Source organism: Oncorhynchus gorbuscha, linkage group LG05, assembly GCF_021184085.1.
Source record: "Oncorhynchus gorbuscha isolate QuinsamMale2020 ecotype Even-year linkage group LG05, OgorEven_v1.0, whole genome shotgun sequence".
Taxonomy (NCBI): Eukaryota; Metazoa; Chordata; class Actinopteri; order Salmoniformes; family Salmonidae; genus Oncorhynchus; species Oncorhynchus gorbuscha.
The window spans coordinates 45,675,970-45,748,058 of NC_060177.1; the positions used below are offsets into that span (position 1 = coordinate 45,675,970).

Consider the following 72,089-nt stretch of genomic DNA (forward strand, 5'->3'; position numbering starts at 1 on the left):
ACTATAAAAGGGGCTGCACTGATAGAGTTGATCCTCTCAATCATGTGAGACATTTGACAGAAGTAGCCTAACGAATGTATAAAAATAATTATATCAAAGTGTTATTCGTTTTGTCATCTAAAAATTTCAGTATACCATGCAACACTAGCACAAATGCCCATAGTCAAGAGCACTAAGCAGTGCTCCACAGTCCTGCACGCACAAACATGCACACAAGCATTTAATTGTACCGTGTACACTTTGCTGTATCCTGTGCAGATGACAAATAAATGTTGACGCAACTGCACAGTCTCCAATTGCAGATGTAGCCAGTTTCATTGCTTTCTGAAGAGCAGCTCATTATTCAGTAGCACCTCCTCCACTTCCCCCTGGAAGCACTCCTCTAATGGTCATTAGCCCACAAATTAACCTCCACACCGCACATTAATGATAATTGCGTTAGCATTAACCCACAATCACTGTGTGAATGGACCTGCTCAACACTTGTAACCGCCTGCTCTGCTGTGCTCAGCTAATGAACCTCCCAGAGGAACCATTCAGACATCTATGTTCTCAAGGTTAACCTCAAAGGTCATCAATGGCAGACGTGTTAAGATGAAAATCAAGATTATGACTATAGCAATGAGTGCCATTTGACATTCTCACCCATATCTGATTAGTCTCTACATACGAGTTAACCCATGTAGTCTTTGAATATAGGCCTTCTTGGATTAAAGACCATGCCCAAGAACAAGAATGTCACAGTTCACTTTGGAAGCCAGAGAAAAGACATTTGTTAGAATAAAAAGAAAGTTTATTATCTAGACATTTCAATTGATTTATATTAACTAGCAGTAAGACCAATGTGTTTTTTCCTGGTTAGATATTTTCCATGTAAAAGACATACCAAACATTTGTTATTTCTAAAGCAATTACTGTAAGAAAACAAATATACACTTTTTACAAGTACTCGACCAATAAAATACAAAGAAAAGAAAACTAAATACATGATAGCAATAGCAGACATGTAGGAAGGGACACAGTACTAGGGTGTGAAAGGTCTGAGTGGAAAGTCATGTCTGAAAGAAGAGCAAGCTGAGGTCAGAGGTCACAAATGGTAGAGGTCACCAGGACATTCACATTCTTTGTCTGTAAAAATAAACTACAATGCCATTAATTCGGCACCTCTGAGGTTTCGGTCCATCTGTCTATAATGAGGTTTCGGTCCATCTCTCTATATCCATGCATCCATCCGACTGTCTGTCCATCATCAATTGTTCTGGAAGCTCTGCTCAGGAATGGTCATGTATAGAGAATGTTCTGTAGGATCCCATGACCCAGGGTCAGTTGTACAGTTCAAAGGTCACATATATACAGTAGTGCCTTCAGAAAGTTTTCATACCCCTTGACTTATTCCACATTTTGTTGCGTTACAGCCTGAATTCAAAATTGGATTAAATATACAGTTGAAGTCGGAAGTTTACATACACCTTAGCCAAATACATTTAACCTCAGTTTCATAATTCCTGACATTTAATCCTAGTAAAAATCCTGTTTTAGGTCAGTTAGGATCACCACTTTATTTTAAGAATGTGAAATGTCAGAATAATAGTAGAGAATTATATATTTCAGCTTTTATTTCTTTCCACACATTGCCAGTGGGTCAGAAGTTTACATAGACTCAATTAGTATTGGGTAGCATTGCCATTAAATTGTGTAACTTGGGTCAAACGTTTCAGATAGCCTTCCACAAGCTTCCCACAATAAGTTGGGTGAATTTTGGCCCATTCCTCCTGACAGAGCTGGTGCAACAGAGTCAGGTTTGTAGGCCTCCTTGTCAGCACATACTTTTTCTGTTCTGCCCATAAATGTTCTGCCCCATAAATGTTCCATATTATTGAGGTCAGGGCTTTGTGACGGCCACACCAATAACTTAAGCCATTTTGCCACAACTTTGGGGTCATTGTCCATTTGTGACCAAGCTTTAACTTCCTGATGTCTTGAGATGTTGCTTCAATATATCTATATAATTTTCTTACCTCATGATGCCATCTATTTTGTGAAGTGCACCAGTCCCATCCTGTAGCAAAGCACCAACACAAAATGATGCTGCCACCCCTGTGCTTCATGGTTGGGATGGGGTTCTTCGGCTTGCAAGCGTCCCCCTTTTTCCTCCAAACATAACGATGGTCAATCTGGCTAAACAATTATATTTTTGTTTCATCAGAACAGAGGACATTTCTCCAAAAAGTTTGATCTTTGTCCCTATGTGCAGTTGCAAACCGTAATCTGTCTTTTTTATGGAGGTTTTGGAGCAGTGGCTTCTTCCTTGCAGAGCGGCCTTTCAGGTTATGTAGATATACGACTCTTTTTACTGTGGATATAGATGCTAGACGTCGACCGATTAATCGGAATGGCCGATTACAAGTTTTCATAATCGGTATTTTTGGACACCGATCATGGCCGATTACATTGCACTCCACGGGGAGACTGCGTGGCAGGCTGACAACCTGTTATGCGAGAGCAAAAAAGAGCCAAGGTAAAGTGCATTAAATGTATCTTATTAAAAACAATCAATCTTAATATAATCACTAGTTAACTACACATGGTTGATGATATTACTAGTTTATCTAGCTTGTCCTGCGTTGCATATAATCGATGCGGTGCCTGTTAATTTATCATTGAATCACAGCCTACTTCACCAAATGGGTGATTTAACAAGCACATTCGCGAAAAAAGCACTGTCGTAACCATAAACATCAATGCCTTTCTTAAAATCAATACACAAGTATATATTTTTAAACCTGCATATTTAGTTAATATTGCCTGCTAACATGAATTTATTTTAAATAGGGAAATTGTGTCACTTCTCTTGCGTTCTGTGCAACAGAGTCGGGGTATATGCAGCATTTTGGGCCACCTGGCTCATTGCGAACTGTGTGAAGACCATTTCTTCCAAACAAAGACAGCCAACTTCACCAAACAGGGGATGATTTAACAAAAGCTCATTTGTGAAAAAACCACAATAGTCATATTATAACCACAACATAAAACTTCTTACATGGGAATATTGAAGACTCATGTTATAAAAGGAACCACCAGCTTTCATATGTTCTCATGTTCTGAGCAAGGAACTTAAACGTTAGCTTGTTTACATGGCACATATTGCACTTTTACTTTTTTCTCCAACACTTTGTTTTTGCATTATTTAAACCAAATTTAACATGTTTCATTATTTATTTATTTATGACTAAATTTATTTTATTGATGTATTATATTAAGTTCAAATAAAAGTGTTCATTGTTCATTCAATATTGTTGTAATTGTCATCTTTACAAATACATGTATAAAATTTGCCCATTAATCAGAATCAGCTTTTTTTGGTCGTCCAATAAATAGGTATCGGCATTGTAAAATCATAATCGGTCCACCTCTAATAGATACTTTTGTACCCGTTTCCTCCAGCATCTTCACAAGGTCCTTTGCTGTTGTTCTGTGATTGATCACTATGCTTGAAAATATGGAGAGTGGTACTCAGTAATGTGTTGTATTGGATTTGTCCCAAACATCACAGTTTGTATTCAGGACAAAATGTTAATTGCTTAGCCACATTTTCTGAAGTATTACTTTAGTGCCTTGTTGCAAACAGGATGCATGTTTTGGAATATTTGTATTCTGTACAGGCTTCCTTCTTTTCACGCTGTCAATTGGGTTAGCATTGTGGAGTAACTACAATGCTATCCATCATCAGATTTCTCCTAACACAGCCATTAAACTATTTTAAAGTCACCATTTGCATCATGGTGAAATTCCTGAGCGGTTTCCTTCCTCTCCGGCAACTGAGTTAGCAAGGATGCCTGTATCTTAGTGACTGGGTGTATTGATACACCACCCGAAGTGTAACTAATAACTTCACTATGGGAAGTTATTTAAAAAGGGATATTCAATGTCTGCTTTTTCAATTTTTATCCAAACCTCCCTGGTGTTTTGTTGTTTAATCATTGTTTGAAATTCACTGCTCAACTGAGGGACCTTATAGATAATTGCACTGTGTGGGGTGCAGAGATGAGGTAGTCATTCATAAATCATTTTAAAACAGAGTCCATGCACACAGAGTCCATGCAACTTATTGTGTGACATGTTAAGCACATTTTTACTCCTATTTAGGCTTGCCATAACAAAGGGGTTGAATACTTTTATTGACTCAAAACCCATTTGACATTATGGGGTATTTTGTGTAGGCCGGTGACCAAAAATAAATCTAAATTCAGGCTGTAACACAAAATGTGGAAAAAGTCAAAGGGTGTAGAACTTTCTGCAGTATCCCCTGACCCAGGGTTGGTTTTAGGACAGTGAAAGCTACTTTTGGTTGTCAGTTGCTGATGCTAGTGCTCACCAGTGCAGTCTAGTAGATGACTTCATAGACAGTGGCCTTCTTATCTCCAGAACCTGTAACTATGTACTTATCATCCACTGAGATGTCACAGCTTAGCACGGACGAAGACTCCTTCGACTAGAGTTAGATAGGAAAGAGAGCGAGAAAGATAGAGGGAAAGATTAGAGCAAGCTCAACACCCAGCCTTGATACAAGATAAATAAAAAACATGTTGGTAGGAAGGCCGTCGGAGTGGACAGGTGTGTGTGTGTACCTGGAATATACTGGCTCCGTACGGTGTCCTCCACGCATTCAGCAGGTTATCCTTCCCTGTGCTCACAAACCATTTTCCTGGGCAGGCAGAGAAATAGGAGACAGAGCTTTAGGAATCACATAGACATACAGTAGAGCTAGGACAGATACTACTGTGGATGCAGGGGCCAAATCCCAGAGAACCCAGAGTATAAATAAAATGAATTTAAAAAACAATCAAATCACATCACGTTAGGATTAGAGCTACTGTATATAAAGAGACAAGGAGAGAGCCAATTGCATTTCATTGACTCCTCACCTCCTTTCTCCTCTCCGCCTCCTCAAAACCCACTGGATGATAAAGTCAGAAGTCCCTCCCCTCTGACCTTCTCCTCCAATGGATTTTGAGGAGAGAGGACACGAGGAGTCAACTAAATACAAAATACAATGGAGATTCCCCAATGAAAACAGAATATAAGGCTGTCTACTAGGTCAACAAAAAAAGTTGAACTGAATACCTGTATTAAAACAGGTAGTAGTACAAATAATTAAACCCTTGAATGGGTAGGTGTCCAAACTTTTGACTGATACTGTACATCAAGTTACAGTACACAGCTAACAAAGACATAGTATACGTCCCAAATGGCCCCCAATGCTCTGTTGAGCATGGTCAAAAGTAGTGCACTACATAGGGAATAGGGTGCCATTTGAGACGCACCCATACACAAATCCTGAGCACGTCAGCCAGAGCTCTGGTGACATGGCCTTACCACAGGAAGCAAACTGAAGGGAAAGCACACAGCTCTCGTGGAGGTGGAGCTGGTACTTGTCTGGCTTGGTGACGTGGAGCACCTCCACATTACTACTCTCCATCCCCACCGCCAGCCACTCTCCCGTCGGACAGTACCCCAGAGAAAAGATCTGGAGAGGGGGCAAAGGGACAACATGGTCAGTGTGTGTGTGTTCATGTGCGTGAGAGATGGACAGATACATACAGTAGTACCCCAGAGAGAAGATTTACAGAAAGGGCAGGGGACAACCAGGGCCCGGTTTCCCAAAAGCATTGTTATTAACGTTGCACTTGAAAACGCTCGTAATTTAAACACCTGCCTCAGACCACTGGTAGAACAGCTAAGTGTGTCATTAGATGCTTTTTTTGCCCTCCCGTGTCACTTTATACAGAGAAGAACATAGAAACATATGATTTATCAATCTCCTTGTGACCGCCGATAACTTCCGAACAAAGTTCACAACAAATACAAAGTTACCAATGTGTTTGCAATTGATACAAACAAGCGATATAAATACGCTACAAATTAAAAATTAGATGACTGCATTAAAACATAAAACTGCAGGCTACAGGCCTATTTCAATCCAATTGAAATACATTTAACATTCAATCAATTGAGCTCCATTTCACTACTTGTAGTCTACTGTCTAATTTGTCTCAATACATTTAATGATGTGTAGCCTAACATGGTGAATTTGTACATTTTTATTGGGTAAACAGAATAAGGTGCCTCAATATTTGCAGCCTTATGTGGAAATCTCTATGAGCTGATCCCTCATCAGAATTGTGAAATAATTCTAATGTTAAGGAAAAATGTGAATGGAGAAAGCTGATCCGAGAGCAGCACTTCCTTTCTTTCAATCCTATCAGTATCGACATATACTCCAACTTAGCAACCAATCTCTCTGCGTGGTATTTGGGGGAAATGCATGTTGCATCTTCGGCCATTGTAGGAAAAATGTTCCATCGCTATTGGGAAACCGGTCTCTGATCAGTGTGTGTGTTCAGGGGCGTGAGAAAATCGACACACAGACAGACACAGCTGCCACATCAAACAATCCTGCCTTTCTCCCCTTCACAATTCACTCCTTAGGTGTTAAGCTAATATCATCCTGCTAGAGGGCTAAACGTGTTAAAAAATATATATATTTGCACCGAAAACAACCCAACACTGGTTACTTACAAGCCCTTAACCAACAATGCAGTTTCAGAAATAGAGTTAAGAAAATATTTACTAAATTAACTTAAGTAAAAAAAATATTTTAAAAATAAATCACAATAAAATAACAATGGAGGCTATATACAGGGAGTAGCGTCACAGAGTCAATGTGCGGAGGTACAGGATAGTCGAGGAAATTTATACATGTAGGTAGGGGTAAAGTGACTATGCATAGATAATAAACCACGAGTCGCAGCAGTGTAAAAACAAATGGGGGTGTCAATGTAATAGTCCAGGTGGCCATTTGATTAATGGTTCAGGAGTCTTATGGCTTGGGGGTAGAATCTGTTAAAGAAAAAAATCTTCATCCAGTTCGAGGCGAGTAATCGCTGTTCTGATATCCAGAAGCTCTTTTCGGTCATAAGAGACGGTAGCATCAACAAAATATGTAAAACAATGGGGGGGAAAAAACCCACAAAATAACACAAAACATCCCCTCCGGTGCTATTGTGTATTACACTATTGTGCTCCCTATTTTCACATCACAGATACATAGTGTATTACTCTGGATACGCCTATTGGACTAGCAGGCTGTAAAGAATACACTGTTGCGAGGAGAAAACGAGCAGCGACCAAATGGTATGAGATCATTCCTCAACAGTGATTTTAGATGCCGGGCTCCAAATGATGATTTTTCATTGGTAGCAACCGAAAATCAACAGAAAATAAGATTTTATAAATTGAGATTGAGATGAAGCCAATATTGGGCATTTTAACCAATCAGATCAGCTCTGATTGGTCAAAAGACCAATTAGTGGAAAAAATATCAGAATTGGCCTGTCTGTCTAAACGCAGCCTATGAATTCTAGCTATTTTGTGCCCTAGAAACTAATATGTAAACATGGAAATACATATGTTTATTATAAAAGCTAAAATGTATATACAAATACCGGTCATTGAAATTACAAAGTAATTTGTGGAATATTAGGTTTCTACATTGTATAAAAGCACTATTTTCCCATTGAGGTGTAGAACATTGAACATTTTACACTGTCGCTTTAAAAGACATGCCGAGATCATAAATGTAGGGGTCATAAATGTATTGCTATGATCATTGATGTCCTGAAGAAGCTATGCCTTTTCCTTTATCTGTGCCTCCAAATGTGTGGATATCCTGGTTAAGTAGGGCCCTATGATTTCCGATGTGGAATCGCGGAATTTGGTAATAAAATGGAATCAATTGTAAAACATGGAATATTGCAGAATTTTCCATAATTTGGCTGAAATTTAGTTTCATTTTTTTTTTAAAGTAGGTCTAATTATTGTAGTAACCTACCCCTTATGTCACCTCACAACTTGGCTGTCACTTTGAGAAACATGACGAAGAGGCTGTCAGAGGGCCAAGTCGACCCTAACCCCTAAATTCAGAGCAGAGCAATACCCAAAGGACTATTATGAGTAAGGCGATAAGCTGTTTTGCAAATTCTGTCAACATACTATTGATTGGACCCATAAAAATACATGCGATGGCCACTTAAAGCCCATGTGAAGAACAAGGAAAAGCACCGTGTTATCCAGAGCATGCCTCTTCAAACAACCATTACTAGTGCAAGCGCATCAGCAGATTCAAGACAATTTATTTACAAGAAAAGCTAAGAAAGCTACAGCCATTACTAGGGTAGAATTGCAAACAGGGAGGAGCGTTGCCCGAAAATGAGAGCAGCCTCCGTCAAACGCACCTGCCCAGTGTGTTCGACCAACATATGACTGCCGTTCTGCAAAAAGGACCATGGGAAGAAGTTTGTGGTGGTTGTTGACAAGACAACAGATGCAAGGGATTGCAGCATTCTAATCATTGGTGAGTTAACTTAGCCTATTAATATACCGTTGCAATAGCCTACATTTACATTCTGCAGTGTGAATTGTACGCATGGAAATTGTTATATTCCAAACGATGAGCTATCGTGGTGAAATACAGCGATGCATAATGTCAGCAGCGGTCTGCCTCCATCTAGCTAACTATCACAGTATCTATATTGTGTTTAGCTGAATTTAAATAACACTTAGTTTCACAATATTATTTTAGGTAAAAACATAATTCAAGTGTCTCCTTATCTTTCATTGTAGGTGTTGAAAACCAGTGCTTTCTGGTGGATGTCATTTTTGTGGACAGACCGACTCAAAGTTTTCCCAAGCTATACTAGCCTCCCTCCACAGCAACAATCTGAACCTGAATGATGCCTGGGCAGCGGTCACAGATAATGCCTTCTAATGCCTGAAGGCATTCAAGGAGGTTCTGAAAGGAACTCTGCCATGTCATCAATCTGGTGGGTGAGAAATGACAGCACTACAAATATTTATCTGAAGTTGCATCACTTGTGATATGGATGAGATCAGTCTTCTTCAAGAAGCCTGCCAGAAAGAGAAGATAGGTGAGCTTCCTCATTTTGAAGAGTTTGTGTAGGTCAAGGCTCCTGAAGCAGTGAGCTCCAGATTGAATAGCTGGTTTGAGATAGTGAAGTACCATGCAGTGCATGTTCATCTGTACAGAGAGTTTTTGGTGGCAAAAAAGTCATCCTCCCAAGCAGTCACAAACATCCTCAGCCAGCTGGAAACAGAGAAGGTTGCTGCATTGTTGCCTAGATTCTAGCATGACTTATTTTCCATTTATAATGAAACACTTAGTAGAACTCTGTATTGAAGCACTTTCCTTGATAAGAAAATAGTGCAAAAGTGTGTTGCATCATTACAAATGTACTGTTATATCTTATTAAATTGACTTTTTATTCAGTCGTATTATTAGACAATCTTGATGATAAAATTAACGTAAATCATAAAAAAATTCAGCTAGCCAATGAGGTAATAGGACTGAACAAAATGTCATCAAAATGGTTAATAACATCGACACACGAGTAGTTTTAGAACAGTCCACAACATGATTTATGAATGTAGAAGGTCCGGCGATCCACTATGTGTAGATAAAATGTCGTGGCGGTAATATAGGTTAGATCTCTTGACCTGGTAGGGCTAGAAGCAAGCCGTTTTCGCTGTAGTTATGGTGCAACCATGACGCTAACGAATTTGCACTCGCTTTACCCTTCAGGGCACTCAAAAACAACGGTACAGTGAAGCCTTATCATTACAACAATTATTATCTGGGATACTTTTATAATATATGCCATTTAGCAGACGCTTTTATCCAAAGCGACTTACAGTCATGTGTGCATACATTCTACGTATGGGTGGTCCCGGGGATCGAACCCACTACCCTGGCGTTACAAGCGCCATGCTCTACCAACTGAGCTACAGGACCCCTTATTTTATCATAGTCGCACTGAGCTCCTAAAATAAAACCCCTGGTCACACAGCAAAAATATTTGGTTGTACATTCGCCCCAAATTGATCGCACTTTAGAGCCCTTCCTGTGTGTTTGCGGGGTGTGTGTGAACATGTGGTTCAAGTCGTGCAGCTGGAGCGGTTGTGTCTTTCAGGGGTGTGTGTATGCGTGCATGTACCTGTGAGGTGAAGTCGTGCTGCTGCAGCTGGCGTCCCTCTCTTAGGTCCCAGGAGCGTACGGTGTTGTCCAGCCCCCCCGTCCACAGCTTGGTCCCATCGTTGGAGATGTCAATACAGCTGGCTCCGTCTGTGTGGCCCTGGAACTGTCTGCGATAAACACACACACACACACACACACACACACACAATTAACAGATGTTATCAAAAATACGTGGTCCTGTGTGGCTCAGTTGGTAGAGCACAGCAGTTGGTAGAGCACAGGTTCAATTCATATGGAGCCACCCATATGAAAATGTATGCACACATGACTGACCATTAGGGGGATGAAACAATATCTGACACTGGACCAGTGGTTAGAGGCTACACATTTCTACCTGCTACTTATTGGCAATGTATTCTCCCATTTGGTCCTTACCTGACCAGGGTCTGGTTGTGCAGGTCCCAGACGGCGATGTTCCCATCGCTGCAGCAGGAGAAGCACACCTTGGAGTCAGGGGAGATGGCCAGGGCATAGCAGGCCGGGGCTGAGGAGGTCAGCTCTGCCTTGATGCGTGGAGTGGGCGTGGCTAGGTCCCAGATTGACAGTGTGCTGGCCTCGCCCCCCCACGATGAGCGTCCGGCCATCGGGGAGCAGCCGGCACGAGCGGATATAGTTGTCTCGGTTCTGACAAGCGCGTGCAAAGTTATTTTTTGTCTCTAATACACAAACTATGCACACAAAGTGGTACACAAAGTGGTACAGAACCAGTCAAAAGTTTGGACACCTACTCATTCAAGGGTTTTTCTTTATTTTTACTATTTTCTACATTGTAGAATAATAGTGAAGACATCCAAACTATGAAATAACACATATGGAATCATGTAGTAACCAAAAAAAAAAGTGTTAAACAAATCAAAATATATTTTATATTTAAGATTCTTCAAAGTATCCACCCTTTGCCTTGACAGCTTTACACATTCTTGGCATGCTCTCAACAAACTTCACCTGGAATGCTTTTCCAACAGTCTTGAAGGAGTTCCTACATATGCTGAGCACTTGGGGTCTGCTTTTCTTCACTCTGCGGTCCATCTCATCCCAAACCATCTCAATTGGGTTGAGGTCAGGTGATTTTGGAGGCAGGTCATCAGATCCATCACTCTCCTCCTTGGTCAAATAGCCCTTACACAGCCTGGAGGTCTGTTGGGTCATTGTCCTGTTGAAAAACAAAATGATAGCCCCACTAAGAGCAAACCACATGGGATGGCGTATCGCTGCAGAATGCTGAGGTAGCCATGCTGGTTAAGTGTGCTTTGAATTTTAAAATAAACCACCAACAGTTTCACCAGCAAAGCACACCAACACCTCCTCCTCCATGCTTCACGGTGGGAACCACACATGCAGAGATCATCCGTTCACCTACTCTGCGTCTCACAAAGACACGGCGGTTCAAACCAAAAATCTCAATTTTGAACTCATCAGACCAAAGGACAGATTTCCACCGGTCTAATGTCCATTGCTTGTTTCTCTTGGCCCAAGCAAGCCTCTTCTTCTTATCGGTGTCCTTTAGTAATGGTTTCTTTGCAGCAATTCGACCATGAAGGCCTGATTCACACAGTCTATTCTGAACAGTTGATGTTGAGATGCGTTTGTTACTTGAACTCTGTGAAGCATTTATTTGGGCTCCAATTTCTGAGACTGGTAACTCTAATGAACTTATCCTCTGCAGCGGAGGTAACTCTGGGTCTTCCTTTCCTGTGGGAGGTCCTCGTGAGAGACAGTTACATCATAGCGCTCGATGGTTTTTGCGACTGCACAAAGAAACTTTCAAAATCCGTCATTTTCTGCATTGACTGACCATCTCTTAGAGTAACGGACTGTACTTTCTCTTTGCTTATTTGAGCTGTTCTTGCCATATGGACTTGGTCTTTTACCAAATAGGGCTCTCTTCTGTATACCGCCCCTACCATGTCACAACACAGCTGATTTGCTCAAATGCATTAAGGAGGAAAGAAATTCCATAAATTAACTTACCAAGGCACACCTGTTAATTGAAATGTATTCCGGGTGACTAATGTACCTCATGAAGCTGGCTGAGAGAATGCCAATATATATTTTGATTTGTTTAACACTTTTTTGGTTACTTCATGATTCCATATGTGTTATTTCATAGTTTTGATGTCTTAACTATTATTCCACAATGTAGAAAATAGTAAAAATAAAGAAAAAGTAGGTTTGTCCAAACTTGACTGGTACTGTAGGTGTATATTTAAAGCATGTGCCCTGCCCACAAACACACATCCTGTGATGTTGGTTGAAGAACAATGCTACTGAATACATGCTTTAACTGTGCGATTTTGGATAACAGTGTGTATATTAGGTCTAGCACTCACCAGGCAGTCCAGTTGGGACACAGGACTCTTGTTGCCAGGATGACTGATGTCCCAGACCTTGACGCAGCCCTTGCCGCCTGTGTAGACATGGCGCGTGGGGTTGCTGATGGTGACAGCACAGACCACCTCACCATGGTTCAGTGTGTTGATCTGGCGTGCATGGCGCGGGATGCCAGGGCCCACCAGGGCATCTGGAGGGAACGGTACCGGCTGCATCTGTCCATCGGCGCTAACATGGAAGGAGTAGGCTCTGAGAGGAGACGGTTTAGTAAGAGGGGGAAAGGTGGAATTGAGGGGATATTTGTCTTGCTACTACAGAGAACATAGTGCTAAAAGACACTCTCCTACAGTTTATATACGGAACACACGCAACTCACGGTTTGCCTCCAGGGATGCCTGATAAGCTTGGGGTCATTCCAGGGACTCTCATGTGAGGATGAGGGTCAAAGCCGGCCTGAGGGAGAACACACAGAGGGATGATGAGTACACACAGAGTGATGATGAGGAGTACATACTCAAACAGCCACGGGCACACACACACACACACACACACCAGAGAAATGAGATCAGTAGATACAGCAACGGATCCTACATAAACATACCAACATTTAGCCGTTTTAGACACGCAATGATCGCACAATATGGAATAAGAGACACACTAGCACACACACCCACCATAGGGGAGCGTCCGTAGGCAGCCACAGCGGCAGCCGCCGCAGCGCTCATCTGAGGGGACATGTTGTGGAGGCCGGCGTAGCCTGTGCCAGCACTTGCCAGCTCCCCATTCATGGCGGCATGAGGCAGCATGCCAAACGGCCCGGGGTACGGCCCTGACACGGCCAGCGGAGTCCGCAGACCAGCAGCTAGGGAGTAGACAAGAGCTGTTTTCACATGGGTTTAATGTATCTGCAGTGCAGTCAGTGTGCGGCATATTCATAACCATATGACACAAAACGCATCATAAAGGCAAGTTTGAACCTTTTTTTAAATTTTTTAACCTATATTTTACTAGGCAAGTCAGTTAAGAACAAATTCTTATTTTCAATGACGGCCTAGGAACAGTGGGTTAACTGCCTGTTCAGGGGCAGAACGACAGATTTGTACCTTGTCAGCTCAGGGATTTGAACTTGCAACCTTTCGGTTACTAGTCCAACAATCTAACCACTAGGCTACCCTGCCGCCCCTGAACTCTTTACTGGAAGTGCTCCATATTCAAAACTTGACTGCTGACATGCAAAACATTTTTGGGAAATTATTAACAGTGGACTACTGAACAAAATATTAAATATAGTTTGAGTGTAGTATGCCTTTAATTAAACTAAACAAATGCATATTAGTAGGTAGCCTGTACTATAGGCTGTTGGTATGGTATGTTTGGTATGGTATGGTATGTTTGGAAAAGGTACTGAGGTAAATTAAAATGGGGTGAAGTTTCTCTTACTAGGTGGGTGAGGTAGCTCCATGGAGGGGGGCTTGGATAGGCTGGGGCGGAGAGTGGGTGTGGCACTGGGTCCGGGTGTGGAGTCTCCTCGGTGAGTGGGAGTGCTCGACTTCGGTTGAGGCGTACCCGGCTTGTCACGCTGCCATGGAAACATATAGGCTGTCATTACCCAGATATCACACCATTAAAGAGAGAGAAATCAAGGGATGGATTGAGAAAGGTGGTAAGAGATAAGATATTCCACCACTCTTTAGAGGGAAATGGGAAGGTCCATTAAAAAGTGTGTGTTTCTGTGACCCAGCATTAAAGACTTCTTCAGACAGCGAAAAGTATTAGTGTATGGAGAGCTTTGGCTACACACACCATTCCCATCTCTTTGGACTTGAGGGAGGAGGAGCTTGCAGAGGAGGCTGTGGAGGCAGGGCTACAGGATGGGTCCTTCTTCAGGAGGCGTGTCTTGTCCAATCCGTTCTCTCTGGGGGAGGGCAGGGGCGTACCATGAGGGGAGGCAGGATCCTGTAGAGGGGGGGATCATACACACACACACACTGACTCACACTCAGCACCCTACTTCCCCTGATGTGAAATTATAATATGCGTCCCAAATGGCACTCTATTTCTTATATAGTGTACTACTTTTGACCAGGAACCATATGGCATCCAGAGTTTCTTTGAGCCATATAGCGAGGCCTGATTCAGAGGGGTTGGGTTAAATCTGGAAGACACATTTCAGTTGAATGCATTCAGGTATGCAACTGACTAGGTATCCTCCTTTTCCTTTCCCTAAAAGACCGGCATGTATATGTTAGAAAGAGTTACATGATGCCCAAAGGACAACCACCCGAGTCACGGCCTGCTCACCCCGATATCATCCAGAAGGTGAGGTCAGTACAGGTGCATCAAAGATGGGACAGAGAGACTGAAAAGCAGCTTCTATCTCAAGGCCATCAGACAGCATAGCCATCAATAACCAGCCTCCACCTGGTTACTCAACTCTGCACTTTAAGAGGCTGCTGCCCTATGTATAGTGGGGCAAAAACGTATTTAGTCAGTCACCAATTGTGCAAGTTCTCCCACTTAAGATGAGAGGCCTGTAATTTTCAACATAGGTACACTTCATATCAAACATCTCCAATCGAAAATCAAATCAAGAGTCTGCTTTCTATTCTGCAACAAAGCCTCCTTCACTCACGCCGCCAAGCTTACCCTAGTAAAACTGACTATCCTACCGATCCTCGACTTCGGCGATGTCATCTACAAAATTGCTTCCAACACTACTCAGCAAACTGGATGCAGTTTATCACAGTGCCATCCGTTTTGTCACTAAAGCACCTTATACTACCCACCACTGCGACTTGTATGCTCTAGTCGGCTGGCCCTCGCTACATATTCGTCGCCAGACCCACTGGCTCCAGGTCATCTACAAGTCCATGCTAGGTAAAGCTCTGCCTCATCTCAGTTCACTGGTCACGATGGCAACACCCATCCGTAGCACGCGCTCCAGCAGGTGTATCTCACTGATCATCCCTAAAGCCAACACCTCATTTGGCCGTCTTTCGTTCCAGTACTCTGCTGCCTGTGACTGGAACGAATTGCAAAAATCGCTGAAGTTGGAGACTTTTATCTCCCTCACCAACTTCAAACATCAGCTATCTGAGCAGCTAACCGATCGCTGCAGCTGTACATAGTCTATTGGTAAATAGCCCATCCATTTTCACCTACCTCATCCCCACACTGTTTTTATTTATTTACTTTTCTGCTCTTTTGCACACCAATATCTCTACGTGTACATGACCATCTGATCATTTATCACTCCAGTGTTAATCTGCAAAATTGTAATTATTCGCCTCCCTCCTCATGCCTTTTGCACACATTGTATAGACTCCCCTTTTTTCCTACTGTGTTACTGACTTGTTAATGGTTTACTCCATGTGTAACTCTGTGTTGTCTGTTCACACTGCTATGCTTTATCTTGGCCAGGTCGCAGTTGCAAATGAGAACTTGTTCTCAACTAGCCTACCTGGTTAAATAAAGGTGAAATAAAAATAAATTAACAAATTAAAAAAACTTCAACCATGACAGACTAAATTACTAAAAGAAATCCAGAAAATCACATTGTATGATTTTTAATGAATTTATTTGCTAGTTATGGTGGAAAATAAGTATCTGGTCAATTTCATTATATCACAACGGTTTGATTTGTCTTATCTTAGCAAATTCTTCTCAGCTGGTCCTTCTGTAGCTCAGTTGGTAGAGCATGGCGCTTGTAACGCCAGGGTAGTGGGTTCGATCCCCGGGACCACCCATACGTAGAATGTATGCACACATGACTGTAAGTCGCTTTGGATAAAAGCGTCTGCTAAATGGCATATATTATTATTATTATTATTATTATTATTATTATATATATTATTATTATATTACATAGCCGTCTTTGTATCAAAGATAATTGCGTAATTATCGTATTTCGCCGTCCTAACGTAGTCTTCACTAGCCAGCTAGCTAACGTCCACTGATTAGCTGCACTGGAGAAACTATCACACTCAACTGAACGACTTGATTAGTTTAGTGTTAGCTAGCTACATAGCTGTCTTTGCTGTCTTCGTATCATCGTATCCAAGATAATTGTGTTGTTTAGGTTTAGAGTGTGTAGTCTTAGAGTGATTATCTTAATTTACCGAGGTTAGCTAGCCAGCTATTTGTCGTCCTTAACGTAGGTGACTCTGCTAGCTAGCCAACAGCTAGCCAACGCTAGCCAACGTCTTCTGTATAGAACTCAACTACCCGGTCGCACTCACAGGTAGTATCACATTTTCACTTCATTTCATTACAGTACAACGGTTTGATTTGTTTGATCGTAGCTAGCTACTTAGCTAGCTACATAGCCGTCTTTGTATCAAAGATAATTGTGTAGTCTAGAGCGATTTTCTAGGTTCGCTAGCCATCTATTGTCGTTCTTTTAACGCAAGTCGTAACGTAAACAACACTGCTAGCTAGCCTGCTAGCCCCGAATAGCAACACTGCAGAAACTATTACACTCAACGGAACGACTTGATTAGTGTAGTGTCAACAACGCACCCACTGCCAGCTGGCCTACTTCAGCAGTACTGTATCATTTTAATCATTTTAGTCAATAAGATTCTTGCTACGTAGCTTAACTTTCTGAACATTCGAGACGTGTAGTCCACTTGTCATTCAATCTCCTTTGCATTAGCGTAGCCTCTTCTGTAGCCTGTCAACTATGTGTCTGTTTATCCCTGTTCTCTCCTCTCTGCACAGACCATACAAACGCTCCTCACCGCGTGGCCGCGGCCACCCTACTCTGGTGGTCCCAGCGCGCACGACCCACGTGGAGTTCCAGGTCTCCGGTAGCCTCTGGAACTGCCAATCTGCGGTCAACAAGGCAGAGTTCATCTCAGCCTATGCCTCCCTCCAGTCCCTCGACTTCTTGGCACTGACGGAAACATGGATCACCACAGACAACACTGCTACTCCTACTGCTCTCTCTTCGTCCGCCCACGTGTTCTCGCACACCCCGAGAGCGTCTGGTCAGCGGGGTGGTGGCACCGGGATCCTCATCTCTCCCAAGTGGTCATTCTCTCTTTCTCCCCTTACCCATCTGTCTATCGCCTCCTTTGAATTCCATGCTGTCACAGTTACTAGCCCTTTCAAGCTTAACATCCTTATCATTTATCGCCCTCCAGGTTCCCTCGGAGAGTTCATCAATGAGCTTGATGCCTTGATAAGCTCCTTTCCTGAGGACGGCTCACCTCTCACAGTTCTGGGCGACTTTAACCTCCCCACGTCTACCTTTGACTCTTTCCTCTCTGCCTCCTTCTTTCCACTCCTCTCCTCTTTTGACCTCACCCTCTCACCTTCCCCCTACTCACAAGGCAGGCAATACGCTCGACCTCATCTTTACTAGATGCTGTTCTTCCACTAACCTCATTGCAACTCCCCTCCAAGTCTCCGACCACTGCCTTGTATCCTTTTCCCTCTCACTCTCATCCAACACCTCCCACACTGCCCCTACTCGGATGGTATCGCGCCGTCCCAACCTTCGCTCTCTCTCCCCCGCTACTCTCTCCTCTTCCATCCTATCATCTCTTCCCTCCGCTCAAACCTTCTCCCACCTATCTCCCGATTCTGCCTCCTCAACCCTCCTCTCCTCCCTCTCTGCATCCCTTGACTCTCTATGTCCCCTATCCTCCAGGCCGGCTCGGTCCTCCCTCCCGCTCAGTGGCTCGATGACTCATTGCGAGCTCACAGAACAGGGCTCCGGGCAGCCGAGCGGAAATGGAGGAAAACTCGCCTCCCTGCGGACCTGGCATCCTTTCACTCCCTCCTCTCTACATTTTCCTCCTCTGTCTCTGCTGCTAAAGCCACTTTCTACCACGCTAAATTCCAAGCATCTGCCTCTAACCCTAGGAAGCTCTTTGCCACCTTCTCCTCCCTCCTGAATCCTCCGCCCCCTCCCCCCCTCCTCCCTCTCTGCAGATGACTTCGTCAACCATTTTGAAAAGAAGGTCGACGACATCCGATCCTCGTTTGCTAAGTCAAACGACACCGCTGGTTCTGCTCACACTGCCCTACCCTGTGCTCTGACCTCTTTCTCCCCTCTCTCTCCAGATGAAATCTCGCGTCTTGTGACGGCCGGCCGCCCAACAACCTGCCCGCTTGACCCTATCCCCTCCTTCTCCAGACCATTTCCGGAGACCTTCTCCCTTACCTCACCTCGCTCATCAACTCATCCCTGACCGTTGGCTACGTCCCTTCCGTCTTCAAGAGAGCGAGAGTTGCACCCCTTCTGAAAAAACCTACACTCGATCCCTCCGATGTCAACAATTACAGACCAGTATCCCTTCTTTCTTTTCTCTCCAAAACTCTTGAACGTGCCGTCCTTGGCCAGCTCTCCCGCTATCTCTCTCTGAATGACCTTCTTGATCCAAATCAGTCAGGTTTCAAGACTAGTCATTCAACTGAGACTGCTCTCCTCTGTATCACGGAGGCGCTCCGCACTGCTAAAGCTAACTCTCTCTCCTCTGCTCTCATCCTTCTAGATCTATCGGCTGCCTTCGATACTGTGAACCATCAGATCCTCCTCTCCACCCTCTCCGAGTTGGGCATCTCCGGCGCGGCCCACGCTTGGATTGCGTCCTACCTGACAGGTCGCTCCTACCAGGTGGCGTGGCGAGAATCTGTCTCCTCACCACGCGCTCTCACCACTGGTGTCCCCCAGGGCTCTGTTCTTGGCCCTCTCCTATTCTCGCTATACACCAAGTCACTTGGCTCTGTCATAACCTCACATGGTCTCTCTTATCATTGCTATGCAGACGACACACAATTAATCTTCTCCTTTCCCCCTTCTGATGACCAGGTGGCGAATCGCATCTCTGCATGTCTGGCAGACATATCAGTGTGGATGACGGATCACCACCTCAAGCTGAACCTCGGCAAGACGGAGCTGCTCTTCCTCCCGGGGAAGGACTGCCCGTTCCATGATCTCGCCATCACGGTTGACAACTCCATTGTGTCCTCCTCCCAGAGCGCCAAGAACCTTGGCGTGATCCTGGACAACACCCTGTCGTTCTCAACTAACATCAAGGCGGTGGCCCGTTCCTGTAGGTTCATGCTCTACAACATCCGCAGAGTACGACCCTGCCTCACACAGGAAGCGGCGCAGGTCCTAATCCAAGCACTTGTCATCTCCCGTCTGGATTACTGCAACTCGCTGTTGGCTGGGCTCCCTGCCTGTGCCATTAAACCCCTTCAACTCATCCAGAACGCCGCAGCCCGTCTGGTGTTCAACCTTCCCAAGTTCTCTCACGTCACCCCGCTCCTCCGTTCTCTCCACTGGCTTCCAGTTGAAGCTCGCATCCGCTACAAGACCATGGTGCTTGCCTACGGAGCTGTGAGGGGAACGGCACCTCAGTACCTCCAGGCTCTGATCAGGCCCTACACCCAAACAAGGGCACTGCGTTCATCCACCTCTGGCCTGCTCGCCTCCCTACCACTGAGGAAGTACAGCTCCCGCTCAGCCCAGTCAAAACTGTTCGCTGCCCTGGCCCCCCAATGGTGGAACAAACTCCCTCACGACGCCAGGACAGCGGAGTCAATCACCACCTTCCGGAGACACCTGAAACCCCACCTCTTTAAGGAATACCTAGGATAGGTTAAGTAATCCCTCTCACCCCACCCCCCTAAGTTTTAGATGCACTATTGTTAAGTGACTGTCCCACTGGATGTCATAAGGTGAATGCACCAATTTGTAAGTCGCTCTGGATAAGAGCGTCTGCTAAATGACTTAAATGTAAATGTAAATGTAAACAAAAGTTTCTCAATACTTTGTTATATACCCTTTGTTGGCAATGACAGAGGTCAAACGTTTTCTGTAAGTCTTCACAAGGTTTTCACACACTGTTGCTGGTATTTTGGCCCATTCCTCTATGCAGATCTTCTCTAAACTCCTCTAGAGTTTTGGGGCTGTTGCTGGGCAACACAGACTTTTAACTCCCTCCAAAGATTTTCTATGGGGTTGAGATCTGTAGACTGGCTACGCCACTCCAGGACCTTGAAATGCTTCTTACGAAGCCACTCCGTTGCCCGGGCGGTGTGTTTGGGATCATTGTCATGCTGAAAGACCCAGCCACGTTTCATCTTCAATGCCCTTGCTGATGGAAGGAGGTTTTCACTCAATCTCACGATACATGGCCCCATTCATTCGTGCTTCTACACCTGCATTGCTTGCAGTTTGGGGTTTTAGGCTGGGTTTCTGTACAGCACTTTGAGATATCAGCTGATGTATGAAGGGCTATATAAATAAATTTGATTTTTATTTTGATTTGATGATTCTTTCCTTTACACAGATCAGTCGTCCTGGTCACTTTGCAGAAAAACAGCCCTAAAGCATGATGCTTCCACCCCCATGCTTCACAGTAGGTATGGTGTTCTTTGGATGCAACTCAGCATTCTTTGTCCTCCAAACATGACAAGTTGAGTTACCAAAAAGTTATATTTTGGTTTCATCTGACCATATGACATTCTCCCAATCTTCTTCTGGATCATCCAAATGCTCTCTAGCAAACTTCGGACGGGCCTGGACATGTACTGGCTTAAGCAGGGGAACACGTCTGGCAATGCAGAATTTGAGTCCCTGGCGGCATAGTGTGTTACTGATGGTAGGCTTTGTTACTTTGGTCCCAGCTCTCTGCAGGTCATTCACTAGGTCCCCCCGTGTGTTTCTGGGATTTTTGCTCACCATTCTTGTGATCATTTTGACCCCACGGGGTGAGATCTTGCGTGGAGCCCCAGATCGAGGGAGATTATCAGTGGTCTTGTATGTCTTCCATTTCCTAATAATTGCTCCCACAGTTGATTTCTTCAAACCAAGCTGCTTACCTATTGCAGATTCAGTCTTCCCAGCCTGGTGCAGGTCTACAATTTTGTTTCTGGTGTCCTTTCACAGCTCTTTGGTCTTGGCCATAGTGGAGTTTGGAGTGTGACTGTTTGAGGTTGTGGACAGGTGTCTTTTATACTGATAACTAGTTCAAACAGGTGCCATTAATACAGGTAACGAGTGGAGGACAGAGGAGCCTCTTAAAGAAGAAGTTACAGGTCTGTGAGAGCCAGAAATCTTGCTTGTTTGTAGGTGACCAAATACTTATTTTCCACCATAATTTGCAAATACATTCATTAAAAAATCCTACAATGTGATTTTCTGGATTTCTTTCTCATTTTGTCTGACATAGTTGAAGTGTACCTATGATGAAAATTACAGGCCTCATCTTTTTAAGTGGGACTTGCACAATTGGTGCGTGACTAAATACTTTTTTGCCCCACTGTACATAGACATGGAATCAGTGGTCACTTTAATAATAGAACACTGGTCACTTTAATAATTTTTACATAACGTTTTACTCATTTCATATGTATATATTGTAATGGAGGGGTATTGACTAAAATACAGTACCCCTCCGACATTGCTCGTCCTAATATTAATATATTTCTTAATTCCATTCTTTTACTTTGAGATGTGTGTATTGTTAGATACCACTGCACTGTTGGAGCTAGGAACATAAGCATTTCACTACACCTGCAACAACATCTGCTAAATACATGACAAATACAAATTTATTTGACACACACGTACCTCATTGGAGACATCCACCACCAGATTGTCTTCACTCTTCTCTCCATCACTATCCTGTGGGGACAAAAGGTTTGTCAATGTCATTCACCGTTCACACACACAGTTATCAACCTCACTGCTGCTGCTTACATAATGACTAGAGTCCTTGTCCTCTACTTTCCTCTTCTTGGTGTCGTTGGGGAATTCAGGTCCGTTGCGTCGCTTGTCTGAGTTCCTCAAACTGTCAGCAACCAGCAGGGTATTACTCTGCCAAAGACAGGAAGAGAGGATGAGAAGAATGGGTAAGGTGGAAAGAAATAAGGAAATAGCAGATACAGTGGGGAGAACAAGTATTTGATAACCTGCAAAATCGGCAGTGTTTCCTACTTACAATGCATGAGGTCTGTTATTTCTTTTAATCATAGGTACACTTCAACTGTGATAGATGGAATCTAAAACAAAAATCCAGAAAATCAGATTGTATGATTTTTAAGTAATTAATTGGCATTTTATTGCATGACATAAGTATTTGATACATCAGAAAAGCAGAACTTAATATTTGAAACAGAAACCTGTGTTTGTAATACAGAGATCATACGTTTCCTGTAGTTCTTTACCAGGTTTGCACACCCTGCAGCAGGGATTTTGGCCCACTCCTCCATACAGACCTTCTCCAGATCCTTCAGGTTTCGGGGCTGTCGCTGGGCAATATGGACTTTCAGCTCCCTCCAAAGATTGTCTATTGGGATTGAACTTCTTCCATTTTCTAATAATTGCGCCAACAGTTGTTGCCTTCTCACCAAGCTGCTTGCCTATTGTCCTGTAGCCCATCCCAGCCTTGTGCAGGTCTACAATTTTATCCCTGATGTCCTTACTCAGCTCTCTGGTCTTGGCCATTGTGGAGAGGTTGGAGTCTTTGAGTATGTGGACAGGTGTCTTTTATACAGGTAATGAGTTCCAACAGGTGCAGTTAATACAGGTAATGAGTGGAGAACAGGGGAGCTCTTAAAGAAAAACTAACAGGTCTGTGAGAGCCAGAATTCTTACTGGTTGGTAGATGATCAAATACTTATGTCATGCAATAAAATGCTAATTAATTACTTAAAAATCATACGATGTGATTTTCTGGATTTTTGTTTTAGATTCAGTCTCTCACAGTTGAAGTGTACCTATGATTAAAAGAATTACAGACCTCTACATGCTTTGTAAATAGGACAACCTACAACATCGGCAGTGTATCAAATAGTTTTTCTCCCCACTGTATGTACTATAGGCCAAGGTGGGGCTGTCTGCCAGTCTTCAGTCAAAGCCCTTGTGTCATGCAGTCCCCACAACTACACCATTTGGATAGTGGTGGGGTTACACATACATATTCATTTCGGGCACATTGGAGCAACACAGCGAGAAGGCCCTGATTAGTACGAGTTGTTCTGGCGCTCTATCAGTCCTCCCTCTCCGAGCTCTGACTAGCTTTTACAGCGGCAGCTAAAGGGCAGTGTGTACTTGTGTGTGTGATTCACTTCCACCATCCCCTCCCCCAGTTCCCCTGACTCTGTGGATTAGCCCATCATGTTGGAGTCCATTTAGGCCTAAATCTGTCATTGAAAATGTGCCTCCAGGAGCAGCAGAGACCTACACACAGCCCCAACAGACAGGCCGTGGGGGAGGGAAGCCCCCCTCTTTCTCCCCATGCCTCCCCTCTCCTTGTCCCCAGCCAAAGGCTCCTACACACCCTCCCTCTCAGGGGGAACATTATTTAAAGGCTTTAGAAAGCAGATTGCTGACCCACAAAACACAAGCAATTTCCCGCCGTTCTCTCAGGTCATACAATGCTCCCCCCTGTCAGTGGCTGTATTAAACACAATGAGACCCTTTAAGCGTGGGATTAGGAGAGTGGGAGGAGCAATCTGCTCATAATGCAGGGGCAGTGAAGGGAGATCCCCCCCACTGAGAGAAGCCGATCCAGATCAAAGTTACAGCCCAACACCCCAGACCCCTCAAATGTTATTTGTCACATGCACCAAACACAACAGGTGTAGACTTTACAGTGAAATGCTTTCTTACGAGCTGTTTCCCAACAACGCAGACTTCCATTTAAAAAAAAAAAAATTAAATAGAGATATAGTAACACAAAATAACGAGGCAATATAATGTACAAGGAGTACCGGTACTAAGTCCATGTGCAAGGGCACGAGGCAGTTGAGGTAATATGTACATGTAGGTAGGGATAAAAGTGACTAAGCAATTAGGATAGACAAACAGAGCAGCAGCAGCATATGTGAAGTGTGTGAAAGTGTGTCTATGTGTGTGCTTTGAAGGGCTGGTCATGGCGTGCTTAGTCCCCTCCTGTACTCCCTGTTCACCCACGACTGCGCTGCGGCGCATGACTCCAAAACCATCATTATGTTTGAAGACCACATCACTGTGGTAATCTTGATCGACAATGACACAGCCTACAAGGTCAGAGAGCATCTTGACTGGCTGCATCACCGCTTCATATGGCAACTGCATACCAACAAGTGCTCAGCATATCTGGGAAACCCTTCATCACTGTTGGAAAAGCATTCCAGGTGAAGCTGGTTGAGAGAATGCCAAGAGTTGGCAAAGCGGTCATCAAGGCAAAGGGTGTCTACTTTAAAGAATCTCAAATATATTTTGATTTGTTTAATACTTTTTTGGTTACTACATGATTCAATGTGTGTTATTTCATAGTTTTGAGGTCTTCACTATTATTCTACAATGTAGAAAATAGTAAAAATAAAGAAAAACCTTTGAAAGAGTAGGTGTGTCCAGACTTTTGACTAGTGTGTGTGTGATATACATACATACATGAAGTCAGAAGTTTACATACACTTAGGTTGGAGTCATTAAAACTCATTTTTAAACCACTCCACAAATTTCTTGTGAACAAACTATAGTTTTGGGAACAAACTATAGTCAGTTGGGACAAGTAATTTGCATGACAAGTAATTTTTCCAGCAATTGTTTACAGACAGATTAGTTTATTTGTAAATCAATGTGTCACAATTCCAGTGGGTCAGAAGTTTACACGGACTAAGTTGACTGTGCCTGTGACAGCTTGGAAAATTGGGAGAAAATGTCATGGCTTTAGAAGCTTCTGATAAATGATGTCAATTAGCCTGAGTCAATTGGAGGTGTACCTGTGGATGCATTTCAAGGCCTACCTTCAAACTCAGTGCCTCTTTGCTTGACATCATGGGAAATCTAAAGAAATCAGCTAAGACATAGAAATACAATTGGAGACCTCCACAAGTCCGGTTCATCCTTGGGAGCAATTTCCAAAAACACCTGAAGTTACCACGTTCAACTGTACAAACAATAGTACGCAAGTATAAACACCATGGGACCAAGCAGCCGTCATACCGCACAGGAAGGAGACGCGTTCTGTCTCCTAGAGATGAACATACTTTGGTGCGAAAAGTGCAAATCAATCCCAGAACACGTGTAGATGCTGGAGGAAACAGGTACAAAAGTATTTATATCCACAGTTAAACGAGTCCTATATAGACATATCCTGAAAGGCCGCTCAGCTAGGAAGAAGCCACTGCTCCAAAACCGCCATAAAAAAGCCAGACTACGGTTTGCAACTGCACATGGGGACAAAGATTGTACTTTTTGGAGAAATGTCCTCTGGTCTGATGAAACAAAACTAGAACTGTTTGGCCATAATGACCATCGTTATGTTTGGAGGATACAGGGGGAGGCCTGCAAGTCGAAGAACCCCATCCCAACCGTAAAGCACGAGGGTGGCAGCATCATGTTGTGGGGGTGCTTTGCTGCAAGGGGGAATTGTGCACTTCACAAAATAGATGGCATCATGAGACAGGGAAATTATGTGGATATATTGAAGCAACATCTCAAGACATCAGGAAGTTAAAGCTTGGTCGCAAATGGGTCTTCCAAATGGACAATGACCCCAACCATACTTTCAAAGTTGTGGCAAAATGGCTTAAGGACAACAAAGTCAAGGTTTTGGAGTGGCCATCACAAAGCCCTGACCTCAATCCTATAGAACATTTGTGGGCAGAACTGAAAAAGCGTGTGTGAGCAAGGATGCCTACAAACCTTACTCAGTTACACCAGCTCTGTCAGGAGGAATGGGACAAAATTCACCCAACTTATTGTGGGAAGCTTGTAGAAGGCTATCCAAAACATTTGACCCAAGTTAAACAGTTTAAAGGCAATGCTACCAAATACTAATTGAGTGTATGTAAACTTCTGACCCACTGGGAATGTGATGAAAGAAATAAAAGCTGAAATAAATAATTATCTACTATTATTCTGACATTCTTATAATAAAGTGGTGATCCTAACTGATCTAAGACAGGGAATTTGTACTAGGATTATGTGTCAGGAATTGTGAAAAACTGAGTTTAAGTGTATAGGTGAATGTAAACTTCCGACAGACAGACAGAGACAGACAATATACATGTATACACAGGTGTGAACGTTGGAATGAGTAGGGGAGGGTATGAGGAGGAGGATGCAGCCAGAGGTAACAGGAAGTACTTACTGTGCCGGGCTCTTGCTCTGTTCCCATAGCAACGATGACACAGCATCAAGGTGATGAGGTCATCAGGGCGCACACGAGGGAGGCACGACAAAACACACAAAAAGAAAGACATTCTAATCCTGAGCCCTGCACTTGTGGTGTTCAGTATATTTATTATTTAAAAAAATAATGATACAGTCTTGTCAGTTTGGTCTGTATATGTGGGCGGGCTAGACAGACTCCTCCTTAGGGGCAGGCCCAGTAACAGTGGGTGTGGCTGCTGCTCACCTCTTAGCTGCTCGGCCTCCGCCGGATGTTTCTTGTCCTCTTTGCCCACCAGGTGGTGCGGTGGCGCCCCCAGGGCACTGGACAGGGCGAGGAGGCTGGCCCCTCCCCCCAAGTGGGCTGGGTTGAGCCCAGCCGGGTGGGGGGTGAGGGGGACATGGGGGCCGTGCGCGTGGGACAGATGCTGATGCTACAGGAGAGAGAGAGAAGCAATCAATTACTAATCCATAATCAATATGGCCTACCACTGGAAAGTGTGTCAATCAATACGACAAGGCATTAATACACAAACGGAGCCGAGTGATCAATGTGAAAATATATAGAGGAATTCATGACCCTTCAGTTTTTCCATCAAGAGCAGCTTTCAATGACGTGGCATGCTTACAAATAATGTCAGAGGCAGTAAACCTCCCCTTTACACACACACACACACACACACACACACACACACACACACACACACACACACACACACACACACACACACACACACACACACACACACACACACACACACACACACACACACACCTCCCTCTGGGGTCAAACAATAAACAATGGTGACAGCTGGGATCACAGCCCAGAGCCTGAGGGAGGATACAAGAGGAGGGGGTTAGAGAGCTACAGCTGCTGCCTGCAGGCCAGGGAGGGTGGGGGCTCTGCTGGATTGGGGGCGTTTAGCTGTCAGGTCTCGGTGTCTTTCACACCAAATCAGGTGCTTGTCTGAGCGTGAAATGCTTTTGTGTTCCAAAACATAAATTATTGCTTCTTCAGACAGTGTCCACGGGAATCAAACCCCTGAGGTTTGCTACGGGGGGAGGGAGATTTCAGCAGTAGAGTGGGGGAGGGGCGGGGGTGAAGGTCAACCCTCTTTATCTCACCTAATTGACTAAGCAACCCCCCTTCAGAGAACCACAGGAGAGACGCCACAGCACTCTATCCCCATCACCATGCCTACTCATTCATAGCGCTAATCCCTGGGCTTGCCCTCCAAAACACACACGCACCATCCCAAGCCCTTGTTCGCTGTGCCAAAACAGCACAGCAAAGGACGCTCTCTGCCACACACGGTGAGTCAATGGAGGGGAGGTATTGGTGGAGGCAAGGGGAGCCCTGTGTGTTAGGGGGTGTTAAGGTGCTTCCCAGCCACATGCTTCCCAGTCAAAACAGTTTGGAAGAGTTTGTGCATATATTATCTACACCCCTTCATTGGGGATTGGTTAACAGTAGGGATTATTCAATGAGAGACTAATAATTTTCATGCATTTTCTTTATTGAGAAACACGGCACAAAACATCTTATATAGTTAGATGTAAAATTGAGTCATCTTAGATTAATTCTACAACATCTCCAAATAGAGACAGTACACTCTTGCCATTTTTTCTTGTTTTTCAAGCAAAGGACTTAAGTGAGTATGTGCCAGCCGAACTGAAGAATGCTGACGCCTTTAGGGTAAGCCGCGGGGGGGATGAGGTGAGAGAGGGTGGCCACGCTTCATTACACTCATTTAACACACATAAACAGGGTGACTGACAGCTTGGTGAGAGGACCAGACGCTCAAACCCTCTTTACACACACTAGAATCCTGCAATTAAGACAAATGGCAACTGCCACCCCCTGCCACAGCCATTGAGCAAAGCCCCCACCCCCTCCAAAGCTTCCCAGAACCATTGAGAAAATCCTAAAACAGCAACCTACTCACAGCAGAACTTATGGTTGCCAAACATAGTAGTATCATATCCTTGGGTAAATGACTCCGTAATATTTCAGTAATAAAATGTCACATACACACACCATCACAGATCACACAAACACAGGAAGTTGTAGTAGAGTGCATTTACTGTGGGTGGTAGACCGGGAAGGACACGTACCCCGATGACAGAATTGAGTTCGCCCATGGTGACCTGCTTGGCCCTCTCCACTGCCTGGATCACCTGCTGTTGGTGCTGCATGAGCACACACATACACAATACAGGGGAGCGAAAGAAGATTGCAAGAGGCTTACCGGTTTGTGCCTTTCAATGTTCAGCACGTAAGACCTTTCATAGTACTGTGAACACACAGACACACACACACACACACACTTACCTCCTGTGAGAGGAAGGGGATGACTTGTGCACAGATGGTATTGAGCCTCTTGGCAATCTCAGTCTGTTGGATAGAGTAGAGAATGGATGGATAAGTATGGGCAATGTCAACACCTGGAATAGCCACACAACTACATTCAGCCATGCACTGAGATCCAAAGGGATTCCCGATTGTATTCACAGCTAGTATGTTCAGGTCCACTCCACCTGGGGTGTATGCATTAGTGCACACCATAGCAAAACTTTTTGCAACAAGAAGGTTGCACAATGAAAATTAGAGGACAAGTTCAGGCATGTCCCTCCCCGTTTCGGCCTGATTGCTTCCAAGTACACCATAGGTCAACTCCACCTGATATCCCCATGTATGTGTGATACTGGAGAGTTACTGAAGGAGAAGATAGACATCTAACTGCTCATAGGAGCAACTGCTGCTATCAGTCACGACATGGGCTCAATGCACACAACACATTAGTCAATATGGGTATGAATGACTCCATACACACAATTAACTTGGGGGGGGGGCACATGCAGTTGTGAGCATACACACGTTCGAGTGCACCACAGACATACGCCAGGCAGTCACACACATACATGTGCAAACCAGAGCATGTGAGTGGAGTTTAGCTGTTGGAAATCCGAGCAGTGAGGAAAAGCTGCTACTCCAAATTCGCTCCATCGATTTAAAAAATAAATAAATCACAATTTAACCAACAATCTGTTTTTGTGACTACTTGGACCTACCATCTGGCTTTGAAGTATTGAAACAAAACCATATGATTTGAATGAAAAGTACTTTAATAAAACATGAAAATGTGGCAGTAAGAAGCGCTCATCATTTCAAATAGGCTACATGAAATTTAGCCTGAAATATTCCATGGGAAGTTAAGCCTTGGAATTTGAGGAATTTTGCTTAAAATTCATCAAGAAAAGTTAGCTTATAACAGTGAACCATTTTTGTGGGATACACAAGGCAATTCTAAGTCTTAACATATTTTGGTTAAACTATCCCCAATTCAATAGAATTGCAACTCTCTGCATCTTCCACCACATGTGCAGTGCACTCCTCCATCACATGTACAGCTGATTTTCAAGATCTTGCACACTAATGAGATTTTTGGTAATTGGTATTTTATTAGGATCCCAATTAGCTGTTGCAAAAGCAGCAGCTACTCTTCCTGGGGTCCACACAAAACATAATACAGAACATCATTAGACAAGAACAGAACTACATACATTTAAAAAAAGGCACAAGTAGCCTACATATCAATGCACACACACACACTATCTAGATCAAATAGGCGTTGTGCCACGAGGTGTTGCTTTATCTGTTTTTTTATATCAGGTTTGCTGTTTATTTGAGCAATATTTGATAGCAAGTTCCATGCAATAAGGGCTCTATATAATAGTGTACGTTTTGGGAATTTGTTCTGGATTTGGGGACTATGAAAAGACCCCTGGTGGCATGTCTGGTAGGATAAGCGTGTGTGTAAATTGACTATGCAAACAATTTGGGATTTAACAAATACATTATTTTTTGTTAATTAGTAAATTCACCTGTTTCCATACATGTTTCATTTTAAAACATGTATCTTATCTAACTGCTTAACTATTTATCTGTACATGGAATTGTATTTTTTTTTCTACTCGTTTTTTCTCATCTTTACAGGAAAATGCCACGGGCACTATCTGATGTGTGGCGACATTTCACTGCAGCTAATGTAGAAGGAAAAGCTGTGTACATTTGCAAAACCTGTGCCAAATCATATGCAAAGAATGCAACAAAGAAGCAGAATCATCTAGCCAAGTGTATAAAGTTCCATCAGCGCTCACAGCAAACAACCTCTGACAAAAGTCCCTCTACTTCTATTCAAGGTGAAAATGATGAAATCAGACCTTATCGATAGCAACAGTTCATGGTTCTCCTGGATTCAGAAGTTTTTTTGACTTAATGGAGGAACGTAGTCAGAGAAATGGTGATGAATGTCTTGTTTGAGCTGTGTATGCAACTGGTTCACCTCTGATGCCCACAGGCAATGTGTATTGGAAGGAGGTCGACCGATTAAATCGTAATGGCCGATGAATTCGGGCCGATTTAAAGTTTTCATAACAATCGGAAATCGGTATATTTGGGCTCCGATTTTCTGTTTTTTATTTTATTTAAATGTTTTTTTATATTTTTTATATCTTTATTTAACTAGGCAAATTAGTTAAGAACACATTCTTATTTTCAATGACGGCCTAGGAACGGTGGGTTAACTGCCTTGTTCAGGGGCAGAACAGATTTTCACATTGTCAGCTCGGGGGATCCAATCTTGCAAACTTACAGTTAACCAGTCCAACGCAATAACAACCTGCCTCTATCTCATTGCACTCCACAAGGAGCCTGTTACGCGAATGCAGTAAGCCAAGGTATGTTGCTAGCTAGCTTTAAACTTATCTTATAAAAAACAATCAATCATAATCACTAGTTAACTACACATGGTTGATGATATTACTAAATATTATCTAGCGTGTCCTGCGTTGCATATAATCTGACTGAGCATACAAGCATACATGTATCTAAGTATCTGACTGGTAGCCAGAAGCAGGCGGGTAAACATTAAGTCAAACAGCACTTTCGTGCATATTGCCAGCAGCTTCGTTGTGTGTCAAGCATTGCGCTGTTTATGAATTCAAGCCTATCAACTCCCGAGATGAGGCTCGTGTAACCGAAGTGAAATCGCTAGCTAGTTAGCGCGCGCTAATTGTCGTTGTGTTGCTGGTTCGAGCCCAGGGAGGAGCGAGGAGAGGGACGGAAGCTATACTGTTACACTGGCAATACTAAAGTGCCTATAAGAACATCCAATAGTCAAAGGTTAATGAAATACAAATGGGAGAGAGGGAAATAGTCAGAATTCTTATAACTACAACCTAAAAAAACTTCTTACCTCTACAAGAGCACAGACAAGGGACAACAGACACACCGGTCTCATTGCAGATGAGCTGAAGGCAGTCATCAATGACCTTGGACCACAGAAGGTATTTGCACTGGTGACAGACAATGCTGTGAACATGAAGGCTGCTTGGCCTATAGTGGAGGAGTCCTACCCTCACATCACACCCATTGGCTGTGCTGCTCATGCATTGAATCTGCTCCACAATGACATCCTGGCACCTAAAACAAGGGATACACTCTACAGCCAATATGGACAGCCCCATCCTGGATGATGTATTTTGGGAGAGAGTGGTAAGCAGCCTGAAACCTATAGCAGTAGCCATTGCGTGGATTGAGGGAGACAATGCCATCCTGTCTGATGTTGACTCTGCTTGCAGATGTAAGAGAAGAAATCCGTACTGCCCTGCCCATTTCACTGTGCTCCAAGCAGAGGAAACTGCAGTTCTGAACTACATCAAAAAGCGTGAAGACATCTGCTTGAAGCCGATACACGCAGCAGCATACATGTTGGACCCCAAGTATGCTGGCAAGAACATCCTGTCGGTTGCAGAGATCAACAAGGGCTATGGTGTCATCACTACCGTGTCTCGCCACCTTGGCCTGGATGAGGGCAAGGTTCTCGGCAGTCTGGTGAAGTACACTTCCAAGCAAGGGCTTTGGGATGGAGATGCAATATGGCAGTCATGCCAACATCTCATCAGCCACCTGGTGGAAGGGACTGTGGATCTGAGGGGACTGTTGCCTCCATCATCGTCCAAATCCCACCAACATCAGCCGCCTCAGAGTGCAATTGGTCCTTGTTTGGGAACACACACGCCAAAGCATGCAACAGGCTGACCAATACAAGGGTTGAGAAATTGGTCGCTCTCCGGCCAAATTTTAGGTTTTTTGAGCCTGACAACGAGCTATCCTCAACAAGGTTGGAAAGTGAGAGTGAAGATGAGGCCTCAGAGTCTGATGTTCAAGAGGTGGACAATGAGGAGGTCCAGGGAGAAGACATGGAAGCCTGAGAGGAAGACAACCAAAGCTTTAGTGTCTAGACTATCATTATGTTGAAAATATTTTAGGGAGATGCGATGGATCATTGGGGATCATTCAATATTCCCTTTCTTTTGTTGTTCGGTGAAATCGTCCCATGTGAAGAGTCAACTCATTTAATTAAAGTTCAATTCGTAACTAAATTGTTTTTTATTTCTATTGGAGGGATTTAATCATTTGCAATCTCTACTTATTACAAGGTAAATGGTTTATGTTCCTGTCTCCATATGATATGGTAAATATATCCAATGCAAAAAAACATTACATTTAAATGGTATTAACCTCTTGGATTTAGGGGGCGGTATTTTAATTTTTGGATGAAAAACGTTCCCGTTTTAAACAAGATATTTTGTCACGAAAAGATGCTCGACTATGTATATAATTGACAGCTTTGGAAAGAAGACACTGACGTTTCCAAAACTGCAAAGATAGTCTGTCAGTGCCACAGAACTGATGTTCCAGGCGAAACCCAGATAAAAATCCAACCAGGAAGTGCCGCATTTTTTGAAACCGCCTCATGCCAATGACTCCTTATATAGCTGTGAATGAGCTACGAATGAGCTTATGTTCTCCACGTTTTCCGAGGTGTCTACAGCATTGTGACGTCTTTTTAGGCATTTCTATTGAAGAATGGCTGTAAGGGACCATATATAGCATGTGGTCACATGGTGTCTCCCGCAGAAAATCTCACGTAAAATACTGAGGTAGCCATTTTTCCAATCGCTTCTTATGAGAAACCAATTGCCTCGACGGATATATTATCGACTATATATGTTAAAAACACCTTGATGATGGATCCTAAACAACGTTTGCCGTGTTTCTTTCAATATTATGGAGCAAATTTTGAAAAAGGTTTGGCGTTATAGTTGCAGCGTTTTCCGGTCGATTTCTCAGCCAAAAGCATGATGAAGAAAAGGGAGCTTTTTCGCCTACAAAAAGAATCTTTTTGGAAAAGAGGAACATTTGCTTTCTAACTGGGAGTCTCCTGAGTGAAAGCATCTGAAATTCTTCAAAGGTAAATTATTTAATTTGGTTGCTTTTCTTATTTTCGTGAAAATGTTGCCTGTTGCCTGCTGCCAGCAGAGCCTAGCATAGCATTATGCCATGATAAACTTACACAAATGCTTGTCTAGCGTTGGCTGTAACGCATATTTTGAAAATCTGAGATGACAGTGTTGTTAACAGAAGGCTAAGCTTGTGTTTGAATATATTTCTTTCATTTCATTTGCAATTTGCATGAATAGGAAAAGTTTTTGTCGGCTGCGTTATGCTAATGTGTTTGAGGCTATGATTACGCTCCCGGATACGGGTTTGCTCGTCGCGAGAGAATTTGCATACATTTCCGTTAATTCCCATATATTCCCACGGAAAGTTTCCGCCTCTGAATATTCCCCAAAATATGCAACCCTACTGGGGACAATAAAAGGCCACTAAATGGTGCAGTTGTGTCACACAAAACAATGCCACAGATGTCTCAAGTTGAGGGAGCGTGCAATTGGCATGCTGTGACTGCAGCAATGTGCGCCAGAGCTGTTGCCAGAGCACTTAATAATGTTCATTTTTATAACACAAGCCACCTTCAACATTGTTTTAGAGAACTTGGCAGTACGTCCAACTGATCTCACTCCAGCAAACCATGTGTAACCACGCCAGCCTAAAACCTCTTACCTTGGAATATTTAAGTCTCATGTTAAAAGGAACCACCAACGTTCAGATGTTCTCATGTTCTGAGCAAGGAACTCAAACGTTAGCTTTTTTTACATGGCACATATTGCACTTTTACTTCTCCAAAATTTTGTTTCTGCATTATTTAAACCAAATTGAACATGTTTCATTCATTTTTATTGATGTATTATATTAGTTAAAATAAGTGTTCATTCAGTATTGTTGTAATTGTCATTATTACAATGTTATTTTCTATTTTTTTAATTTATTATTATTATTATTATTAATTATTATATATTATATATATATATATATATATATATATATATATATATATATATATATATATTTTTTTTTAATCAGCCGATTAGTCAGTATAGGCTTTTTTGGTCCTCCAATCGGTATCGGCGATGAAAATTCATAAAATCGGTCAACCTTTACTCCACATCCTGCTTATTGACCTCCGGGATCGTCTGAGACCAGCCACCCAGACAGCTTATATGAACTGTAACTTGAAATTGAAATTGTTGCAATTATATTTCAATTTATTTAGGCTATATTATGATTAGCCTAATTCAATTATTTCAAGGCTGTAGCCTACAAATACAGTGGGGCAAAAAGGTATATAGTCAGCCACCAATTGTGCAAGTTCTCCCACTTAAAAAGATGAGGCCTGTAATTTTCATCGTAGGTACACTTCAACTATGACGGACAAAATGAGAAAAAGAAATCCAGAAAATCACATTGTAGGATTTTTTATTTATTTATTTACAAATTATGGTGGAAAATAAGTATTTGGTCAATAACAAAAGTTTCTCAATACTTTGTTATATACCCCTTGTTGGCAATGACAGAGGTCAAATGTTTTCTGTAAGTCTTCACACACAGTTGCTGGTATTTTGGCCCATTCCTCCATGCAGATCTCCTCTAGAGCAGTGATGTTTTGGGGCTGTTGCTGGGCAACACGGACTTTCAACTCCCTCCAAAGATTTTCTATGGGGTTTTACAGACGTACAGTGGGGCAAAAAAGTATTTAGTCAGCCAGACTTGCTAGGCCACTCCAGGACCTTGAAATGCTTCTTACGAAGCCACTCCTTCATTGCCCGGGCGGTGTGTTTGGGATCATTGTCATGCTGAAAGACCCAGCCACGTTTCATCTTCAATGCCCTTGCTGATGGAAGGAGGTTCTCACTCAAAATACCACGATACATGGCCCCTTTCCTTTACACGGATCAGTCGTCCTGGTCCCTTTGCAGAACAACAGTCCCAAAGCATGATGTTTCCACCCCCATGCTTCACAGTAGGTATGGTGTTCTTTGGATGCAACTCAGCATTCTTTGTCCTCCAAACACGACAAGTTGAGTTTTTACCAAAAAGTTATATTTTGGTTTCATCTGACCATAGGATATTCTCCCAATCTTCTTCTGGATCATCCAAATGCCCTCTAGCAAACTTCAGACGGGCCTGGACATGTACTGGCTTAAGCAGGGGGACACGCCTGGCACTGCAGGAGTTGAGTCCCTGGTGGCGTAGTGTGTTACTGATGGTAGGCTTTGTTACTTTGGTCCCAGCTCTCTACAGGTCATTCACTAAGCCCCTCGTGTGGTTCTGGGATTTTTGCTCACCGTTCTTGTGATCATTTTGACCCCACGGGGTGAGATCTTGCGTGGAGCCCCAGATCGAGGGAGATTATCAGTGGTCTTGTATGTCTTCCATTTCCTAATAAATGCTCCCACAGTTGATTTCTTCAAACCAAGCTGCTTACCTATTGCAGATTCAGTCTTCCCAGCCTGGTGCAGGTCTACAATTTTGTTTCTGGTGTCCTTTCACAGCTCTTTGGTCTTGGCCATAGTGGAGTTTGGAGTGTAATTGTTTGAGGTTGTGGACAGGTGTCTTTTATACTGATAACAAGTTCAAACAGGTGCCATTAATACAGGTAACGAGTGGAGGACAGAGGGAGCCTCTTAAAGAAGAAGTTACAGGTCTGTGAGAGCCAGATATCTTGCTTGTTTGTAGGTGACCAAATACTTATTTTCCACCATAATTTGCAAATAAATTCATTTAAAATCCTACAATGTGATTTTCTGGATTGTTTTTCTCATTTTATCTGTCATAGTTGAAGTGTACCTATGATGAAAATTACAGACCTCTCATCTTTTTAAGTGGGAGAACATGCACAATTGGTGGCTGACTAAATACTTTTTTGCCCCACTGTAAATACAATTGTGAAGCATTTGCGTGTGTGACATACTAGTTTGGCATGAACGTCAAGCTTCAGACTCATGCAATGGTGCCTGGAAAGCAGGCCAGCAGCGGAAAACACACTCTCCACTCTTGAAGAGCCACTAGGGATGCTAAACACCCTTCAGGACACTCTTGCCAGGCTCGGCAGGGATACATTTTTTTTTCTTATATTAGGTAGGCCTAAAGGTTTTTAGCCAAAATAACCCTAGCAAACCAGAATGCTCCATGAGAGAGGTAATATATGTCAGGCCTATTGGGCAAAAATCAACAATAGCCTATTGAATAGATAATAGAACAAAAATGAAATCAACTTAAGATCAGATTTTTTTATTTATTCACACTAGCTACCCACCTCATTCCTTTCTGTTAGCAAGTGCACGTAAGTACAACATGTATTTTCAGATTCACAATGACTCTGTTGTGAACACGACATCACTGCACTCCCGCTCTTCCTCTTGATGCCCCTCATCTTTGTAAGTCACCATGATTTTGCACCCAAGTGTTTTATCAGTTTCCTTATGAAAATATTTTGAGAATTCCACGACAGCAGCTAAAGCTAGGGGCTATTGCAGCACACAAGTAGCCTACAAATGCATGCTGGGACGGGTATGCCCTGAGCTCTACTGGAGCAGGCGAGAAGGACGATGCTCCAGCACTCCATTTAAAATGGACACGCTCTGCTCCTAGCACCACTCCAGCTTTGCTCACATACTCTGGTGCAGACACAGACACACAAAGTAGTGAATCAAAGACAGGCCCCAGCCTTGCAATCATGTCAGCCTTAGATTAGGTTTCACTGTGTCTCTTCTATTCTTCCACTCCCATCGGCGCTTAAAATAATCTCATCACTACTAATTTAATTTGGTCCCACTCTCATAACCATGGCCAGGCATCCGGCCCTCGGAGGTGACTGCGATTGGCTGGATACCCTATATCCCCACGGAGGCGGCAAATCAGATGATCCAACTGAAATTACATATCGGCCAAACAAATTGATACGAGGTGGGCCAGGGTACAGGGGGAACTAGAGGAGCCTCCGAATGCAGTAATGGGATATTACTCAAGACACATGCACACACTCGCACAGACAATCACACACACAGACACTCACGACGCAGACCATTTTCCTTTGAAAAGCTGGTGAGAAAAATGGAGTGCGGGCCATATGTATCAACTTTCTCATTGCAGAAGTGACGACCTAGGATCAGGTCCCCCCTGTCCATGTAATTGTATTCATTGTGATCTAAAAGGCTAAACTGAGCCTAAAATCAGCATTCCTTCTCTAGGATGCTTGATACATACAGCCTCAAATCTCCATAAAATAAAAACACGGCTGCACCAGAAGAGGACTTGCCATCCCTGAGCCTGGTTCCTATCGGTTTCTTCCTAGGTTCCTTCCTAGGGAGTTTTCTGGACACTGTGCTTCTGCATTGCTTGCTCTTTGGGGTTTTATGCTCGGTATCTGTAAAGCACTGTGACAACTGTTGATTTAAAAAGGGCTTCATAAAATGAATTTGATGAATTGAGTTCCTCCAGCCAGTCTTCTAGCAGCCCAGCTATAGGCCATGTCCTCATGTGACACGCCCTCAGAAACCCCGGCCAAGCAGGATTATCATTAGCACACACACACACACACACCTGCTGCAGGCAAGCTCCTAGAAACACACCAGATAACCTATAATACCTGGCTAGGCAATAACATACCTGCCTCTCCCACTGTGCTTTCCCAGAATGTCTGAGGGGTATTATTAGCCAGCAGATAGGAATAGGCTGTGTCCAGTACACTCCCGCTAAGCTAAACCCGCGGGAGGGAGCTAGTTACAGGGAAATTAAGCTTCCTGAAGCATTGAGCATTTCCAGTCAATTGTGTCAAAAATAGGTTCATTACTTGAGGCTTTGATCAACACAGTGTACAGTAGTTGTACCTGCTGGTCAAAATAATTTAGAGCAGCCAAATTATTATAGATGACGTCGCACCAGGGTAGCCTTTTTGCCTTCTACCAAACCAATCAGGTGGCTGTTCGACAAAACAACACTTCAATTGTCAGTGATTACATGCTTCTGATAAAGTGACAAGTATCTGCCCACTGCTTCGAAGTAAACTGCTTAGCGATTTCAACGCATGAATCGGATCACTGGCATCAAACGTAACATCACTAGAGGGAGCAAACGGGATTAATTAAGGGATGGTTAAGGAAATAATCATGTGACCCAGAGCTATGGGCCAAAGTAGGTAAGTGTGATTTACCTGCCTGTGTCTTACCCAACCACACTCCAAAAGTCAGACAGTATGGTGGTTATCACACATGCCAGAGGGTTACATTGAAAGGATCGCCTGTCGTCATTGAGTAGACTGACGCTCTTACACAGAGCATTCAACTAGGGTAGTAGGTGATAAAACAAACCACACATCCCAATCATGATGAGTTCTAAAGTCATCACCTAGGATATCAGTGATTGGAGGCCTTCGGGTCATAGGTCAGAGGGTGTGACCTGAGCAACAGGGCCTGCCAGGTGGCAGAGAAAGTGAGCCCTACAGGGACTAGGAATGTTGAATTTCAGAACCACCCCACTCTCTTAAAGATAAACTGCCCTTTATAACCAACTTCTCTGGTTTGAAATGGCCTGTGGCATCGATACGGGTCAGAAACATGAATTCCAGTGTCAAAATTTACTAAAGTGTAAATAGGATAATATGGGTCATAAACAGAGTTTGGTAAGTGACTGTGTCATGACTTAAGGGGTTGGTTTGGCTCGAGTGCATTCAGGAAGTATTCAGACCTAGACTTTTTCCACATTTCGTTACAGCTTTAATTCTAAAATTGATTTTTTTTTTTTAAGTTCCTCAATCTACAAAGTGAACACGGGCTTAGAAATGTGTGCACATTTATTTAAAAAATACATTAAAAAATACCTTATTTACATAAGTATTCAGACTCTTTGCTATGAGACTCGAAATTCAGCTCCGGTGCATCCTGTTGTTTCCATTGACCATCCTTGAGATGTTTCTTTGATTGGACATGATTTAGAAAAAGGCACACACCTGTCTATACAAGAACCAGATGGTGACTGTCAGAGCTCCTCTGTGGAGATGGGAGAACCTAAAAGGACAACCATCTCTGCAGCACCCCCAAATCAGGCCTTTATGTTTGAGAGGCCAGAAAGAAGCCACTCAGTAAAAGGCACATAACAGCACGCTTGGAGTTTGCTAAAAAGGCACCTAAAGGAGATTCTCTGGTCTGATGAAACCAAGATTAAACTCTTTGGCCTGAATGCCAAGTGTCACGTCTGGAGAAAACCTGGAACCATCCCTACGGTGAAACATGGGGGCAGCATGGGGAAGTTTTTCAGCGGCAGAGACCAGGAGACTAGTTCAGATTGAGGGAAAGATGAACTGAGCAAAAGTAGAGAGAGATACATGATGAAAACCTGCTCCAGAGCACTCAGGACATCAGACTGGGGCGAAGGTTCCACCTTCCAACAGGACAACGACCCTAAGCACACAGCCAAGACAACGCAGGAGTGGATTCGGAACAAGTGTCCGAATGTCCTCGAGTAGTCCATCCAACCTGACAGAGCTTGAGAGGATCTGCAGAGAAGAATGGGAGAAACTAAATACAGGTGTGCCAAGCTTGGAGGGTCATACTAAAGAAGACTCGAGGCTATGATCGCTGCCAAAGTTCAACAAAGTACAGAGTAAAAGGTCTGAATACTTATGTAAAACATACACACACATTTGAGCAAAAGAAAAAAAATCCTGTTTTTGCTTTGTCATTATGGGGTAGTGTGAGATTGAGGGGGAAAAACAATTATCAATTTTAGAATAACGCTGTAACGTAACAAAATATCAAAAGTGAAGGGGTCTGAATAATTTCTGAACGCACTGTACATCAACAATTCATTCCCCCTTTTGCCTATTGTGACCCAGTGTTTTCTGTGAAAAGACTGGGCGAGCTGCCTTTACATGGCCTGTACATGGCCGTACATGGTACCCTGTACATGGCCGTACATGGTACCCTGTACGGGTCGAGGACCAATGGAATGGTTGAAAATGAGCAAGTCCTGCTCACCAAGGGCACCCGGTCACGCAAAACGAACCTGTCGACTGGAACCTCTTCACCAGACAAAACGTGTGGTTACTACTTGCCCTTTCTCAGGAAATAGCAACTCTATAGAAAATGGGATTCCATAAAGCTGATCAACAATCATGGGCATATGTCCAGGATATGGATTACATCCGACTAGTTTCTACTTGGGCTGTCAACTGTCAAACATGAGACTGGTGTGTTGGTAAGTAGCTAAGTTTAGTTGATTACTCATTAACAGCTACAGGCAATTATTTGATAGCTTAGTATCATAGCCTATGATACCGTGATGAAACTAGCCAAATAAACTCCCCTTTTCAGGACCCTGTCTTTCAAAGATAACTCATAAAAATCCAAATTACTTCACAGATCTTCATTGTAAAGGGTTAAATACTGTTTCCCATGCTTGTTCAATGAAACAAACAATTAATGAACATGCACATATGGAATAGTCGTTAAGACACTAATAGCTTACAGACAGTAGGCAATTAAGGTTACAGTTATGAAAACTTAGGACACTAAAGAGGCCTTTCTACTGACGCTGAAAAACACCAAAATAAAAGATGCCCAGGGTCCCTGCTCATCTGCGTGAATGTGCCTTAGACATACTGCAAGGAGGCTTGAAGACTGCAGATGTGGCCATGGCAATAAATGGCAACTAAGACAGCGTTACAGGGAGACAGGACGGACAGCTGATCATTCTCGCAGTGACAGACCACATGTAATAACACCTGCACAGGATCGGTACATCACACCTGCGGGACAGGTACAGGATGGCAACAATCTCTCCATCAATGCTCAGCCTGTCCGCAATAGGCTGAGAGGCTGGACTGAGGGATTGTATGCCTGTAGTAAGGCAGGTCCTCACCAGACATCACCGGCAACAACGTCACCTGTGGATACAAACTCACCATCACTGGACCAAACAGGACTGGCAAAAAGTGCTCGAGTTGCGGTTTTGTCTCACCAGTGGTGATGGTCGGTTTCAGGTTTATCGTTGAAGGAATGAGCATTACACTGAGGCCTGTACTCTGGAACAGGATCGATTTGGATTTCGAGGTGGAGGGTCAGTCATGGTCTGGGGCGGTGTGACACAGCATCATCGGACTGAGCTTGTTGTCATTGCAGGGAATCTCAACGCTGTGCGTTTCAGGGAAGACATCCTCCTCCCACATATGGTACCCTTCCTGCAGGCTCATCCTGACATGACCCTCCAGCATGACAATGCCACCAGCCATACTGCTCGGTCTGTGCGTGATTTCCTGCACGACACGAATGTCAGTGTTCTGCCATGGCCAGCGAAGAACCCGGATCTCATTCCCATTGAGCACGTCTGGGACCTGTTGGATCGGAGGGTGAGGGCTAGGGCCATTCCCCCCAGAAATGTCCAGGAACTTGCAGGTGCCTTGGTGGAAGAGTGGGGTAACATCTCACAGCAAGAACTGGCAAAGTCCATGAGGAGGAGATGCACTGCAGTACTTAATGTAGCTGGTGGCCACACCAGATACTGACTGTTACTTTTGATTTTGACTCCCCCCCTTTGTTCATCGACACATTATTCAATTTCTGTTAGTCACGTCTGTGGAACTTGTTCAGTTTATGTCTTAGTTGTTGAATCTTATGTTCATACAAATATTTACACATGTTAAGTTTGCCGTTGACAGCGAGAGGAGTTTACATAGCCTCTCCTTAACATGTAATGTGAGAGGAAGCTAGCTAGCTCATCATCAAATCAAATTTTATTTGTCACATACACATGGTTAGCAGATGTTAATGCGAGTGTAGCGAAATTCTTGTGCTTCTAGTTCCGACAATGCAGTGATAACCAACAAGTAATCTAACTAACAATTCCAAAACTACTGTCTTATACACAGTGTAAGGGGATAAGGAATATGTACATAAGGATATATGAATGAGTGATGATACAGAGCAGCATACAGTAGATGGTATCGAGTACAGTATATACATATGAGATGAGTGTGTAGACAAAGTGGCATAGTTAAAGTGGCTAGTGATACATGTATTACATAAGGATGCAGTCGATGATGTAGAGTACAGTATATACATATGCATATGAGATGAATAATGTAGGGTAAGTAACATTATATAAGGTAGCATTGTTTAAAGTGGCTAGTGATATATTTACATCATTTCCCATCAATTCCCATTATTAAAATGGCTGGAGTTGGGTCAGTGTCAATGACAGTGTGTTGGCAGAGAGATAGAAGCTGTTTTTCAGTCTCTCGGTCCCAGCTTTGATGCACCTGTACTGACCTCGCCTTCTGGATGATAGCGGGGTGAACAGGCAGTGGTTCGGGTGGTTGATGTCCTTGATGATCTTTATGGCCTTCCTGTAACAACGGGTGGTGTAGGTGTCCTGGAGGGCAGGTAGTTTGCCCCCGGTGATGCGTTGTGCAGTCCTCACTACCCTCTGGAGAGCCTTACGGTTGAGGGCGGAGCAGTTGCCGTACCAGGCGGTGATACAGCCCGCCAGGATTCTCTCGATTGTGCATCTGTAGAAGTTTGTGAGTGCTTTTGGTGACAAGCCGAATTTCTTCAGCCTCCTGAGGTTGAATAGGCGCTGCTGCGCCTTCACGACGCTGTCAGTGTGAGTGGACCAATTCAGTTTGTGATGTGTATGCCGAGGAACTTAAAACTAGCTACCCTCTCCACTACTGTTCCATCGATGTGGATAGGGGGGAGTTCCCTCTGCTGTTTCCTGAAGTCCACAATCATCTCCTTAGTTTTGTTGACGTTGAGTGTGAGGTTAGTTTCCTGAAACCACACTCCGAGGGCCCTCACCTCCTCCCTGTAGGCCGTCTCGTCGTTGTTGGTAATCAAGCCTACCACTGTTGTGTCGTCCGCAAACTTGATGATTGAGTTGGAGGCGTGCGTGGCCACGCAGTCGTGGGTGAACAGGGAGTACAGGAGAGGGCTCAGAACGCTTCCGTTCCGCGGCCCGTCAGGATGTCCAGTACCCAGTTGCACAGGGCGGGGTCGAGGCCCAGGGTCTCGAGCTTGATGACGAGCTTGGAGGGTACTATGGTGTTGAATGCCGATCTGTAGTCGATGAACAGCATTCTCACATAGGTATTCCTTTTGTCCAGGTGGGTTAGGGCAGTGTGCAGTGTGGTTGAGATTGCATCGTCTGTGGACCTATTTGGGCGGTAAGCAAATTGGAGTGGGTCTAGGGTGTCAGGTAGGGTGGAGGTGATATGGTCCTTGACTAGTCTCTCAAAGCACTTCATGATGACGGAAGTGAGTGCTACGGGGCGGTAGTCGTTTAGCTCAGTTACCTTAGCTTTCTTGGTAACAGGAACAATGGTGGCCCTCTTGAAGCATGTGGGAACAACAGACTGGTATAGGGATTGATTGAATATGTCCGTAAACACACCGGCCAGCTGGTCTGCGCATGCTCTGAGGGCGCGGCTGGGGATGCCGTCTGGGCCTGCAGCCTTGCGAGGGTTAACACGTTTAAATGTCTTACTCACCTCGGCTGCAGTGAAGGAGAGACCGCATGTTTTCGTTGCAGGCCGTGTCAGTGGCACTGTATTGTCCTCAAAGCGGGCAAAAAAGTTATTTAGTCTGCCTGGGAGCAAGACATCCTGGTCCGTGACTGGGCTGGGTTCCTTCTTGTAGTCCGTGATTGACTGTAGACCCTGCCACATGCCTCGTGTCTGAGCCATTGAATTGAGATTCCACTTTGTCTCTGTACTGACGCTTAGCTTGTTTAATAGCCTTGCGGAGGGAATAGCTGCATTGTTTATATTCGGACATGTTACCAGACACCTTGCCCTGATTAAAAGCAGTGGTTCGCACTTTCAGTTTCACGCGAATGCTGCCATCAATCCACGGTTTCTGGTTTGGGAATGTTTTTATCGTTGCTATGGGAACGACATCGTCGACGCACGTTCTAATGAACTCGCACACCGAATCAGCGTATTCGTCAATATTTCCATCTGATGCAATACGAAACATGTCCCAGTCCACGTGATGGAAGCAGTCTTGGAGTGTAGAGTCAGCTTGGTTTGACCAGCGTTGGACAGACCTCAGCGTGGGAGCCTCTTGTTTTAATTTCTGCCTGTAGGCAGGGATCAGCAAAATGGAGTCGTGGTCAGCTTTTCCGAAAGGGGGGCGGGGCAGGGCCTTATATGCGTCGCGGAAGTTAGCGTAACAATGATCCAAGGTTTTACCACCCCTGGTTGCGCAATCGATATGCTGATAAAATTTAGGGAGTCTTGTTTTCAGATTAGCTTTGTTAAAATCCCCAGCTACAATGAATGCAGCCTCCGGATAAATGGTTTCCAGTTTGCAAAGAGTTAAATAAAGTTCGTTCAGAGCCATCGATGTGTCTGCTTGGGGGGGGATATATACGGCTGTGATTATAATCGAAGAGAATTCTCTTGGAAGATAATGCGGTCTACATTTGATTGTGAGGAATTCTAAATCAGGTGAACAGAAGGATTTGAGTTCCTGTATGTTTCCTTCATCACACCATGTCCCGTTAGTCATGAGGCATACGCCCCCGCCACTCTTCTTACCAGAGATATGTTTGTTTCTGTCGGCGCGATGCGTGGAGAAACCCGTTGGCTGCACCGCCCTGGATAGAGTCTTCCCAGTAAGCCATGTTTCCGTAAAGCAGAGAACGTTGCAGTCTCTGATGTCCCTCTGGAATGCCACCCTTGCTCGGATTTCATCAACCTTGTTGTCGAGAGTCTGGACATTGGCAAGAAGAATGCTGGGAAGTGGTGCGCGATGTGCCCGTCTCCGGAGTCTGACCAGAACACCGCCGCGTTTCCCTCTTTTTCGGAGTCGTTTCCTTGGGTCGCTGCATGCGATCCATTCCGTTGTCCTGTTTGTAAGGCAGAATACAGGATCCGCGTCGCGGAAAACATATTCTTGGTCGTACTGATGGTGAGTTGACGCTAATCTTATATTCAGTAGTTCTTCTCGACTGCATGTAATGAAACCTAAGATGACATGGGGTACTAATGTAAGAAATAACACGTAAAAAAAAAAAAAAACTGCATAGTTTCCTAGGAACGCGAAGCGAGGCGGCCATCTCAGTCGGCGCCGGAAGTTACAATGCAAACCTGATGACGTTTGATGCATGTTGCCAGCTTGCTTTCAATAATGTTGTAACTCAAATTGACTAGCTACAGTTTGCTGTGATTAAATGTCAAAGACTCTCAAATCAAACTCTCGTTTACCTTCAGTCATGGCCGCTACCATTTCTTAATAAGCAGTGCTGAAAAACAAGGCCAAATAAGGAAGTGCAGTCGCCCTTTAACTCTCAGGTACTGCTGGTTCTGTAGCTCACCTGAGGACTGGATAGGTTAAATTTCAACCTATCAGAGGGCAAGATGGAGTTAGACCTAATACCATACCAGTTAATGGATCGCCATTCAATTCCGTTAGGATCTACGTAAAGTCCCTAGGAGTGAGTTTAGAATTCAGCCCCAATACCTTTATTTGAGCAGGAAAACGGGCCTGCTCTCCATTCTCCTAAAACTCAAAACTCCCAGCTAGCAGACACAGGAGCTCCAAGCCACAGGAGGTTGGTGGCAGCTTCATTGGGGAGGACGGGCTTGTGGTAATGGCTAGCACGGAATAGGTGGAATGGTATCAAATACATCATGGTTTCCATTAGAGGTCGACCGATTATGATTTTTCAGCGCCGATACCGATTATTGAGGACCCAAAAACAGCTGATACCGATTAAATTGGCCGATTTTTTATTTGTAATAATGACAATTACAACAATACTGAATGAACACTTAACTTAATATAATACATCAATAAAATCAATTTAGCCACAAATAAATAATGAAACATGTTCAATTTGGTTTAAATAATGCAAAAACAAAGCATTGGAGAAGAAAGTAAAAGTGCAATATGTGCCATGTAAGAAAGTAAAGTTTCAGTTCCTTGCTCAGAACATGAGAACATATGAAAGCTGGTGGTTCCTTTTAACGTGAGTCTTCAATATTCCCAGGTAAGAAGTTTTAGGTTGTAGTTATAGGAATTATAGGACTATTTCTCTATACCATTTCTATTTCATTAACATTGGACTATTGGATGTTCTTATAGGCACTTTAGTACTGCCAGTGTAACAGTATAGCTTCCGTCCCACTCCTCGCTCCTACCTGGGCTCGAACCAGGAACACATCGACAACAGCCACCCTCGAAGCAGCGTTACCCATGCAGAGCAAGGGGAATAACCACTCCAAGTCTCAGAGCGAGTGACGTTTGAAACACTATTAGCGCGCACCCCGCTAACTAGCTAGCCATTTCACATCGGTTACACCAGCCTAATCTCGAGAGTTGATAGGCTTGAAGTAAAACAGCACAATGCTTGAAGCATTGCGAAGAGCTGCTGGCAAACGCAGTAAAGTGCCGTTGGAATGAATGCTTACGATCCTGCTTCTGCCTACCACCGCTCAGTCAGACTGCTCTATCAAATCATAGGCTTAATTATGATATAATAACACACAGAAATATGAGTCTTAGGTAATTAATATGGTCGAATCCAGAAACTATCATCTCGAAAACAAAACTTTAATTATTTCAGTGAAATACTGAACTGTTTGGTATTTTATCTAATGGGTGGCATCCATAAGTCTAAATATTCCTGTTACAGTGCACAACCTTTAATGTTATGTCATAATTACGGAAAATTCTGGCAAATTAGGCGGCCCAAACTGTTGCATATACACTGACTCTGCGTGCAATGAACGCAAGAGAAGTGACACAATTTCACCTGGTTAATATTGCCTGCTATACACCTGGATTTCTTTTAGCTAAATATGCAGGTTTAAAAATATATACTTCTGTGTATTGATTTTAAGAAAGACATTGATGTTTATGGTTATACCTAACCATAAACACATTGGAGCAACTACAGTCCTTTTTCATGAATACGCACCGCATCGATTACATGCAACGCGGGACACGCTAGATAAACTAGTAATATCATCAACAATGTGTAGTTAACTAGTGATTATGATTGATTGTTTTTTATAAGTTTAGTGCTAGCTAGCAACTTACCTTGGCTTACTGCATTCACGTAACAAATCAAATCAAATTTTATTTGTCACATACACATGGTTAGCAGATGTTAATGCGAGTGTAGCGAAATGCTTGTGCTTCTAGTTCCGACAATGCAGTGATAACCAACAAGTAATCTAACTAACAATTCCAAAACTACTGTCTTATACACGGTCTAAGGGGATAAAGAATATGTACATAAGGATATATGAATGAGTGATGGTACAGAGCAGCATACAGTAGATGGTATAGAGTAAAGTATATACATATGAGATGAGTATGTAGACAAACAAAGTGGCATAGTTAAAGTGGCTAGTGATACATGTATTACATAAGGATACAGTCGATGATGTAGAGTACAGTATATACGTATGCATATGAGATGAATAGTGTAGGATAAGTAACATTATATAAGGTAGCATTGTTTAAAGTGGCTAGTGATATATTTACATCATTTCCCATCAATTCCCATTATTAAAGTGGCTGGAGTTGGATCAGTGTCAATGACAGTGTGTTGGCAGCAGCCACTCAATGTTAGTGGTGGCTGTTTATCAGTCTGATGGCCTTGAGATAGAAGCTGTTTTTCAGTCTCTCGGTCCCAGCTTTGATGCACCTGTACTGACCTCGCCTTCTGGATGATAGCGGGGTGAACAGGCAGTGGTTCGGGTGGTTGATGTCCTTGATGATCTTCATGGCCTTCCTGTAACATCGGGTGGTGTAGGTGTCCTGGAGGGCAGGTAGTTTGCCCCCGGTGATGCGTTGTGCAGACCTCACTACCCTCTGGAGAGCCTTACGGTTGAGAGCGGAGCGGTTGCCGTATCAGGCGGTGATACAGCCCGCCAGGATGCTCTCGATTGTGCATCTGTAGAAGTTTGTGAGTGCTTTTGGTGACAAGCCGAATTTCTTCAGCCTCCTGAGGTTGAAGAGGCGCTGCTGCACCTTCTTCACGACGCTGTCAGTGTGAGTGGACCAATTCAGTTTGTCTGTGATGTGTATGCCGAGGACCTTAAAACTTGCTACCCTCTCCACTACTGTTCCATCAATGTGGATAGGGGGGTGTTCCCTCTGCTGTTTCCTGAAGTCCACAATCATCTCCTTAGTTTTGTTGACGTTGAGTGTGAGGTTATTTTCCTGACACCACACTCCGAGGGCCCTCACCTCCTCCCTGTAGGCCGTCTCGTCGTTGTTGGTAATCAAGCCTACCACTGTTGTGTCGTCCGCAAACTTGATGATTGAGTTGGAGGCGTGCGTGGCCACGCAGTCGTGGGTGAACAGGGAGTACAGGAGAGGGCTCAGAACGCACCCTTTTGGGGCCCCAGTGTTGAGGATCAGCGGGGAGGAGATGTTGTTGCCTACCCTCACCACCTGGGGGCGGCCCGTCAGGAAGTCCAGTACCCAGTTGCACAGGGCGGGGTCGAGACGACATCCGATCCTCGTTTGCTAAGTCAAACAACACCGCTGGTTCTGCTCACACTGCCCTACCCTGTGCTCTGACCTCTTTCTCCCCTCTCTCTCCAGATGAAATCTCGCGTCTTGTGACGGCCGGCCGCCCAACAACCTGCCCGCTCGACCCTATCCCCTCCTCTCTTCTCCAGACCATTTCCGGAGACCTTCTCCCTTACCTCACCTCGCTCATCAACTTATCCCTGACCGCTGGCTACGTCCCTTCCGTCTTCAAGAGAGCGAGAGTTGCACCCCTTCTGAAAAAACCTACACTCGATCCCTCCGATGTCAACAACTACAGACCAGTATCCCTTCTTTCTTTTCTCTCCAAAACTCTTGAACGTGCCGTCCTTGGTCAGCTCTCCCGCTATCTCTCTCAGAATGACCTTCTTGATCCAAATCAGTCAGGTTTCAAGACTAGTCATTCAACTGAGACTGCTCTTCTCTGTATCACGGAGGCGCTCCGCACCGCTAAAGCTAACTCTCTCTCCTCTGCTCTCATCCTTCTAGACCTATCGGCTGCCTTCGATACTGTGAACCATCAGATCCTCCTCTCCACCCTCTCCGAGTTGGGCATCTCCGGCGCGGCCCACGCTTGGATTGCGTCCTACCTGACAGGTCGCTCCTACCAGGTGGCGTGGCGAGAATCTGTCTCCTCACCACGCGCTCTCACCACTGGTGTCCCCCAGGGCTCTGTTCTAGGCCCTCTCCTATTCTCGCTATACACCAAGTCACTTGGCTCTGTCATAACCTCACATGGTCTCTCCTATCATTGCTATGCAGACGACACACAATTAATCTTCTCCTTTCCCCCTTCTGATGACCAGGTGGCGAATCGCATCTCTGCATGTCTGGCAGACATATCAGTGTGGATGACGGATCACCACATCAAGCTGAACTTCGGCAAGACGGAGCTGCTCTTCCTCCCGGGGAAGGACTGCCCGTTCCATGATCTCGCCATCACGGTTGACAACTCCATTGTGTCCTCCTCCCAGAGCGCTAAGAACCTTGGCGTGATCCTGGACAACAAACTGTCGTTCTCAACTAACATCAAGGCGGTGGCCCGTTCCTGTAGGTTCATGCTCTACAACATCCGCAGAGTACGACCCTGCCTCACACAGGAAGCGGCGCAGGTCCTAATCCAGGCACTTGTCATCTCCCGTCTGGATTACTGCAACTCGCTGTTGGCTGGGCTCCCTGCCTGTGCCATTAAACCCCTACAACTCATCCAGAACGCCGCAGCCCGTCTAGTGTTCAACCTTCCCAAGTTCTCTCACGTCACCCCGCTCCTCCGCTCTCTCCACTGGCTTCCAGTTGAAGCTCGCATCCGCTACAAGACCATGGTGCTTGCCTACGGAGCTGTGAGGGGAACGGCACCTCAGTACCTCCAGGCTCTGATCAGGCCCTACACCCAAATAAGGGCACTGCGTTCATCCACCTCTGGCCTGCTCGCCTCCCTACCACTGAGGAAGTACAGTTCCCGCTCAGCTCAGTCAAAACTGTTCGCTGCTCTGGCTCCCCAATGGTGGAACAAACTCCCTCACGACGCCAGGACAGCGGAGTCAATCACCACCTTCCGGAGACACCTGAAACCCCACCTCTTTAAGGAATACCTAGGATAGGATAAAGTAATCCTTCTCACCCCCCCTTAAAATATTTAGATGCACTATTGTAAAGTGGTTGTTCCACTGGATGGCATAAGGTGAATGCACCAATTTGTAAGTCGCTCTGGATAAGAGCGTCTGCTAAATGACTTAAATGTAAATGTAATGTAAATGAGACCCAGGGTCTCGAGCTTGATGACGAGCTTGGAGGGTACTATGGTGTTGAATGCCGAGCTGTAGTCGATGAACAGCATTCTCACATAGGTATTCCTCTTGTCCAGGTGGGTTAGGGCAGTGTGCAGTGTGGTTGAGATTGCATCGTCTGTGGACCTATTTGGGCGGTAAGCAAATTGGAGTGGGTCTAGGGTGTCAGGTAGGGTGGAGGTGATATGGTCCTTGACTAGTCTCTCAAAGCACTTCATGATGATGGAAGTGAGTGCTACGGGGCGGTAGTCGTTTAGCTCAGTTACCTTAGCTTGGGAACAGGAACAATGGTGGCCCTCTTGAAGCATGTGGGAACAGCAGACTGGTATAGGGATTGATTGAATATGTCCGTAAACACACCGGCCAGCTGGTCTGCGCATGCTCTGAGGGCGCGACTGGGGATGCCGTCTGGGTCTGCAGCCTTGCGAGGGTTAACACGTTTAAATGTCTTACCTCGGCTGCAGTGAAGGAGAGACCGCATGTTTTCGTTGCAGGCCGTGTCAGTGGCACTGTATTGTCCTCAAAGCGGGCAAAACAAGTTATTTAGTCTGCCTGGGAGCAAGACATCCAGGTCCGTGACTGGGCTGGGTTTCTTCTTGTAGTCCGTGATTGACTGTAGACCCTGCCACATGCCTCTTGTGTCTGAGCCATTGAATTGAGATTCCACTTAGTCTCTGTACTGACGCTTAGCTTGTTTAATAGCCTTGCGGAGGGAATAGCTGCACTGTTTGTATTTGGTCATGTTGCCAGACACCTTGCCCTGATTAAAAGCAGTGGTTCGCGCTTTCAGTTTCACGCGAATGCTGCCATCAATCCACGGTTTCTGGTTAGGGAATGTTTTTATCATTGCTATGGGAACGACAGGCTCCTCGTGGAGTGCAATGTAATCAGGTGGTTAGAGCATTGGACTAGTTAACTGTAAGGTTGCAAGATTGAATCCCCGAGCTGACAAGGTAAAAATCTGCCGTTCTGCCCATGAACAAGGCAGTAAACCCATCGTTCCTAGGCCGTCATTGAAAGTAAGAATGTGTTAACTGACTTAGTTAAATAAAGATTAAATCAAGGTGTACAAAAAATAAAATAATAATAAATTTAAAATAAAATAAAAAACAGCCAAATCGGTGTCCAAAAATACCGATTGTTATGAAAACTTGAACTTGAAAACATTGCGATTAATCGGTGGACCTCTAGTTTCCATTAGGGATGCACAATATATCGGTGAACTTATCGGAATCGGACGATATTAGCCAAAAATGCCAACGTCGGCATCAGCCCGATGTCTGGTTTAACGCCGATGTGCAAAATCGATATCAAAGCCGATGTGCATACCTGTATAATGTAGGTACATGACGTAATGACGCAATGTAAAATTTTGCGCTACACGTGCAACACAGCATTCCTAACCTAGCCCACAATATCTGCTGTGTGGATCGAGCAGTCAACAAGTTGAGCAGTCATTTGAAAGAGTAAGAAAATTTCATCTAGACAACTCAAAAGCTAAATTAAATTAAAATGCCAAAATAGTGGAATTCATTGCCCTTGACAATCAACAATTCTCTGTCGTGGGTGATGTTGGCTTTCGCAGACTGGTCAAGCACCAGTACACACTACCAAGAGCGCTATTTTTCAGATGTTGCCCTACCGGAGTTACACAGTGATAGCATCACTGCAAAAAAATAAAAAGAATAAACATTTTAATACAATTGCGTCACTGCTATCAGCTTCACGACTGACATTTGGACCAGCGATATCAGCCCCGTGAGCATTTGGAATCTGACAGCACAGAGGGTCGCTGAGGATTTCGTACTGAGAAAAGTCATATTGCATGCTCATGAATGTGTTACATACACAGCGGAACAAGATGGAAACAGACACAGTGCGCACTGAGGAAGCGAGGCCATGGACAGACACAGCTGAAACTTCACTGCTTGACATGCATGATGAAATCCTGGTTCAGAATGAAACGACGGAACAACGAAACAGCACAGCAAGTAAGTGAAAGAAATAGGTTTTTGATTATGTTTTACCGGTAATGGGGACATACAATGACAGCCTACTCTGGCCAAACCTGGATGACCGGATGTGATACAGCCTGGATTCGAACCGGGGACTGTAGTGACGCCTCTTGCACTGAGATGCAGTGCCTTGGACCGCTGCGTCCATGTGTGTGTTAACTATTTAACTGTACTATTATGCTTAAAAAGGCTGCTAAAATTCTAAATATCAGTATCATTTTTTTGGGCAAGGAAAATATCAGCTATCGGACAAAAATGTCATAGTTTAAATAGTTTCCATGCGTTTGATGCCATTCCATTTGCTCCGTTCCGGACATTATTATGAGCCGTCCTCCCCTTAGCAGCTTCCACTGCTCCAAGGAGAGGCCATATTAGCCTGGGGCTGGTGTGGCCAGAGCAACAGGCTACAGTGAGGAGGCAGTACGGATACATCACTCACAATACGCCCCACTCTGGAGACAATGAGCAGAAACTGCATCTCCCTCACAATAGGAGGCATGCATTAGTATCAGAAAGAGAGAGGGGGAGAGACATAGAACCCACATAAATCCTCCCTCAGCAAACCACCCAGGCCAATCCACCTCCAATTTCCTCTGTCCTGACCAATCGATTTCTGTGGTAATTACTGGTAAATGCTATGAGCCAGAGTGCTCTGGTCCTGTGGGGCAAACTTGTGTGTGTGATATATGGGAGTGCTCCTTTGCATTTCCTGGATCAGGGAGTTCCGTGATTGATTCCTATGCCTTCCCCAGCCCAGCCTCTTCAATACAATAAAACAGGCTACTCCTCCAGACAATACCAATCAATCAGAGTAATTCATCCTGCCTATGGGCTCATATCACCGGGTCTAACTAGAGAGAAACAGAGTACCATCGATCATTGATAAACTCTGATAAAACACACTTCCCTGGGTGAACCCACACAGACACACACTATAGAGGAGAGATAGAGAAGAGTGTGTGAGGCTTACCTGTTTGTGCATTTCAATGTTCAGCCCGTAAGACATTTCATAGTACTGTGGATGACAGAGTTGGAGTTACTAGGATTACAGTAAATTCCAATTTCCTACATCTCAATGTAGACTGCTTCTTGGCCATAAGAGAGATATGTGAATAATACTACTGGTGTTTGAAAAGGACAAAACAACCTCAAAATGTGGTAATCACTCCAACTCAATAATGTACTGGAAATCATTAAGCACAGCATGTGAGAGACAATGTGTGTTTGTAAATGATGAGTGTGTGTGTAGTCCTGTTCACGTGTGTGTGTGAGCAACAATAAGAGTTAACCATAAGCTTGCATGTACAATGTGGCAATTATATCTAGCCACACATTGACAGTGTTAACATCTACAAGTTGACTGGTTGAGAGTTGAACATAGATTGTGCTGATTGGACTCACCATAACATAGTGCCTCTGCATCTCTGTCTTCTCACTGGCCAGCTTCTCACACTCCAATTTCAAACTGCCGAAGACAGGGACACAATCAAAACAAAGCAAGAGGCCTCAGATACCATCACCAATCCTGAACACAACCAGAAAACATTCAAAATTCAGTTCAGATAAACATGGTCATCTAAACCTCTTGGAATCACGGAAGAGAAATATTTGTTTACCCTTTTCCAGTAACGTAAGTTATAAGTCTAGGGCTATAGTAGCAGCAATATAGCCTACTGCCTGATACTGTGATCTGTTCAGGGAAGTCAGGAACCAATACACGCAGTCAGTCAGGAAAGCTAAGGCCAGCTTCTTCAGGCAGAAGTTTGCATCCTGTAGCTCCAACTCCAAAAAGTTCTGAGACACTGTGAAGTCCATGGAGATCAAGAGCACCTCCTCCCAGCTGCCCACTGCACTGAGGCTAGGGAACACGGTCACCACCGACAAATCCATGATTATCGAAAACTTCAACAAGCATTTCTCAACGGCTGGCCATGCCTTCCGCCTGGCTACTCCTACCTCGGCCAACAGCTCCGGCCCCCCCGCAGCTCCTCGCCCAAGCCTCTCCAGGTTCTCCTTTACCCAAATCCAGATAGCAGATGTTCTGAAAGAGCTGCAAAACCTGGACCCGTATAAATCAGCTGGGCTTGACAATCTGGACCCTCCATTTCTGAAACTATCCGCCGTCATTGTCGCAACCCCTATTACCAGCCTGTTCAACCTCTCATATCGTCTGAGATCCCCAAGGATTGGAAAGCTGCCGCAGTCATCCCCCTCTTCAAAGGGGGAGACACCCTGGACCCAAACTGTTACAGACCTATATCCATCCTGCCCTGCCTATCCAAGGTCTTCGAAAGCTAAGTCAACAACAGGTCACTGACCATCTCAAATCCCACCGTACCTTCTCCGCTATGCAATCTGGTTTCCGAGCCGGTCACGGGTGCACCCGCATGCCCGACTAGCATCACCACACTGGATGGTTCCGACCTTGAATATGTCGACACCTATAAGTACCTAGGTGTCTGGCTAGACTGCAAACTCTCCTTCCAAACCCATATCAAACATCTCCAATCGAAAATCAAATCAAGAATCGGCTTTCTATTCCGCAACAAAGCCTCCTTCACTCACGCTGCCAAGCTTACCCTAGTAAAACTGACTATCCTACCGATCCTCGACTTCGGCGACATCATCTACAAAATTGCTTCCAACACTCTACTCAGCAAACTGGATGCAGTTTATCACAGTGCCATCCGTTTTGTCACTAAAGCACCTTACACTACCCACCACTGCGACTTGTATGCTCTAGTCGGCTGGCCCTCGCTACATATTCGTCGCCAGACCCACTGGCTTCAGGTCATCTACAAGGCCATGCTAGGCAAAGCTCCGCCTTATCTCAGCTCACTGGTCACGATGGCAACACCCATCCGTAGCACGCGCTCCAGCAGGTGTATCTCATTGATCATCCCTAAAGCCAACACCTCATTCGGCCGCCTTTCGTTCCAGTACTCTGCTGCCTGTGACTGGAACAAATTGCAAAAATCGCTGAAGTTGGAGACTTTTATCTCCCTCACCAACTTCAAACATCAGCTAGCTGAGCAGCTAACCGATCGCTGCAGCTGTACATAATCTATTGGTAAATAGCACACCCATTTTCACCTACCTCATCCCCACAGTTTTTATTTATTTACTTTTCTGCTCTTTTGCACACCAATATCTCTACCTGTACATGATCATTTATCACTCCAGTGTTAATCTGCAATATTGTAATTATTCGCCTACCTCCTCATGCCTTTTGCACACATTGTATATAGACTCCCCTTTTTTCTCTGTGTTATTGACTTGTTAATTGTTTACTCCATGTGTAACTCTGTGTTGTCTGTTCACACTGCTATGCTTTATCTTGGCCAGGTCGCAGTTGCAAATGAGAACCTGTTCTCAACTAGCCTACCTGGTTAAATAAAGGTGAAATAAAAAATGCAGGGCATTCCAGCTCACTGCTTTACCTCTCACTAGTCCCAAAGACAGCAACATGCAGTTGCACACATGGGGAATAAGAGGGGATTTATAATAATCTGACCTCAGACGCCACCCCTCTGGCTCAACAAGCACATCTGCATGTCTTAGACCTATACAGTCTGAGCACACAAACAGTGACATCTTGGCCTCAAGAGTATGTGTGTGTGTTGAACAGCCACTCACCTGTGGTACTGAGCTTGGAGAAACTGGAACTCCTCTTTGATGCGGTCCAGTGACTCTGGGATGGTGAATTTGAAAGGTTGGCCTGGGGCCTGGTGGGGTGTCTGTAAAAATAAGAAAATTTAAATAAGAAAACACATAATTCAAAACCTGTGTTTCTGCATCTGATGAAGCATTTCAAATACTTTAGCTGTAGGCTAATTAGTAGTGAATTAGACAAAAAGCTATACGGCATTCGCTGCCATGTGAGATAATACGTCTTGCCCTAATTACTGGGAGTGCATCATGATAAACTCATTGCAGAAATGTTACATGCCGACAACCGCAAAGACAAACAAAGGAACTTCGACCGACCCGCCATCGTGGGCATACAGAGCTATACAAATGCTAAAATGGTTCAACATGACAAATGAGTGCAGAGAATTTGCGGATGGGGAATGTTTTTCACTGGCCAACCTTACCGGGTGTCGACCCTGGGGATACATCGTTCTACCTCGGCAGATGCCCGGTTCCTGATAAACCCGTCTGCTAACAAAATAGGGACAGGCGCGAGGATGCTCCAGGTTACGATAAATTCATCCTAGCTCCTTCCGAGACTGTCCGTTAAATGCCACAAACACGTCCGACCATTTGTCCTCATAGATCTCCAGTCAACTCTCTATCAGCGGTGCTCCGGTGAATGATGTATGTAAGAATCTCCTTTTCACTCGCTGTAGGCTACTCCAGCATACGATCATGTATTAACCATAGAAGGGAGAAAAAGAACAGGTGAGGACAAAAAAAAGTAACCTAATAGTCCTCCTATTCATGTAGACCGTGTAATCCTGTCCACCCAGCAATATACGAATAGCCCGAAACTCCAGTTAGTCAACAAGCCAAACCCACAACGCGGTAATGAGAAGCGTAGGCTACTGAGACAAATCCACAGAAGTTAATTGCAATTTGACTTGCCGCAATAGCTTGTGGTGAATGCTCGGTATAAATTAATATTCGTTATCCGAAGAATAACCTGTATTCGAGTAAATGGGGGTGTTGTGCAAGAAAGGTTTTGATAATAACAACCCCCACTATACCATCACAACAAAATATAACGTTAGCTTGTCTCAAAGGCAACTTTCTCACGCGGTTTCAGACGGAGGGAGTTCTATTAACCTGAGCCGCGGTGCACCGCTCTATGGTGAACGGGCAAAGGTAGCGAGGAGCGCCTATCTTAAATCGAACCGCAATCTGTACCGCTTGGTCAAATTCTCAGCATAAAACATCCATAAAATATGTTTTTTTTAAACGAATTTTCATTAGGAAGGTAGATATAGCGTTTTTATCAAGCAAATCTTTACTACAAGTGCTTAATCTAGCCTAGGCTACTTCACTTTTGTTTTGAACCTATTTAGCCATGGGTTTTGGATGGGGAACCTGGCACACGCCCAGAGGTAGTCCAGTTCCATAACGAATGCAATCCCTTTTCACCCAGGTTCAAGCTCCCCTCATGGGAAAGCCAGTGCCAGATAATCGAACCCCCACCCAACTAACCAGAAAAAGAACCGCCCCCGAATATTGCACAGGCCAATAGCCACAGGTCTTTTCACGTGACGAAATTATGCGATTTGTAGAATCCACCAATAGATTTTCTATAAATGTATTCAAGCCGGGCGATTAGTTTGAACAACACAGACACTAGCCAATCCCGAATGACAGATAGGTTTAGCAAGGAATGGCGCACAAAGCAGCTAGCTACTGAAGAGTGACAGATCTCAGCTATCAATCAAAGTAACGTGGTGCCGTTAAAGGTCCTTAAATGCGCGATGACATCACGAATCCCCCATCAGACCAATTCCTTGAACGCCCTGCTATTAGAAGTTTGTAGTTGTGTCTTCACCAGGTGAATATACTGTAGCCACAATGGGAGGCTATACAGACACGCCTGGTTCCCAAATGGATGACGTATGTCACGCAGCTGAGAGTCATGTTTGGGGGCTTGGTGGTAACCAGTGATGACCCCCTTCCTGTAGCCCGGTTGACTAAGTGAATTCGTTGACAGGGCTGGGTTCCATGAGGGAAGCGAAAATAAACATAAGTTACTTGGTGGGGATAAAAACAACAATAGTATAGAAGAACAAGTTGTGGTCTCAAGTTTTCTCAGCGGTCTTGAGGAATAGGGAAGATGGCAAGTACCCCCGAATGGAGTCAGAGGAACCCATAGAGGTTGGTAAGAAGGCTGGAAGGGAAAAAGGAAGAAAGTGGAACATATTAAGAGTAAATATAGAGTGCTGCAGAAGGAAATTGAACATGACGAGAGTGAGGATGAATTAACTGCTCTGGCAGGTGCGGTGAAGACCGCCGAGTTTGAGCCCAGTTGGAGTAAGATTTTTGAAGAATGGATCCTTGCTTTCTGGCGGATCCATATGTGGTGTCAGGTTGGGTGGAGAAGAGGTTGGGGAATATTGGGTCGGTGACAGTGACTAGAAGTGGAATTGTGTAGATGTTGGGTTTCTGTCATCCAGAGGGGAGCTTGTGCTCTGCCCCACGTAACTGGGGACAAGAACTGTGACTAGCGTTCCTCTCAGGGCGCTGTTGAAAAGAGTCAGTACTGGAGTGGCGTTAAATGTTGAGGAGGGTCAACTGAAGATAAAGATTTAAGGTGTCTGTGATGCCCGCCGTTTGGTGCAATGCAGACCCAGTGGAGAGAGTGGTGAAACAGTGAAGACACTGAGGTTTGATGCAGAGATCTATCTCTCCGCTATCTCTCTCTGAATGACCTTCTTGATCCAAATCAGTCAGGTTTCAAGACTAGTCATTCAACTGAGACTGCTCTCCTCTGTATCACGGAGGCGCTCCGCACTGCTAAAGCTAACTCTCTCTCCTCTGCTCTCATCCTTCTAGATCTATCGGCTGCCTTCGATACTGTGAACCATCAGATCCTCCTCTCCACCCTCTCCGAGTTGGGCATCTCCGGCGCGGCCCACGCTTGGATTGCGTCCTACCTGACAGGTCGCTCCTACCAGGTGGCGTGGCGAGAATCTGTCTCCTCACCACGCGCTCTCACCACTGGTGTCCCCCAGGGCTCTGTTCTAGGCCCTCTCCTATTCTCGCTATACACCAAGTCACTTGGCTCTGTCATAACCTCACATGGTCTCTCTTATCATTGCTATGCAGACGACACACAATTAATCTTCTCCTTTCCCCCTTCTGATGACCAGGTGGCGAATCGCATCTCTGCATGTCTGGCAGACATATCAGTGTGGATGACGGATCACCACCTCAAGCTGAACCTCGGCAAGACGGAGCTGCTCTTCCTCCCGGGAAGGACTGCCCGTTCCATGATCTCGCCATCACGGTTGACAACTCCATTGTGTCCTCCTCCCAGAGCGCCAAGAACCTTGGCGTGATCCTGGACAACACCCTGTCGTTCTCAACCAACATCAAGGCGGTGGCCCGTTCCTGTAGGTTCATGCTCTACAACATCCGCAGAGTACGACCCTGCCTCACACAGGAAGCGGCGCAGGTCCTAATCCAGGCACTTGTCATCTCCCGTCTGGATTACTGCAACTCGCTGTTGGCTGGGCTCCCTGCCTGTGCCATTAAACCCCTTCAACTCATCCAGAACGCCGCAGCCCGTCTGGTGTTCAACCTTCCCAAGTTCTCTCACGTCACCCCGCTCCTCCGTTCTCTCCACTGGCTTCCAGTTGAAGCTCGCATCCGCTACAAGACCATGGTGCTTGCCTACGGAGCTGTGAGGGGAACGGCACCTCAGTACCTCCAGGCTCTGATCAGGCCCTACACCCAAACAAGGGCACTGCGTTCATCCACCTCTGGCCTGCTCGCCTCCCTACCACTGAGGAAGTACAGCTCCCGCTCAGCCCAGTCAAAACTGTTCGCTGCCCTGGCCCCCAATGGTGGAACAAACTCCCTCACGACGCCAGGACAGCGGAGTCAATCACCACCTTCCGGAGACACCTGAAACCTCACCTCTTTAAGGAATACCTAGGATAGGATAAGTAATCCCTCTCACCCCCCTAAGTTTTAGATGCACTATTGTTAAGTGACTGTCCCACTGGATGTCATAAGGTGAATGCACCAATTTGTAAGTCGCTCTGGATAAGAGCGTCTGCTAAATGACTTAAATGTAAATGTAAATGAGACTTTACCAGACAAAGTCAAGTTAGAATTTGTCAGTTATCCTGTGAGAGATTTTTCCCGAACCCATTACAGTATCTTAGGTGTCAAGCTGATGGCCATGTGGCAGTAGTGTGTAGGAGGGAGATTCCAGTTTGAGGTTGCCAGAATCAGAATAGTACCAGAGTAGTCCAGAAGGTGTTGTATGCTGAGGCAGTGAAGAGAGTAGTAGAGGAAGATGGGTCCAGGATGAGGAATCCTAAGAGGATCCCAGTGAGTTGGCCGAGGCCAATAAAGAGTGATAGGAATAACGTGCTCCAGTATTTTATTTGTTTATTTGGGGCGTTAATGGCCATGGTTTTCAACTGTACATCAGGAAACATAGATCACAGATGTTAGATGTTGCGGTGGCAGCAGCAGATAAGTACTTGGGTGTACGAGATTCTACTGCAGAAGAGTTACAAAGTGTTTTGAACGATAATGTCTTGTCCTCCCAGTCTGCTGGCCTGCTGTAGGATTAGATGGGGACAATGTAATGGAATAGGGGTGAGGTTTTAATTGGTGTAGGGTTAGTTGGTAGTGCACATTTTTTTTCTCACAAAGTGTAATGAATTCATACTACAGAATAGTAGGCTGATACACGACCAATACAGTAGGTGGCGGCATGCACCTATAACATTTGTTTGTGGACCGCCATAATACCAAAGAAGAAGAAGAAGAATTAAATGTTTTATTTATTTCATCTTTATTTAACCAGGCAAGTCAATTAAGAACACATTCTTATTTACAATGACAGCCTACCAACAGGTAAAGGCATCCTGTGGGGACGGGGCTGGGATAAATAAAAAAGGACGAAACACACATCACGACAAGGGAGACACCACAACACTACATAAAGAGAAACCTAAGGCAACAACACAACACATGACAACAGTTGAGTGGGGCGACAAATGGATTTGGTTCAGTCGGTTGTCCTGATAAGCCCATCGCAGCTTGCAAGTTTATGCCTGCTAGATGGCAACAACAGCAGCATGGCGCTAGTCAAAACCTGTCAAATAAAGTGATGTCTATTTTGATGGGCATGGGAGAAAAAACTTGTAGTATTGGTCAGCATTTGGATTTGGTCACCATCTCCAATTTGTTCCATCCCTCTTTTTATTTTGAGTAGGATAGCAGCCTACATGACTAATAACTTGTAATATTGATACTAACTATCTGATGTCGTTCTGCCCCTGAACAGGCAGTTAACCCACTGTTCCTAGGCCGTCATTGAAAATAAGAATTTGTTCTTAATTGACTTGCTTAGTTAAATAAAGGTAAAATGAAATAAAATAAAAATGTCACAGGGAAACAGTCTACACTGCTCAATGGGGAGAGTTTGTGCTGCAAGTCTACAACAGCAACACCGGGCACAGTGTCCTTCACTCCCACTTGCCGCAGTAAGGAGAGGGAAGTAGCTAGATAGTGTAGTCACTGCCTAAACCGAATTTGTTCGTATCCACTCGACTCTCAAACGTCATCAATTTGGGCAACAGGCGTGTCCGTACAGCCTCGCCCAACCATAATAGACATGTATAGATAATAGATAGACATTATGATTGAATCTTGCATGTCTTTACCCAATGCGGGACTTGTCATAAAACAGGTGGGATTAGCCTTACAATATGTATTCAACCTTAGAATTTGTGATGGTTTTCTCATTGATGTTTGTCCTGTGGCAAGATTTGGAAACTATAGTATTGAGTGAGTCGATAAGGGGATTGGGAGTTCTGGGTAGACTTTAACAAGCTGTTAAGTATACTAGTATACTTGTATATACGCTTTCTACCACACAAATACAGTGCCTTGCGAAAGTATTCGGCCCCCTTGAACTTTGCGACCTTTTGCCACATTCAGGCTTCAAACATAAAGATATAAAACTGTATTTTTTTGTGAAGAATCAACAACAAGTGGGACACAATCATGAAGTGGAACGACATTTATTGGATATTTCAAACTTTTTTAACAAATCAAAAACTGAAACATTGGGCGTGCAAAATTATTCAGCCCCCTTAAGTTAATACTTTGTAGCGCCACCTTTTGCTGCGATTACAGCTGTAAGTGGCTTGGGGTATGTCTCTATCAGTTTTGCACATCGAGAGACTGACATTCTTTCCCATTCCTCCTTGCAAAACAGCTCGAGCTCAGTGAGGTTGCATGGAGAGCATTTGTGAACAGCAGTTTTCAGTTCTTTCCACAGATTCTCGATTGGATTCAGGTCTGGACTTTGACTTGGCCATTCTAACACCTGGATATGTTTATTTTTGAACCATTCCATTGTAGATTTTGCTTTATGTTTTGGATCATTGTCTTGTTGGAAGACAAATCTCCGTCCCAGTCTCAGGTCTTTTGCAGACTCCATCAGGTTTTCTTCCAGAATGGTCCTGTATTTGGCTCCATCCATCTTCCCATCAATTTTAACCATCTTCCCTGTCCCTGCTGAAGAAAAGCAGGCCCAAACCATGATGCTGCCACCACCATGTTTGACAGTGGGGATGGTGTGTTCAGGGTGATGAGCTGTGTTGCTTTTACGCGAAACATAACGTTTTGCATTGTTGCCAAAAAGTTCAATTTTGGTTTCATCTGACCAGAGCACCTTCTTCCACATGTTTGGTGTGTCTCCCAGGTGGCTTGTGGCAAACTTTTAAGCGACACTTTTTCTGGATATCTTTAAGAAATGGCTTTCTTTTTGCCACTCTTCCATAAAGGCCAGATTTGTGCAATATACGACTGATTGTTGTCCTATGGACAGAGTCTCCCACCTCAGCTGTAGATCTCTGCAGTCCATCCAGAGTGATCATGGGCCTCTTGGCTGCATCTCTGATCAGTCTTCTCCTTGTATGAGCTGAAAGTTTAGAGGGACGGCCAGGTCTTGGTAGATTTGCAGTGGTCTGATACTCCTTCCATTTCAATATTATCGCTTGCACAGTGCTCCTTGGGATGTTTAAAGCTTGGGAAATCTTTTTGTATCCAAATCCGGCTTTAAACTTATTCACAACAGTATCTCGGACCTGCCTGGTGTGTTCCTTGTTCTTCATGATGCTCTCTGCGCTTTTAACAGACCTCTGAGACTATCACAGTGCAGGTGCATTTATACGGAGACTTGATTACACACAGGTGGATTGTATTTATCATCATTAGTCATTTAGGTCAACATTGGATCATTCAGAGATCCTCACTGAACTTCTGGAGAGAGTTTGCTGCACTGAAAGTAAAGGAGCTGAATAATTTTGCACGCCCAATGTTTCAGTTTTTGATTTGTTAAAAAAGTTTGAAATATCCAATAAATGTCGTTCCACTTCATGATTGTGTCCCTGTCATGTTTTGTCATATATTGTCTTGTCATTATGCTTTCCCTTCTGTTCGTTTCCCCCTGCTGGTCTTTTTAGGTTCGTTCCCTTTTTTCTCTCTCCCTCCCTCTCTCTCTTCTCTCTATCGTTCCGTTCCTGCTCCCAGCTGTTCCTATTCCCCTAATCAATCATTTAGTCTTTCCACACCTGTTCCCTATCTTTTCCCCTGATTAGAGTCCCTATTTCTCCCCTTGTTTTCCGTTTCTGTCCTGTCGGATCCTTGTATATTGTTCACCGTGCTGTGTCTTTGTATCGCCCTGTCGTGTCGTGTTTCCCTCAGATGCTGCGTGGTGAGCAGGTGTCTGAGTCTGCTACGGTCAAGTGCCTTCCCGAGGCAACCTACAGTTTATGATCGAGTCTCCAGTCTGTTCTCGTCATTACGAGTGGAATTGTTTTTTATGCTTTATTTACCGCTCCGATTTGTCTAGGAGTATTGCATATTTCCTTTACTGGATTAAAGACTCTGTTTTCGCCAAGTCGCTTTTGGGTCCTCATTCACCTGCATAACAGAAGGATCCGACCAAAGAATGGACCCAGCGACTACAGACGCTCGTAACACTGCCGTCGAGATCCAAGGAGCCATGCTCGGCAGACACGAGCAGGAATTGTCTGCTGCTCGTCATGCCGTGGAGAACCTGGCCGCTCAGGTTTCCGACCTCTCTGGACAGTTCCAGAGTCTTCGTCTCGTGCCACCTGTTACTTCCTGGTCTGCCGAGCCTCCGGAACCTAGGGTTAATAACCCACCTTGTTACTCCGGGCAGCCCACGGAGTGCCGCTCCTTTCTCACCCAGTGTGATATTGTGTTCTCTCTCCAACCCAACACATACTCTAGAGAGAGAGCTCGGGTTGCTTACGTCATATCACTCCTTACTGGCCGGGCTCGAGAGTGGGGCACAGCTATCTGGGAGGCAAGGGCTGATTGTTCTAACAATTACCAGAACTTTAAAGAGGAGATGATTCGGGTTTTTGACCGTTCAGTTTTTGGTAGGGAGGCTTCTAGGGCCCTGGCTTCCCTATGCCAAGGTGATCGATCCATAACGGATTACTCTATAGAGTTTCGCACTCTTGCTGCCTCTAGTGACTGGAACGAGCCGGCGCTGCTCGCTCGTTTTCTGGAGGGACTCCACGCTGTGGTTAAAGATGAGATTCTCTCCCGGGAGGTTCCTTCCAGTGTGGACTCTTTGATTGCTCTCGCCATCCGCATAGAACGACGGGTAGATCTTCGTCACCAAGCTCGTGGAAGAGAGCTCGCGTCAACGGTGTTTCCCTGCTCCGCATCGCAACCATCTCCCTCCTCTGGCTCAGAGACTGAGCCCATGCAGCTGGGAGGTATTCGCATCTTGACTAAGGAGAGGGAACGGAGGATCACCAACCGCCTGTGCCTCTATTGCGGACTTGCTGGACATTTTGTCAATTCATGTCCAGTAAAAGCCAGAGCTCATCAGTAAGCGGAGGGCTACTGGTGAGCGCTACTACTCAGGTCTCTCCATCTAGATCCTGTACTACTATGTCGGTCCATCTACGCTGGACCGGTTCGGGTGCTACATGCAGTGCCTTGATAGACTCTGGGGCTGAGGGTTGTTTCATGGACGAAGCATGGGCTCGGAAACATGACATTCCTTTCAGACAGTTAGACAAGCCTACGCCCATGTTCGCCTTAGATGGTAGTCATCTTCCCAGTATCAGATTTGAGACACTACCTTTAACCCTCACAGTATCTGGTAACCACAGTGAGACTATTTCTTTTTTGATTTTTCGTTCACCTTTTACACCTGTTGTTTTGGGTCATCCCTGGCTAGTATGTCATAATCCTTCTATTAATTGGTCTAGTAATTCTATCCTATCCTGGAACGTTTCTTGTCATGTGAAGTGTTTAATGTCTGCCATCCCTCCCGTTTCTTCTGTCCCCACTTCTCAGGAGGAACCTGGCGATTTGACAGGAGTGCCGGAGGAATATCATGATCTGCACACGGTCTTCAGTCGGTCCCGAGCCAACTCCCTTCCTCCTCACCGGTCGTATGATTGTAGTATTGATCTCCTTCCGGGGACCACTCCTCCTCGGGGTAGACTATACTCTCTGTCGGCTCCCGAACGTAAGGCTCTCGAGGATTATTTGTCTGTGTCTCTTGACGCCGGTACCATAGTGCCTTCTTCCTCTCCGGCCGGGGCGGGGGTTTTTTTTGTTAAGAAAAAGGACGGTACTCTGCGCCCCTGCGTGGATTATCGAGGGCTGAATGACATAACGGTTAAGAATCGTTATCCGCTTCCCCTTATGTCATCAGCCTTCGAGATTCTGCAGGGAGCCAGGTGCTTTACTAAGTTGGACCTTCGTAACGCTTACCGGGTTCTGCCGTTTGGTCTCGCCAATGCGCCAGCTGTTTTTCAGGCATTAGTTAATGATGTTCTGAGAGACATGCTGAACATCTTTGTTTTTGTCTACCTTGACGATATCCTGATTTTTTCACCGTCACTCGAGATTCATGTTCAGCACGTTCGACGTGTTCTCCAGCGCCTTTTAGAGAATTGTCTCTACGTGAAGGCTGAGAAGTGCTCTTTTCATGTCTCCTCCGTTACTTTTCTCGGTTCCGTTATTTCCAATGAAGGCATTCAGATGGATTCCGCTAAGGTCCAAGCTGTCAGTGAGTGGCCCGTTCCAAGGTCACGTGTCGAGTTGCAGCGCTTTCTAGGTTTCGCTAATTTCTATCGGCGTTTCATTCGTAATTTCGGTCAAGTTGCTGCCCCTCTCACAGCTCTTACTTCTGTCAAGACGTGTTTTAAGTGGTCCGGTTCCGCCCAGGGAGCTTTTGATCTTCTAAAAGAACGTTTTACATCCGCTCCTATCCTCGTTACTCCTGACGTCACTAGACAATTCATTGTCGAGGTTGACGCTTCAGAGGTAGGCGTGGGAGCCATTCTATCCCAGCGCTTCCAGTCTGACGATAAGGTTCATCCTTGCGCTTATTTTTCTCATCGCCTGTCGCCATCTGAACGCAACTATGATGTGGGTAACCGCGAACTGCTCGCCATCCGCTTAGCCCTAGGCGAATGGCGACAGTGGTTGGAGGGGGCGACCGTTCCTTTTGTCGTTTGGACAGACTATAAGAACCTTGAGTACATCCGTTCTGCCAAACGACTTAATGCTCGTCAAGCTCGTTGGGCGTTGTTTTTCGCTCGTTTCGAGTTTGTGATTTCTTACCGTCCGGGTAGCAAGAACACCAAGCCTGATGCCTTATCCCGTCTTTTTAGTTCTTCTGTGGCTTCTACTGATCCCGAGGGGATTCTTCCTTATGGGCGTGTTGTCGGGTTGACAGTCTGGGGAATTGAAAGACAGGTTAAGCAAGCACTCACGCACACTGCGTCACCGCGCGCTTGTCCTAGTAACCTTCTTTTCGTTCCTGTTTCTACTCGTCTGGCTGTTCTTCAGTGGGCTCACTCTGCCAAGTTAGCTGGTCATCCCGGCGTTCGAGGCACTCTTGCTTCTATTCGCCACCGCTTTTGGTGGCCGACTCAGGAGCGTGACACGCGCCGTTTCGTGGCTGCTTGTTCGGACTGCGCGCAGACTAAGTCAGGTAACTCTCCTCCTGCCGGTCGTCTCAGACCGCTTCCCATTCCTTCTCGACCATGGTCTCACATCGCCCTAGACTTCATTACCGGTCTGCCTTTGTCTGCGGGGAAGACTGTGATTCTTACGGTTGTCGATAGGTTCTCTAAGGCGGCACATTTCATTCCCTCGCTAAACTTCCTTCCGCTAAGGAGACGGCACAAATCATCATCGAGAATGTGTTCAGAATTCATGGCCTCCCGTTAGACGCCGTTTCAGACAGAGGCCCGCAATTCACGTCACAGTTTTGGAGGGAGTTCTGTCGTTTGATTGGTGCGTCCGTCAGTCTCTCTTCCGGGTTTCATCCCCAGTCTAACGGTCAAGCAGAGAGGGCCAATCAGACGATTGGTCGCATACTACGCAGCCTTTCTTTCAGAAACCCTGCGTCTTGGGCAGAACAGCTCCCTGGGCAGAATACGCTCACAACTCGCTTCCTTCGTCGGCTACCGGGTTATCTCCGTTTCAGAGTAGTCTGGGTTACCAGCCTCCTCTGTTCTCATCCCAGCTTGCCGAGTCCAGCGTTCCCTCCGCTCAAGCGTTTGTCCAACGTTGTGAGCACACCTGGAGGAGGGTGAGGTCTGCACTTTGCCGTTACAGGGCACAGACTGTGAGAGCCGCCAATAAACGTAGGATTAAGAGTCCAAGGTATTGTTGCGGCCAGAGAGTGTGGCTTTCCACTCGCAACCTTCCTCTTACGACAGCTTCTCGTAAGTTGACTCCGCGGTTCATTGGTCCGTTCCGTGTCTCCCAGGTCGTCAATCCTGTCGCTGTGCGACTGCTTCTTCCGCGACATCTTCGTCGCGTCCATCCTGTCTTCCATGTCTCCTGTGTCAAGCCCTTTCTTCGCACTCCCGTTCGTCTTCCCTCCCCCCCTCCCGTCCTTGTCGAGAGCGCACCTATTTACAAGGTACGTAGGATCATGGACATGCGTTCTCGGGGACGGGGTCACCAATACTTAGTGGATTGGGAGGGTTACGGTCCTGAGGAGAGGAGTTGGGTTCCGTCTCGGGACGTGCTGGACCGTTCACTGATTGATGATTTCCTCCGTTGCCGCCAGGATTCCTCCTCGAGTGCGCCAGGAGGCGCTCGGTGAGTGGGGGGGTACTGTCATGTTTTGTCATATATTGTCTTGTCATTATGCTTTCCCTTCTGTTCGTTTCCCCCTGCTGGTCTTTTTAGGTTCGTTCCCTTTTTTCTCTCTCCCTCCCTCTCTCTCTTCTCTCTATCGTTCCGTTCCTGCTCCCAGCTGTTCCTATTCCCCTAATCAATCATTTAGTCTTTCCACACCTGTTCCCTATCTTTTCCCCTGATTAGAGTCCCTATTTCTCCCCTTGTTTTCCGTTTCTGTCCTGTCGGATCCTTGTATATTGTTCACCGTGCTGTGTCTTTGTATCGCCCTGTCGTGTCGTGTTTCCCTCAGATGCTGCGTGGTGAGCAGGTGTCTGAGTCTGCTACGGTCAAGTGCCTTCCCGAGGCAACCTACAGTTTATGATCGAGTCTCCAGTCTGTTCTCGTCATTACGAGTGGAATTGTTTTTTATGCTTTATTTACCGCTCCGATTTGTCTAGGAGTATTGCATATTTCCTTTACTGGATTAAAGACTCTGTTTTCACCAAGTCGCTTTTGGGTCCTCATTCACCTGCATAACAGTCCCACTTGTTGTTGATTCTTCACAAAAAAATACAGTTTTATATCTTTATGTTTGAAGCCTGAAATGTGGCAAAAGGTCGCAAAGTTCAAGGGGGCCGAATACTTTCGCAAGGCACTGTACGTCTAGATACGTACACCTTATCCATAGCTACGTCTAAGTACTTATGCTTGTCGAAATAAGTAAGTGATGTAAGTGCATGACTTACTAACCCTACAATCCAAACCTATATGTTGATTCCATCTGTGCTATCCAGTTTAGAGTAAACAAGAAGCTGTATTCCAGGCAAACCCCAAAGGTAGAACGCTGCCTGACATTTTCAACAACGTTTGGTCTGTTTGTATTTTGACAGACAGGGTAGATATTTACATGACATGATCAGTGTCACTTCATTTCCCTCGTAAACCACTCTCTGGCCTGTTTCTCTGTTCCCCCCACCTACATTTGTTTAGAGTGGAGATGCACACCATTATCGCCTGCTTTGAAGGACAAAAATAACCAGCAAAGCAAGCCTCCATTTGGTTTGCAAATGTACATTCATTTCTGATTTGGTGGCTAAACAAATGACTGTGCTTTTATAAAGAACAAGAGAGACAGCCAGGAGAAGTGGCTATTTCAGCAGTGACCGTGTCAGTCCTGCTGTAGTGAAGAGAAACTCTCACAGATAAGGGCTGAACAAGCAACTTCGTGTGGGAGGCTAAATGGAGTGATCCCACTCTTGTCGCTCATCACAATAGAAGGGGAGAGGGCTGCCACGCAGGAGTCATGGTCCTGAGGTGTGTCAGCAATGGACATTGTCTTGAGGTTTTCAGTTGAGCTGTTCTATGAAGCCAGTCATTTGTTTCACTCGGCTTCATGGTGCAGTAATTCAGGCATAGGCGGTGGAAGCTCCACATGATGGTGTTATTCAATTGTGAAGACTAAGTAAGATATTTATTTTTGATAGATGGTACCACATTATATTGCACTAATTTCCCTTATAGCCCCTGAATGCATTGTGTTTGATTGCGTTGAAACTGAAAAGAAAAAGGGGGCACAATTCCCGTCTGTCTTGTCTTAATATCCAAGGGCATAATTTGACAAAAATAAACTATGTCTGTGTGTTTGTCTAGCACTGACTTCGGAACAGCACAGAGGGGTGAGTGAATCCACCAGAGACACTAGCAGATGGACCCCATGATCACACAGTGATATAGCAGCCACAGCAGCCCCACCCCAAGAAGGGCTATGAGATTTCACAGGAGGGCTGAAGAAGAAGAAAAACGGAAAACTTGGGGGGCGAGTACCAGACAGTATGGAAATGACACGCTGTGCACCCCCACCTCCCCACTCCCTCCCCCCTCCAGGCCGACCTCTGAACCAACATAAACCCCATGGTTTATTAGCCTCAGCTGGGCTCAGAGCCACTTCAAAGGCAACATGTGGAGCTGCTTTGGTTCCGACCGGGATATTGGGCCCAGATGGGCGACAGACGTTCTGATGGGTATCCCGCACAGATTAGTTACTTTCAGTAGGGTATTTGTGAATATAACACTGTGTGTGTGTGTGTGTGTGTGTGTGTGTGTGTGTGTGTGTGTGTGTGTGTGTGTGTGTGTGTGTGTGTGTGTGTGTGTGTGTGTGTGTGTGTGTGTGTGTGTGTGTGTGTGTGTGCGTGCTTGTGTGTGACATGATTGCATGCATGCTTGTGTATGTGATGAGAAGGAGGGGGTGGTGGTTGCTCTGTCTGTGTTTCATTACACGTGTAGCTGTGGAACTCATGCAAATCAGGTGTCCAACACCTGAGTGACTCATATAACTCTCTCCGATTAGAAATGCTTAACACCACCCAACAACACACAGGCCATACTGCAACCCTGTTCTGCTCACAGCTCTCTAACCTGTGGAGTGCAGGACGTTTATCAAAAGCATAAAGACAGATGCTTAATTTAGGCTTAGACACTGAGACTCTCAGCCCTATGAGTAACCTCTAGTACAATTAAACAAAACTAAAACATACACTGAGAAATGGGATAAACTAAGAAGCAACATCAGGAAAAACACATGCCTTACAACCTCTCAACCTCCTGTATCCAAACCTCGCTTTTCAATAGCTTATGCCTGCTTTACTGACCTACCCTCTTTCTTTCTTTCTTTCTTTCTTTCTTTCTTTCTTTCTTTCCTTCTTTCCTTCTTTCTTTCCTTCTTTCCTTCTTTCTTTCTTTCTTTCTCTCTTGCTCTCTCTCTCTAAGCTGGTCTAAATCCCTCTGTTTCTCCCACTCTATTCATGTCACCTTAACTCAACGACTCAGCTTGTTTATTGTTGTATGTGGCTAAATTCAAAGTGATTAGTTTCAGACGAGGTTATTATAGTTTTGTGTTTTTCTATTTTTATAAAAAATTCAGTTTAGTTTCATTTTGTTTTCTGACTGAATTTACTAGTTTTTATTCAGTTTTAGATCAAAATTTCTATTTCGTTTTTATATTATTAAGTTTCAGTTTTAGTTTAAGTGTTAGGAACAGAAAGTAGCCTATGCGTGGAAGGCTAGTAGTC

The 72,089-nt window shown here is 44.8% G+C and overlaps 1 pseudogene across 1 annotated transcript; it reads right to left on the minus strand.

Annotated features, from left to right (window-relative positions):
* Positions 1-3,187: 3,187 nt before the first annotated feature.
* On the minus strand, positions 3,188-58,265 carry LOC124035968 (annotated as a pseudogene). The gene is made up of 20 exons (XR_006838821.1): positions 57,270-58,265; positions 56,812-56,912; positions 54,577-54,640; positions 54,146-54,190; positions 28,897-28,959; positions 28,650-28,754; positions 26,812-26,998; positions 26,545-26,561; positions 22,161-22,277; positions 22,032-22,085; positions 14,246-14,398; positions 13,883-14,021; positions 13,117-13,304; positions 12,819-12,895; positions 12,442-12,691; positions 10,487-10,735; positions 10,071-10,218; positions 5,377-5,527; positions 4,629-4,705; positions 3,188-4,492 (listed from the first exon to the last, which is right to left on the minus strand). The product of XR_006838821.1 is annotated as a transducin-like enhancer protein 1 (transcript).
* Positions 58,266-72,089: the final 13,824 nt, after the last annotated feature.